Below are 72,089 nucleotides of genomic sequence, written 5' to 3'. Positions count from 1 at the left end.
TCACGTAACTAATGAGGAGGTATTGAATAGGATTGGGGAGAAGAGAAGTTTGTGGCACAACTTGACTAGAAGAAGGGTAGGGCATGTTTTGAGGCATCAAGGGATCACAAATTTAGCATTGGAGGGCAGCATGGAGGGTAAAAATCGTAGAGGGAGACCAAGGGATGAATACACTAGGCAGATTCAGAAGGATGTAGGTTGCAGTAGGTACTGGGAGATGAAGAAGCTTGCACAGGATAGAGTAGCATGGAGAGCTGCATCAAACCAGTCTCAGGACTGAAGACCACAACAACAGTTTGTAACTATTCCTAGAAGGAAAATAAATTCACCACTAAACGTAAGTACTTGGAATACAAGCCTGAGGTTAGGAAACAACACAATGAAAGCTTCTACAGTCACAGTTCGTTCATCACTAGCTTGACTACAAAATGTTTGTCCTCGCTCGCCTTGAGCGGAGCACATTGCAACAGACTAACTCGTAAGATACGATCTGTACGAGTTCACAGTTTCTACAGTCTTCTTATATGAGTCGGACAGAATGGCACCTTCCCGAAGTCCTTGGGCAACGAAGGCAGCGTGCGGTCGAGGCGGCGCTGGATCGGAGGCAGACTGCTTCTCTTTGCTGGCTGCGTCGTAAATGCCGTGATCGGCGCGGTCCTAAGTACCCGCATAGCGGAGGTACGTGTCCTCGTGATTGGCTGCACTTGACATTGGCGCCTGCAACGAAAGGTTCGTGGCAGGAGTGACCTCTATTGCTGGTTTACAGGCCCTCTGCGTAGACCGATGTACACTACTGGCCACTAAAATTGCTACACCAAGAAGAAATGCAGATGATAAACGGGTATTCATTGGACAAATACATTTTACTACAACTGACATGTGATTACATTTTCACGCAATTTGGGAGCATAGATCCTCAGAAATCAGTACCCAGAACAACCACCTCTGGCCGTAATAACGGCCTTGATACGCATGGGCATTGAGTCAAACAGAGCTTGGATGGAATGAACAGGTACAGCTGCCCATGCAGCTTCAACACTATACCACAGTTCATCAAGTGTAGTGACTGGCGTATTGTGACGAGCCAGTTGCTCGGCCACCATTGACCAGACGTTCAATTGGTGAGAGATCAGGAGAATGTGCTGGCCAGGGCAGCAGTCGAACATTTTCTGTATTCAGAAAGGCCCGTACAGGACCTGCAACATGCGGTCGTGCATTTTCCGTCTGAAATGTAGGGTTTCGCAGGGATCGAATGAAGGGTAGAGCCGTGGGTCGTAACACATCTGAAATGTAACGTCCACTGTTCAAAGTGCCGTCAATGCGAACAAGAGGTGACCGAGACGTGTAACCAATGGCACCCCATACAATCATGCCGGGTGATACGCCAGTATGGCGATGACGAATTCACGCTTCCAATTTGCATTCACCGCGATGTCGCCAAACACGGATGCGACCATCATGATGCTGTAAACAGAACCTGGATTCATCCGAAAAAATTCCATTCGTGCACCCATGTTCGTCGTTGAGTACACCATCGCAGGTGTTCCTGTCTGTGGCGCAGCGTCAACGGTAACCGCTGCCATGGTGTCCGAGCTGATAGTCTATGCTGCTGCAAACGTCGTCGAACTGTTCGTGCAGATGGTTTTTGTCTTGTAAACGTCCCCATCTGTTGACTCAGGGATCGAGATGTGGCTGCACGATCCGTTACAGCCATGCGGATACGATGCCTATCATCTCGACTGCTAGTGATACGAGGCTGTTGGGATCCAGCACGGCGTTCCGTATTACCCTCCTGAACCCACAGATTCCATATTCTGCTAACAGTCATTGGATCTCGACCAACGCGAGCAGCATTGTCGGGATTCGATACAATCCGACCTTTATCAAAGTCGAAAACGTGATGTTATGCATTTCTCCTCCTTATACGAGGCATCACGACAACGTTTCATCAGGCAACGCCGGTCAACTGCTGTTTGTGTATGAGAAATCGTTTGTAAACATTCCTCATGTCAGTACGTTGTAGGTGTCGCCACCCGGCGCCAACCTTGTTTGAATGCTCTGAAAAGATAATCATTTGCATATCACAGCATCTTTTTCCTGTCAGTTAAATTTCGCGTCTGTTGCACGTCATCTTCTTGGTATAGCAATTTTAATCGCCAATAGTGTACTAGAAGACCTTCTTCGTGTCGCGCTTCAAATAGCGGAGCCGGAACGTCTTGTAGTCGCAGGAGCTGAACTGGTAACCAACCCGACGGCGGTGTTGCCACGGCGTCTGCCCGCTTTTTGGCCGAGGTGAAGACAGGTGTCAGAGTCCGCGACGAGGTCACTGGTGTCCTCCTGGCTCGGTCGGGGGGTGAAGACGGAGTGGGACCTATTTCCATTGGGGTGTCGGGCTGTGACATTTTACGCCTCCTATCCCACTGGAGAGAAGCATCGAGGTTGTCATTCGTAGGACGTGTGTCATGCTGGGTGTCTAGAATAGAAAACTGAGATAAATGTTCTGTCGGTGGAGTAGAGCTACATCGTGGTCAGACTTGATTGACGTGTTTGTGACTTACAGCTTTGGATGGCCAAGTCTTGTAGCAGGGAGCCAGCAGTGTTACCAAGGGAAGATTTCATTGTCCTTAAGGAGACTATACTAAAGACAAGGTGAACAGCAGTAACCCCAAAACCATTGCTGAGCCGAAAACATCTATTCAGGAGGTCATCGACAGCATCGATGTTCCGACATTTTAGCGGATCGTGCAGAATTTCCCTATTCGTCTGCGCCACATCATCACCAGTGATGGCAGGCATATCGAACATGTCTTAACCTAAATCTGAATATATGAACTGAAATTTACATGTCGAATGAACTGTGTACATGCCGTAGTTTGTAACTAATTTACGTTTTCTTCATATGTTTCAATAATTGTCAACCTGTACTTGTGAAACTGTTGGTGTCATGGTCCTGTTAAATTGTATCTCTACAAACTGTTTTCAGGTCGACCTCCTCAAGCGCTACGTGGACTTGCTAGTCTTTTGTTCGTCTGAGTAACAAACTAACACAGCTGTCACATTTTGATTGTGCTTACGTTATATGTAGTGGATACATGAGTCGCAAATGCGTTCCAAGATACGCCAACTCGGGCATACGAATCTATGCAACAAAAAGTCTCATCAGTCACATACACTGAGAATGCAAAACATTATGACCACAGTCCACCGCGACATTGACTGAAGCCTGTTGGCACTGCGGGCACGTGAGGCGGTAGCAAAAGTATGTAAGCGGAGCGGGACATAGACTGGGGATCACCCTAGCGAAGATATGGGCGGCAAGTGGGGAAATCCATTGACATAAGCGCCCCTGACAAAGGGTAGATTATTATTTCGCAGAGCTTATGAACGAGTATCTACGAAAGACGTACAAGCACAGTGAAAGTACGACTAGGCGCTAAATAGTTGGAAGTCGGGGAGTCTTCACAGATCGTGGTGCTCGGAGGCTTGCCTGTTTTGCAAAGTAGGATAGATGGTGATCTGTGGCATCTCTGCCGAAAGAGCACAATGCTGTTGCACGCTCAAGTGTTTTCGAGCACACAGTTAATCGCACATTGTTGAACATGGAGCTCTGCGAAAACCACCCCTACGTGTTCACATGTTGATCCGACGACATCGCCAGTTACGGTTGCAGTGGGCACAGGATCGTCGGGAATCGACCGTCGATCAATGGAAAAGTGTATTACGAGGGTGAGTCAAATGAAAACCTTAAATATTTTTTAAAATATTATTTATTGTGCAGAAGTGGTACAAAGCTGTATCACTTTTCAACATAATCTCCCTCACGCTCAATGCAAGTTCTACAGCGCTTACAAAGTGCATAAATTCCTTTAGAAAAAAATTCTTTTGGTAGTCCGCGCAACCACTCGTGCACCGCGTGGCGTACCTCTTCATCAGATCGGAACTTCTTTCCTCCCATTGCGTCTTTGAGTGGTCCAAACATATGGAAATCACTTGGTGATGAGGAATGGCGCCATTCCTTGCTCGCTCTCTTCGTTTCCGGTTGGTGGAAGTGAATCCAGGTTTCGTACTCAGTAACGATTCTTGCAAGGAAGCCATCACCTTCTTTTTCAAAGCGCCGAAGTTATTCACAAGCATCAACGCGTCGTTCTCTTATTTTAGGAGTCAGCTGCCGTGGCACCCGTCTTGCAGACACTTTGTGAAACTGGAGCACATTATGCACAATGTAGTGTGTTGACCCATGATTAATCTGTAAACATGCCGCTATGTCATTCAGTGTCACTCGGCGGTTTTCCTTCACTATTGCTTCAACTGCTGCAATGTTCTGTGGAGTCACAACTCGTTGTGCCTGACCTGGACGAGGAGCATCTTCCACTGAAGTCACACCATTTGCGAACTTCCTACTCCATTCGTAGACTCAGTGCTGTGACAAACATACATCATCGTACTGAACCTTCATTCGTCGATGAATTTCAATGGGTTTCACACCTTCACTACGCAAAAACCGAATAACAGAACGCTGTTCTCCCCTGGTGCAAGTAGCAAGTGCGGCGGCCATCTTTATATTGTTAGTGCTACGGTATGTGTGCATCTGCACTATGTTGCCACCTACAGGCAGTTCTGCACGCTGTTTGTAGCACACTTACCAACTTACAGGACAAGGCACGAAATTTCGATTTGTTATTACAAATTTAAGGTTTTCATTTGACTCACCCTCGTATATATTGATCGTTTTGCAAGATGGTGATTTTACATGTTGTACTTCGTTGAGAGCCAATATTTATTTTTAATTTGTGGCCAATTTTAAGCTTGACGTCCTATAATATAAGTTCAGTCACTTGAAAATGGCATAAAAGGCCGAAACCTGGGTCATAAATAGATAAAAGCTGTACAATCAAATGGCGATGTGTTCATTTAAAAATTATTGAATCACTGTTGCCCAGCAACATCAAAAACATTTTTGCTACACTAGGTTGAAGCTCATCTCCAGAAACGCTGTCATTAAAGTGAATGTCGGTTCGAAACGTGCCGCGAGTGACTGACGCAGGTTGGTGGGAGCGGTACCTGCTATGGGAGACATTCTCTTGCGGTTGCATGGAACCTGTGGAAGTAATAGAAGACAGCTGCGAACCACTAGCATCCCTTCATGTTTGATCCCTTCCTCGACAGCGGTGTCATTTTCTACCAGTCTTGTTGCTGGAACCATGCTACAGTGGTTTGAGGAGTAGTGAAGTGAACCAATGTTCATGTCTCGGTGACCACATTCGCCTGATGTTAATACTATGGAACCCATCTGGATCGCTACCGGGCGTCATCACCGCGTACGCAAATCGGTTAGTTACGAGAATTACATGAACTGTTAAAGACATCTAATGCCATATATCTCCACAAACCTACCAAAAACGGACGAAGAAGGTATTAAGCAGGTGGCCATTATGTTCTGGCTGATCAGTGTAGACTCTACGTGTTGAGTACAGAGAAATAGCGGTGAAAGCTGACAAAAATGTGTCTGCTTCCTTTACGACACCGAAATCTCCGGCTCCAGAGAGTTTTTTTCTACTCGTATCTTGCAAATGCAAGACAGATTTCCAAGGGTGGTGTCGGTGTAGGCGAACCGGACTGTATTGCACGAAACCGGCCGGCCGGTGTGGCCGAACGGTTGTAGGCGCTACAGTCTGGAACCGCGCGACCGCTACGGTCGCAGTTTCGAATCCTGCCTCGGGTATGGATGTGTGTGATGTCCTCAGGTTAGTTACGTTTAAGTAGTTCTAAGTCAGTACTACTGTCTGAAGCAGCTGAGGCGACAGAGGTTTAATTCGTGTAATATGTTGCAACTTATAAATCAACTTTTCTCCAGCATAGCAATAATCTTCCGATTACAATTTTTTCTGTAGGAGAACAGCAACAACTTACTGTTCACCCCGCACCTCCCACAGCCCCTGACGCGTTGCCTGGACCTTGACTGGACTAGGATCCTTCAGCGCAAGAAACATTGCCTGGGCCACGAAAAGCCAAACGGAGACGAGTAAAACACTGCACATATGACATCAGTACAGGTGGTTCTTCGTACTTCGATAGTTCGCTGTACTTCTCATCTGCCTTTCGTGTCTATAATCTTTCACTAAACGCCTTCTTTATTTCCTGGTTAGAGAACCTACTCGAAGTAATGACCCACTCCTGTATTCGACGTTCACTCAGTTCGTGATACAGATTTCATGTTCATCTTTCTGTTCAGTCTCATGTAGCTAATATATTGCACATAAAATATGATAATGTTTTAATCAAACATACTTTCGCATCAGTTCATTCAAAACAACCTCTTTCAAGCGTAATACACCGACGGTTTAGCGCCTATGAGAGATAGACATGTGAGAGGTCATTTAGCTGTAAAGTGCGGAAGGACTTTTCGTAATTTTCGCTTTGCTCCCTCCGCCCTTATGAGAAAACTGTATGATACAGACGTCTATTGTAGGAAATTTAATATACCTCTACGTGATGTATGGGTTTAGTAGATAACAAGTACGCTTTTGGAATTGTGGTGGGCGAAGTGGGAGCTTATCACGAATTCGCAGAAGGGCCAAAAAATAGCTGCTTTTCAGGGTGCTCTAGCGCCGGTTCCGTTCGTCTGAAAATCAATTCTGACTGGTGTATTTAGTAGTAAATTTTGTCTACCTTAATTTTGTACCGAGAGATAACCTGCCAAAATCGCAAGTTTTCAAAATATAAGCGAAAAACAGAAATAAGTGCGAAAACTTGGTGGTTTTTTATATTTTTAGTAGTGAAGCCGACCTCCTACATGAAATTCGGATTCAGCACCTCAAACAACATAAAGAACCGCTGGTAAAAACTTACACAGTGTACTGTGTACCGTATAGAGTCTAGTTTTACACTTATTATAAGCCAGACGGGCGGGGGGGGGGGGGGGAGGAGGGGGGGGTGTAGTAGCTGCCGTCCCCTATCTCTCGCTGGGTTTAATGTCACCTATGGCTGAAATATAAACAATATCACAGTACACTTTGTACCTTCTACAGGGTTTTATTGCTTTTTACCTCTCTGTACGACTCAGCAGCTACCATTTAGGAGCATGACAACACAAATGCCACCGATGGTGGATTCACTGAGCCACGGAAGCACAAAGAGAACAGAAGAATGACAGCGGCGCTGGTTGCTTCAGAGAGGCGCCACTGCTACGTCCATGACCCCGGCAGCAGACCCCCATCAATCTCGCCTAATTAGAGGCGCGTTACTTTCTGCGCGGGTACAAACACGTCACGGCACATTAATTTTACTTATCACCAACGCAAAACGTCTCACTGACTGATTAACTACATCTAGCGTTAATTTCGCTGCCACTATGGCGCGATAGTATAGTTGTTTACACTTGTGAGATGCTGAACGCCTGAGGAGATAAAAACGAAAAGATCACGTTTGTAACTGCCATTCTTCATCGTTCGTACTCGTTTTTCACTTAATCTGCCTCGTAGCAGTTTTACGTAACAGTTCATATAATACTGCGGTCTTCCGTTTCAGAAAAAAACGCAAATGACGTAATATAAAGTGAAACAAATTTGATTTCTGACAAGATTGAAAATTAATTGCATAAGTAACTATCAGGATCAGTTTCAAAGAAGTGGTTTGTATTCCATTTCGTCATCATCGCTCCTCAAGTGAGATTACGTTGGTTATGAGATTATCAAGCTATGGCTGGTAAAATAGGAGTCTGCTTGGATTCACCATAAATGTTAAGATTGTTGTAACCTCTGCAAAGTAGGGGAAATAGTTTCGGAGTCACAACGTTAAATAAAGGCAACTAATAAAACAGACCACAGGTTTTCAAGCATTTTGGACCAATGGTCCAGACGGAAAGTCACAGTGCCCTCTCCTGCTTAATATAACATATTATTAAAACGTTTGTAGGTCAATATGTATCTTTGCTTCAGAATTTTTAAGCAATATCAGTTAAATCTCCACGAATCAGAACAAGCTAAAATTTTGTGTGTATAATTTAGATTGATGGGTGCATAATATGAGTATCATGCTTCTACAAACGTAAAGCTGTCACCAACAAGAAAGTTGGTTGATCATCGCAGTGCTTTACGGGGAATGGTCCCGTGGGAGGTGGTATGTCCATAATTTGTACAGCTATAGAGGTTCAGACAGTTTTATATGGATTAAACTTGGCATTTTTCAAATTAATGATTCATTGACAGAGGTGAAAAAAGTGAAAATGGGAGAAAAATCTGTGGACCAGCCGAGGATTGAATCCAATACCATTGGTTTTAAAGAACTCAGTTATTGTCAGACCGATTTTAATCAGAACCAGAAATATCGCAAAATTTCCAAATGAAAGACTATCTTCTTCATTAAAATAACAAACCGTTTTGTTTAATCTTATTCAAACTGTTCATTTATTCGTCTGAATCAGAATAACGCATGAACAGGAATAAGAGCAGCTGAAAACTACATTACAAAAGTTTTGCTAAAACTCTGTTTCTCATTGTCATATGCAACTAGAACAGATATTAGAATGAAATTATGCTGAACTATTTTATATACGCTTGTTACTCAGCCATATTTCAAGTTAAATGAGGTGATTGGTTTTGTTTTTCAAAACGAAGTTCAGTAAAAGGCCGCGTGATGCTATCAGTTCAGTGCATCCTTTCTTTATTCACATAGCAACACGGTTAGGAAGGGAAGCAAGAGGAAGGTGCTCAGTCATAATACCTTTGGCTGGAACAAACGTATATGTCGTGCTAAAGCTATGTGTGGGTTGAAACAGTATTTTAAAATTGTTTTATGAATCCATGAAGAGAAACTGTATTCCGAATTACGGATAAATTGCGAACTGTTGACGATGTTACCATCCTCTTCATCCATTCCCTTGTTGGGGTAGCCTCACACCTCTTGAGAATCTCTGCAATAAAGACTCGACAAAAAGAGTTTTTTTAGAAGATAATGTTCAGAAATAGAAAACAGTTACTGCACTGGTTGTAGTTTGAAAAAAGAGGGGGGGTACAACTGGATGAGAATATAATATGGTATACATCCAAGCACAAAGTTATGGTCTCCTCATGATGACTCCGATACGAGCAGCAAAGATATGGACAATTAGTTGTTGGCTGTGGAAGAAAATATAGGGGAAAATAGCGGGGACACACAGGAATCTGAATATACAAACCAGGTTATAGGTGATCTAGGTTGAAGTAGTTACGAACGGATGAAAAGATTTAGCATGAGCCTGGAAGAACTAGATGACAGCATGAACCCAATCGATAGACTGCTGATTGAAAAACATAAACGAAAGAGGATATTGGTAATTGTGTGACGTCGTTTATTCCAGTTGTTATTCGTCGGTTGTGTGATCAAAGGCCTTCATTTTCTCGTTTAGATTTCTTAGTGTTTTCTAAGTAGATTTTGGCAGGATATAAGGTGTCTTTTTCCACATACTTCGCAGTATTGCTGTGACCCTCCCTCTCGTTATTCAAAGAAGTCTTGGGCACTATTTCTCCATTTATTTCAGCTTGATCGATGACTCGTATTACTTCAACCTTATGCATCCCCTACATCTGATGAGCACACCTGTGTAGATCGGATACGAGTTTCTTAAGCTGTGACGTTAGTGTCACGATGTGACATTAGCAGCACATATCGATATGTGATATTGATTTCGCGGTTATTTTAGTACGTATACTGGAGGAGCGCGTCATGCAAGGGTCTTGTGAAGGCAGTACCATCTCTCTGGCCACCTTTGTTGGCATCTCATTAGGTCAGAATGGCCTCCTCGGGAGATATGCTCCGCTCCGCGGAAGTCGAGAAGTGCCCTGCTCTGTTGTTATTGAATGCTGGTAGGCGCCTACACTCCCCGTAGTCACTAAGTTCCGCAGCTGCCCCACAGCTCCCAGAGAATAAATGAGCATGATATTTTTGCCTTTCTGCACATATTTCAAAGAGCGAGACACTGAAGCACCATCTGGGCAGGACGGGAGAGTAATTGCGTTTTTTCTGGACAGTGTTGTGGGCACTTAAGGTAGACCAATCATGAAAACACTTTTGTGGCCCAGTACCAACTTTTTATTTAAAACTGTGCATCTTTTAGACAAAGGGAAGTTGCGTGCACTTTTTTCCTGTGTCTTCATGAATTTAGAAGCCCTCCACATTGGCAACAGCTAGAAGCCGTCCACTCCATGTAGTGCTTTTTGAAAGTGTAGAATCGAGAACTGCGAACTTTAATTCGGGGGATTCTTTTCCAGATGATGAGAGAGGTGGCATCTCCAGCCGCCATCTGCTGATGATCGGTGCATGCTAGTAGTTTAGGGGAATGTAGTGTCGCAATTGTTCAGATGGTTAAAATGGCTCTGAGCATTATGGGACTTAACTTCTGAGGTCATCAGTCATCTAGAACTTAGAACTACTTAAACCTAACTAACCTAAGAACATCATACACATCCATGTGCGAGGCAGGATTCGAACCTGCCATCGTAGCGGTCGCGTGGTTCCACACTGTAGTTCCTAGAACCGCTCGGTCAACCCGGCTGGCGTCGCAACTGTGGTAGCGTGTTCCGTATTACTTGCTTTCGTAGCCACGCAATTTGAGTTGCATAGTTTGGCTATACTCTGCAGTCTCTTGTTGTACCGGTAAGTTCCATTTCACCAACCGAGCATTCTGTAATTTGATATATTTTTTTAAATTTTGCTCTCTGTTAATTTTGTCCTGCCTTATGCCAACCACTGGAGCAAACAAATAGCTATTAATCTCAGTCTTGGCTAATTTTTGAAACTGATTTAACTTCTCCTACAACTTTTCCTGGTTACGCGACCCATAAATAATACCCAGTTTGTTCTCTTCACTGTTTCGGCCTTGTGCTTCTGCGCGCTGGCCCGCTACAAAGAAAGTTTATCATTATTTTGTGAAAGCAAAGAACATTGCTGTGGCTCATCTTATATCAATACCATTTAGTTTTACTTGTTATACTGTGATATCAACGAACATAGCAGTCGTTCATATTGCTTTAATACGGTTTAGTTTACTTTTTATATTATGACAACAACGAACATTGCACCCACTTCTTTTGTAATATTACAAGTTGGTTTCATTCTCTAGGGGCTAGAACATTCAAAGCAAATTATTTCATGTAAAAATGCAGTTTCTCTTGCGTAACACCAGTTAGTAGGAGCCCGCCGCATGATTATTTACTTTACTATCAAGCGATCTTACGACATTTTCGTCAGTCTAATTGGAATCAGAGCGCCGAGTATAGGCAAGTACTGCGCTCGAGGCACATGAAGAAAAATATTTTGTATAAAATGGAGTTGTCGAGTCAGATCGATACACGAAAACATAATGTCTGAAGACAACAGCGTCAACATTTGTGCCGCGAGTTATGTCTACCGACTTCCAGAGCTCTGCAACTTTTTGTCTTCTCAGCAGAAGAACTCCGCAACTTCCCAAAAACTTCCCTTACCGCCAGTACACGAACTCCTCGACTTGCAGCAGTCCTGTAATTTTCTCTTGGTCAATCCCCGAAACATGTCAGTAATCCATATTGTAGAAGTAAAGCAACGTTAAGCTATAGGCTTCTATTAAGTGCGTGTTGAGTAATTGTGCGCTGTTGTTTATCCAGCGAATTCAACATTTGACACTGGCGGTAAACGTGATGCCTTCCAACTACTGCTGCCGTCTTCTGCTTTCCGGAAACAACAAACAGGGGCAAGAAGAGGAGCAAGAAGACAGACGCCATTTGAGCCGAGGAATGTGCAAAAGTGAGGTAAATAAAAGAGACTAGTTTCATGTTATTTTTAGCAGATAGAAAGTTAGAAGGTATGTTTACGGTTATTACTAATTATCTTATTAAAAGTTGTAATTCATTGTTTCTAAACGCAACAGTTTAAGATACAGAATGAGATCGCGTTAGTGTGTAATGCTGCGTTGAAAGAGAACAGGTCCACACCCCTATGCAAAGGAACTGGAAAAAGCTGAACTGAAGGAGAAACTATCAAATGAAAAGAAATAACATACTGGGCAGAGGAGCGAGAGTAGGAAACCTCAAGGTGAGTGTTTACTAAACATCCAAATTGGCTCTGAGCACTATGCGACTTAACTTCTGAGGTCATCAGTCGCCCAGAACTTAGAACTAATTAAACCTAACTAACCTAAGGACATCACACACATCCATGCCCGAGGCAGGATTCGAACCTGCGACCGGAGCGGTCGCTCGGCTCCAGACTGTACCGCCTAGAACCGCACGGCCACTCCGGCCGGCACTAAACATCCAGAAAAGAAGAAAAACAAAACGAGAAGTCAGAAGGAAGCACCAGAGCCGTAGGAGCTACAGAAAGTTTTTAGCATTTGTAACGATGATAATGATCATGATTGCGTTAACAAGTTTACTGGCGCACTGAAATCACTACCTACACTTAGTGTGTTATGTTGCATCTGACAAGAAGCGGACAGAGAGAAAAAATTGTGGTACAAGTGTGTTTGATGCTCTGCTTGGAAACATGTACTGGAGAAGAGACACTCCTTGACTATGTTGGCGACGACTGCTTATTCAAGAAATGAACACCTTAAAAAGTGCTGAAATGTTACAGTAGATGTGATAGCACATGACACGCCACCGTTTAAATACACTTCAGCAGTATAATTTCCCAACAGAAATCGGCAAATAATTTAAGTGGTGATTATTTTCACTCACGTGTATTTAAAATAAGTTTCGCTTCTCAAGTGCACAATTCCTCAATCACTTGGGAATTATACGAAACGACACCTCTGTGATATTTGTGCTTAAACTTAACTATATAGTCTTTTACATTGATTTAGTATAGGAAAAATACAGAACTTATAGCGATCTTGCGTACGTTTGATTTTAAGTTACTAGTTACAAAAGTGTCAAAATACAGATTATTCCTTCTTAAGTGAGCATCATTTCGAAATTTTGCCCTATACTGTAATACAAAGTTATCTTCAATACCCTAACTAATGGATCGATGACAAATAACTCTCCATTACATCGTTTTGCTACTGCAAAATTTTGTTCTGGAAGAATAATTGTCTCGCTTTGGTTTTGTTCTCAGATTTTTGTACAGAACCAAAGCCGTCACTATTTAGCCGATTGAAATTGTCTTTCATACTCTTCTCTCACATACTAACGACCCGACCCCGGTTCGGACAGGTAGCACTAAGCTGGACGACCTGTCTGGCGTACGAGTGTACACGAAGCTTCGTCGTGAATGCGTCTACCCAATAGTGAAACCTATACTAAAATGCGTACACTAGTTTCTGAGATTAGCTCTCACACATAGACTGAAAAACGAGGCAGGGAACTATGAAATATGTATGTGTATAGATGTACAAATCGATGAAAGTCAGAGTGAATGGGTGCGAACAAGGAGTTAAAACGAGACTGCGAATTGTCGCACGTATTTGACATTGTCCAAAGTACAGAGGACTTACCTGCGCAGATACAGAGGGATTGGGCAAAGATACACAAACACCAAAAATACAACACACTACTATGCCTAATAGGGTGATGGAAACCTTTTGGCATTCGAATCAACTTCCAAGACTACTAACGGACAAATACAATGGTTTTCAAGGGAACGTTATACCATTACTCCTGAAAAATAATGGCAAGTCCAAGTAACGGCGATGGAGGCGGATAGCAATCACGAGTGGGCCTTCGGCTCCGAAAGCCCATATTGACGATGTTTTGTTGAATGGTTCGCACGCTGACACTTGTTGATGGCCCAGCATTGAAATCTCCTGCAATTTGCGGAAATGTTGCACTTCTGTCACGTTGAAAGATTACCTTCAGTTGCCGTTGGTCCTGTTCTTGCAAGATCTTTATCCGATTGCAGCGATGTAGGAGATTTGATGTTTCGCCGAATTCCTGATATTCACGGTACACTCGTGAAATGGTCGTACGGGAAAACCCCACTTCATCGCTATCTCGGAGATGCTGTCTCGCATCACTCGTGCGCCGGCTGTAACACGATGTTCAAACTCACCTAAATCTTGATAAGGTGACGTTGTAGCAGCATTCGCGGATCTAACAATTGCTCCAGACACTTGTTGTCTCATACAGGTTTTGCTGACCGCATCGGCGTATGCTGCCGGTTTACATATCTCTGTATTTGAAGACGTATGTATATACCAGTTTTCTTGGCTCTTTAGCGTACTTTGCTGCAACATAATGCCATCACACTTACGATTGACTCTTGCAACGTATCTTGGATGTTGCACAGGTGCTGTTTGTGGTCAAATACAGTGCTACCTACAGGCTTGGCAAGCATCTTCATTTGTGTTCAAACATGCATTTCTTGTGGTGTTTCCCTATTTTTGTCCAGCATCTGTATGTACGCGCTCTTCTACCTGAAGGGAAAGTTGCGCAGTTTATGCAGAGTGATTCGTGAACGCTTCCTCGACGTTATCAGACTTGTGGCGTTCATGTACACCCAAGTTAGCTTCCGTGCAGTTTTTCAAAAGAAATTGGCTCGCATAAGGCTACGGGCTTTCTTTTCCTCAAGGGAGGAACACCAGTCGGAAGAGCGGCAGAGAAGGCGCCTCGTCGGCGTGCTACAACGTCTAATTTCTGGGGTCCGGCGCCAGTCTCAAAAGCTAAGACTGTAAAGCATCCCTCCTTCCCCCAATAAAGCTAATGGCGAGGCCGGCTGATTTGCGAGCGCGCCGGTGATTTACAGGGAGCCCCTGACGACGCGGTCATTTCCGGCGTCTGGGCGCCAGACGAACCTTTGGGCGACGCACCGCACCGGACGGGCGGGCAATTCGTACCTGGCGCCAGCGTAATGGCAGCTGTCTGATCCCGCGGCGCCACTAAATGCTGGCGGCACCCTTCAGAAATTCTGCGCACCGTAATTACCGACACTACAATGGTAGGCGCACCCTGACGCCATTTCGGAACTGTGAAAAGTTACGACGGGAAACCGCAAGAATTACAGGTTCGGCGAAGGAGACACCGGTCGTTTCTCAAAAAGTGATATTTACTCACTCCCTCCTTTTACAAAAATTAAGAGGGAGTGTGTTCACTGTCTTACGAGACTGCCTGTTCGACTCTGATCTGCTTTTTGTGCAACGTTTTCTAATAATGTCGCCTTGTTATCTTAGGCTTGATATTCCTCTTCGACACTGTGCTCCTTTCCACGGCGGTCTCTAAGGGCACACAGTAAGGTTGTTGAATGAATAAATGAACCTTTTGTGCACATTTCTAACAGGAGGAACCAAAAAAAAAGCTGAAAATCATGCCTTGGCCGGAACTTGGGTAGTACGCATTTCTGTCGCTAGGCAGCTCAACTAGTTGCCAGTTCAGTGCCACAAGTGTTTTCGACCTGGCAGTGCTTGTTTATGCTAACACAGTTTTGTTCTTGTTTGTTTATGCTAACACAGTTTTGTTCTTGTTTCGTTTCTTATGATGGTAAGTTTTAAGTGAACGACGTGCAGCTGTGAAGTTTTGTTTTCTGCTCGGAAGAAACGCTTCTGAAACAGTTTGAACGTTGAAAACAGCTTACCAAGATGACGCTATGGGAAGAACTCAGTGTATTAGTGGTTTGCTCCATTTACATGTGGCGACATGTCGATTTGACAGACCTCATTCTGGACGTTCATCAAGTGACCGAATCTCAGAGTTTGTTCCCCGAGCACAGACCGTCGATGAAACCATTTACTTGGAAGTGTCAAAAAGATTGAGCAACAGTGTTCATAAAAAAAAGACCCGATTTGTGACAGACAGGAGATGGTTCTTCCACCACAACAACGCACCTACACGCACAGATATCTCTGTTAGACAGTTTTCGGCTTAAGTTGGCATGGTTCCGCTGCCCCACGCATCTTACTCGCCTGACCTGGCCCCGTGCGGCTTTTTCTTATTTCCACGCATGGAAAGGGACATGGAAGGACACATGTAAGCGTTGGAGAAGTCAAGGAGGTGCTGTCAGCCATTTCTAAAAATGACTCCAAAAAATGTTTCGAACATGAAAGCACGATCGGACGAATCTATTAGTGGTAATGAAGAGTATTTTGAAGGAGATAAGGTTGTTTTATAAACAATTTGAAAATATATAGCTTTTAAGATATAATTCAGTTCTTTTTCGGGTACCCCCTTTGTACATACGTGGACATCATGAGTCGCTGTAAGTATACTAAAACGTTCTTTAACAAGTGACAACGATCATTTTTTCATTGCTCCAGTCTCACAAGGACTTGTGAGTACGGCTTCTCTTAACTTTGGCAGCAACAACTCACTGAAATTCTCTACCCCGTGATCTCAAAAAAATGTTCAAATGTGTGTGAAATCTTATGGGACTTCACTGCTAAGGTCATCATTCCCTAAGCTTACACATTACTTAACCTAAATTATCCTAAGGACAAACACACACACCCATGCCCGAGGGAGGACTCGAACCTCCGCCGGGACCAGCCGCACAGTGCATGTACACTGTGACGTCTGTTGAGTCTACAATTCGAGGAAATCACGGCCGGCGTTTCTGAGCTCACGAAACGACCGAATCCGCAGATGGTCGCTCCCGAAGTTAGAGAAGACGAAGTCGCAAATAATTGCAAGGACGAATCAGTGAGTAAACGATGATTCCTCGTGAGATCGAGTCGACTGACTGAAGTCCGCGACATTGATCAAGGAGTGAGAATGAGACAAAAAGAACCGACTCACCAATTAAGTTAGGCGAGAATGGAAAACGAAATCGTCTGTGATGTTGATGATGATGAATTCTTCTCGGGTTATAAGCCGATGATGATGGATACAAACCTCATCGAAATGTTGCGACAAGACGACGCCACCCCTCGGCTGATAACCCGAGAAGAATTCATCTTTGGAATACGCCGAGAAAGACTGCAAACGTCTGTGACCTTGTAGAAGGAATCATTAAAGTATTCACTAGGGTTCAAAAAATATTGAAATCACGTGTTGAGAGATGGGGGACTGTATGGAGCATGTACAAAGGCTTTACAGCCAAAAGAACGCAGCCTAGTCGAAACAGTCTTGGCAACATATGGACCCTCCTAGCGAAACAACCTTGGCTGCGTATGGGCGATAACATGTTGACAAGGGTGTTTCGAGTACGCCGTAGAAATTTCGCTGGGAATCCCTTACACATCTTTCATACAGGCCCCATCTCTTCTCATACGACTTCCATATTTTTGGGGCCTTGAAGAAAGACATTCGTGGCCGTCCATTTGCTTCGGACGAAGAGTGCACACCTGGGTACAATCATGGTTCCGTAGGCAAGGAAAAACATTTTTCAATGGAGGCATTGACCGTCTCGTCTCAGAGTTTGATAAATGTATAAACAGTTACGGCGATTACAGTTTACTTTTTTATCTCTGTCTCGTTGTCATTTCACTGTCCTTTGTATCTTACAGTGCTTCTGCTTGTTTTCACAAGAACTGATGTTATTTTCCGTTTACGTAAGAATACAACCTCCGTTAGGTGCGACTGCTATACCTGCTCATACGAAAAGCCTCCAGAGAATCTCTGAAACCATAATAATGAAGCTTACGCTTAGAAATACACACGTAATACACATAGTCGATGGTTCAAATGGCTGTAAGCACTATGGGACTTAACATCTGAGGTCATCAGTTCCATAGACTTAGAACTACTTAAACCTAACTAACCTAAGGACATCACACACATCCATGTCCGAGGCAGGATTCGAACCTACGACCGTAGCAACCACGTGGTTCCGGACTGAAGCGCCTAGAACCACTCGATCACAGCGGCCGGCAAAGTTGAAGGACTTCCGTTCATACACTACACAGGGTGTTAAGGAAAATGTCAAATATTTTCAGAGGTGATAGTATCTACCGAGACAAGAAAGGCGAAGTTCCATAAACTTGGCCTCTAAACTACATACTTCAAGAGCTGCAAGCACTTATTCATCTTCGGTAGTGTGAAACACATCTCTTCCACTGCAAGCTCTCAGGCTTCCATATTTTTGGAAAAGGTAGTGTGGACCAAAAGAATAAAAAATGTCCAGCAGACATAGGCTATTAAGTGCTTTTCTTAAGAGCTATGAGTACTTGTTCAATAGAAAAGCTGTTTTCCACAGTAGCGAAAATGAACAAGTGCTCGTAGTTCTCAAGGTAGGCATTTAAGGACGTATGTTTACTGTACTTCTTTTCTTGTTTTGTTCTCAAAATACGGAAAACAAAGCGCTGGCTGTAGAAGACAATGGTTTCATAGCATCGAAAACGAGTAAGTGTTCATATCTCTTAAGGTATGCATTTTAGAGCACATGTGTATTGGGTTTTTTTCCTATTGGGTACTACCAACTCTCTAAGACACTTTATTTTAAAATCCTGTGTATTTTAAGACAGTTGCATATTTAATCAACCGCGCGACTGCTACGGTCGCAGATTCGAATTCTGCCTCGGGCATGGATATGTGTGATGTCCTTAGGTTAGTTAGGTTTAAGTAGTTCTAAGTTCTAGGGGACTTATGACCACAGTAGTTAAGTTCCATAGTGCTCAGAGCCATTTGAACCATTTTGATTTAATCATTTAGCCAACAATTTAGATAATAGTATTTCTTCTTTGTCTTTTCGTGAGCTACTTAGTCTAAATCTACACTCCTGGAAATTGAAATAAGAACACCGTGAATTCATTGTCCCAGGAAGGGGAAACTTTATTGACACATTCCTGGGGTCAGATACATCACATGATCACACTGACAGAACCACAGGCACATAGACACAGGCAACAGAGCATGCACAATGTCGGCACTAGTACAGTGTATATCCACCTTTCGCAGCAATGCAGGCTGCTATTCTCCCATGGAGACGATCGTAGAGATGCTGGATGTAGTCCTGTGGAACGGCTTGCCATGCCATTTCCACCTGGCGCCTCAGTTGGACCAGCGTTCGTGCTGGACGTGCAGACCGCGTGAGACGACGCTTCATCCAGTCCCAAACATGCTCAATGGGGGACAGATCCGGAGATCTTGCTGGCCAGGGTAGTTGACTTACACCTTCTAGAGCACGTTGGGTGGCACGTGATACATGCGGACGTGCATTGTCCTGTTGGAACAGCAAGTTCCCTTGCCGGTCTAGGAATGGTAGAACGATGGGTTCGATGACGGTTTGGATGTACCGTGCACTGTTCAGTGTCCCCTCGACGATCACCAGTGGTGTACGGCCAGTGTAGGAGATCGCTCCCCACACCATGATGCCGGGTGTTGGCCCTGTGTGCCTCGGTCGTATGCAGTCCTGATTGTGGCGCTCACCTGCACGGCGCCAAACACGCATACGACCATCATTGGCACCAAGGCAGAAGCGACTCTCATCGCTGAAGACGACACGTCTCCATTCGTCCCTCCATTCACGCCTGTCGCGACACCACTGGAGGCTGGCTGCACGATGTTGGGGCGTGAGCGGAAGACGGCCTAACGGTGTGCGGGACCGTAGCCCAGCTTCATGGAGACGGTTGCGAATGGTCCTCGCCAATACCCCAGGAGCAACAGTGCCCCTAATTTGCTGGGAAGTGGCGGTGCGGTCCCCTACGGCACTGCGTAGGATCCTACGGTCTTGGCGTGCATCCGTGCGTCGCTGCGGTCCGGTCCCAGGTCGACGGGCACGTGCACCTTTCGCCGACCACTGGCGACAACATCGATGTACTGTGGAGACCTCACGCCCCACGTGTTGAGCAATTCGGCGGTACGTCCACCCGGCCTCCCGCATGCCCACTATACGCCCTCGCTCAAAGTCCGTCAACTGCACATACGGTTCACGTCCACGCTGTCGCGGCATGCTACCAGTGTTAAAGACTGCGATGGAGCTCCGTATGCCACGGCAAACTGGCTGACACTGACGGCGGCGGTGCACAAATGCTGCACAGCTAGCGCCATTCGACGGCCAACACCGCGGTTCCTGGTGTGTCCGCTGTGCCGTGCGTGTGATCATTGCTTGTACAGCCCTCTCGCAGTGTCCGGAGCAAGTATGGTGGGTCTGACACACCGGTGTCAATGTGTTCTTTTTTCCATTTCCAGGAGTGTATTTCAAAAGTTTATAGCAGTAGCATACCCGAAACAGTAAGACAATATTAAACAAACATTCTGTTTCATACACTGAAAAATTGTTGAAATGTTAATGAACATTTAGCAGTATTTTTCCAGCCTCAATGTAGTATCTGCTTATTTATTTTTATGATATAAGTATGCGTTCATTTACTACGGCATATTTCATTCACTGCCATATGCCGTCGTGACGGAATGTGGTGAAATAAAGCCTTTTAGTGAGATCCAAATGAGCATGGATAGTCCTAAACTGAATCTTGAGAACGTCGTGGTTGCAATATGTGGAATAGATATGCGATTTGAAGCCCATTTACTGCACTTGATGACAGAAACATAAAGTATTGATCGTAGAAGATTTGAATAGTTTCTGTTTCACTGCTAGAATTATACCACTACAATCAAAAACTCTTAATCCTAACGCGTTACGTGTATTAGTGCTTGAAGTAGAATAGGTTCGATGATTTTTTCACCATGAGCTGAGTAGCACCTGATCACTGACTACGTTTCTGTTGTACGAGCAGGTAGAGCCTACCAGATCTGAAGTACTCACATACTTTTTAAATCTAAACACCTTAACGTCAAGCCATACGAATCCCTCAACGTGTCAAATTCAGAAAAAGTATTTTAGAATTTTGCTCCTAAACTCTACATGAGATATTTATGTCTGTTGTACACTGTCACAGTTTTCCCAGACCTGATATTTAGGACAAGTAATAACATCCCCGACTCCAAAACACCTTAGCACTGTGAAGGGGGTAATTTGTGCTACTTGGAAGTTGGGCGCGTCATTTTGTTTTTCGTAAGTTATCGATTTCCAAAAATGGTTCAAATGGCTCTGAGGACTATGGGACTTAACTTCTGAGGTCATCAGTCCCCTAGAACTTAGAACTACTTAAGCCTAACTAACCTAAGGACATCGCACACATCCATGCCCGAGGCGACCGTGGCAGTCGCGCGGTTCCAGACTGTAGCGCCTAGAACCGTTCGGCCACTCCGGCCGGCTATCGGTTTCCACGTCACAGAGAGAGCAAGCTATGTTACTGTTATACAACCTTTGATCTTGTTATGACACAGTCTTTGCCTCTGCGCAGGTTGATACTTTCTTAGCTGAAATGTGATAGGTGATGGACGTATTCAGTAGTCCTCCGTTGACTTGTGATGATATCTGTTAGATGAAGAAAAATTTATTTTAAGGGACACCAAAGATGAATATGATGTGTTTATTGAAAGGCGAAATGGATAGAAATTTTAATTTTTTTTATTTTTATTTTTTATTTTATTTTATTTTTTAATTTTTATTTTATTTTTTAATTTTTATTTTATTATATTATTTTATTTTATTTTTTTTTTTTTTGAGGGAAGAATTTTGAGGTAGGACTGCAGCACTTCACAATTACTTTGTCATAATTATTATTGGCAGCTAATTAACTTTGTCCACTTTTTCAGAACTGTGAGAGAGATCGGCCTACTTCGCTGAGTCGCACATTAGCATATCCACTGATTAAGAGGTTTGGTTTTTAAAGAAATTTACTATTAACATTATACCCTTTTCAAACCATTGTTCACTTGTTATGTGTGAAATTCACGCGAAGTATTGCTCTGTCTTTTCGAACGCTTATTTCATTTCAAAACTGTTGTCTAGGATTATCATTTCATAGTAGTAGTTACTCTCCCCTTCGGACTGTTTAAAGAGCATTTATCATGACGCGTTACCACACTGAGCTATGTGGTATGGAACAGTTTAAATGTAGTTTGGAAATTTTATTAAATAACTGAACTCTAGCTTAGCCGCTGCCTTTTTGCTGTTGTGATTTCGATAGAACCAGATAATTGTTTTACTTCAGTTGCACATTTAATGTAAAGACATGTTCTATTCAGAGCAGTTACAATTAAATTCAAATTAGGTTCTGTTTAGCCAAAGATTAGCATACGATTTTAAGTTGGATAAAAGTTTGTGGGTACATAGTCTTGATAATACGTAGACGTTTTCTAGAGTGGGAGGTAAATTTGGGCAAAATTTCGTACAAAAACACAAGGTGGGGAACTTACGCACTGAAATGTAACGACAAGAAAGATTACGATTTTATTTCATATTGCTCTATGTGAGTTAATGTACTTCCACTGCAGAGAAAACAGTCGGGGATCACACTAATTACTTCCATTCCAACTACAGACTCCGCGAATTGGAGAGGTACGAGGAGGCGATCGAATTAATAACGAGATGCAGGTTGAGTTAATCACAACGCCAGGTGGGGCCTAAGCAGATTACAGCTTGCTGCTGCTTGAGCACCTCCCCAAGCCCTCGTCTTGGTTATAAACAGCCATTTCATATTAAGCTGAAGCTTAGCACAGCACTCCATTCCGGTTCAGACCCTCGAAGACCCTCCTGCGACCATGATCTGCATTTATCGCCACCTCCGTAAACCATAGATTAAGTTTATCCTTCCGAACTTGTTTCAGCTTATAAGCACAGTTGCACAGAAACATAAAGCAGGCAGCCATGTTTTGTTCGTTTTCCCACTTGTGTAATGTCACCACAAATGCACTTTTCCGTAAAACATCTCCTACATTCCATTGTGCAGAAAGAAATTTCGCAGTTACAAAAAAATGGCTCTGAGCACTATGGGACTCAACTGCTGAGGTCATTAGTCCCCTAGAACTTAGAACTAGGTAAACCTAACTAACCTAAGGACATCACAAACATCCATGCCCGAGGCAGGATTCGAACCTGCGACCGTAGCGGTCTTGCGGTTCCAGTCTGCAGCGCCTTTAATCGCACGGCAACTTCGGCCGGCTCGCAGTTGCACTCGAAGCGAATGATCGATATCTTAAGCCTGAGAGTAAAACACGGGCTGACATGTTATATTCTCCAACCATGACGCAACTTTATATTCTCGGCGCAGAGGGTGCTGGCGAAAGCGACAAGCTGTGGCACAACGCTGATTTACGATGTGCTGACCATCCAGTGCCGACCTCTCGAAACGTAAATATCCGCTTGTTTGAGATTTCATTTCGTCCGATACGAATGCGATGTTTTGTCACGTCTGAAGGGTAAATGTACAGTTAACCAGCACGTGTTAGTTACCAAACACCTTATCGTGATTAACGAGACATTTATGTAGGGAGAAGAAAAACAGGCACAAATTGACGTCGCTCTATCATTTTCAAATATTTATGAAGTAATGAAGCACACCCGTAAATTAAGAAGTTACATGCTAAAGATCACTTGTCGTTAAATTATGAGAAAATTTGATCCTCCTGAATTGGGCAACGAACAGGGCGCTGTTATTGTAGTCTTTTGCCTTCATACTCGTTTGATGCAACTCTGCACGAGAGTATATGTATAAAAGTAATAGTATGACATCAGTTAAGACGTATTATCGTTAGTCTACTTCAAAATTTCATTTTTCAGAATAATGCCTTGGTTAACTGACTGTGATGCGTCAGCTCATTTAAAATACACCCCGCTATGTGGAAGGGGCCCACGACCGTCAGAACTTAGTTGAAGCAACCAACAGATACCGAAATGCATTGAGTAACAATTTGGGGTATATTCACCAACAGTATTGTCACAAAATCGAAGAAGTTGGCACTTTCATTTAGAAACGCGACTGGTGACGTAATAGAAGGTCGAAGTCTAGAAGCGTGAGTACAGCATCTAACGCACGTGGTATCCCGGCTGATCTGGTTTCGAACCGAGGACAGTTGACGCAATGCTTCAGTTCCAGCTCCCGTTCCAGTCTTTATTTATTTATTTCATTTATTTTTTTTAACACTTAAAACGAGTTGGAAAGTTCCAGCGTATTGCGATTTGAGCGCCTGGACTGCCAGACCATAACCTGTGTTACATCTAACAATGCAAATAGTTTAAATTTCTTGTGCATATATTTCCAGATATACACAAATTTCCAGAAATACACAAGGAAATTAGAAATCGTTGGCTCTTCACAACCCCGGATGTTGTACAAGCTGAGGCGCGAGTAGGTGAGTCCCTGCGTTCTCTACCCTGCTGTGTCACTGGAAGAAACTGCAGGCTGTTTCATTAAGTAATAATGACCGCCCCGTAGTGCATCTCCGACGTAAGTGGCGACGCAGTGCACAAACGCTCCCGAGGAGTGTTTTTTTCCATTAAACGCGTCAACACCGCACGGAGTACAGGAACGAGTAACTAATATAACTAACACAAACAAGCACACACGAACCGAACCTACTTAAATCACCGCACAATGCACTACGCTTTTCGATGGGAAACTGTTTCACAATTGAGTGTGCAACAGTTGTGATGTTCTTTCGCGAAAGGCCCCTTAGAAGTGGGTCTGACCATAAATGATTATGACTTATTTGGAAGCGCTATACAGCTAAAAAAAAGTTATATATATATAAATTCTGAGGGTTCTTTACGAACGGAATTATGTACACAGTTTGTCATTAGTTGTTGATGAGTGAGTTTGAAAATATCAAAATATGTGACATAAATGTTCGCACGTTTTGACTGCGTTGACTTAGAAGCATTAATTTTTTACATCGCCAAGAGCCGTAGACCTTAGATTGACATAAATTTTAACTTTATGTCTACCCTTCTTGAGGAAATGCCGTCATAACAGGTATACAGATAGAACGGCGGCAACTAAGTGATCCTATGACCCAGTTGGCCTTACACCCACCACCGCTAGATGGCAGTGGCATCGCTTACACAGAGGCAAAGGACTTCACTGTAGGTCAGCCAGTTAGCAGGAAATGCTAAAGGGACCGGAAAGAATCTCGTTTCTACGCATATCGATATTCGTTTGTCATTTACCAGCTCATTGTGTACTTAAAAATCGTGCAAAAGACATTGAAGGTTAGATTGACCTGTTTACACGTAAGTAATCAAATCTTAACTTCTTTTTTGTAGTTTATGGTGAAATGGAAAGCCAAAAGCCATGTCTGTCCATGTACTGATTTGAGTTTCACATGGGTAGTAAAGCAACAATTGCTGCCAACATCATCTGCGATATTTATGCAAATGTATTAAATATTTGTAAACTTCAAAAGTGTTATTATAAGTTCAAATCAAGCAATTTTGATCTTTGCGACTCGTGTCGATGAGGCAGATCAAACAACTCTGGGCAATGACATGCTAAAGGCGGAAGTGGGAACAAATCCGCGTCAGACAGTCAAAGAACTGTCAAACACTCTTAACCAAACTTGGTCAACCATCCAAGAACATTTGCAGCAGATTGATAAATTAAGCAGAGCAGATGCTTGGGTCCCACATCGTCCGTAAGAAGATTACAGAATGTTTTTTGATCGCTTGATCAATGGAGATCAAAAATGGTGATGGTAATACAAAAGGCAAAAGGCAGTGACTCTCTCCGAATGCATCGTCATGAAGTACAGCTAAGCGACGTTTAGTGGTGGTCTCAGTGGCTATGGGTTGGGTGTACCTTGTAGTTTGCATGACAGCAAACTAGACTTGTTCTCTTTGACACCACCTGATACCTACCACGTCGCCCAGCGTGGGATGCGGGCCGAGGTACGATACCTGCACAGATGGCACTCTCGCCGTTTTCCTTGACCTTGTAACAGGAGAAAGCGTCAATGAATTTTGTGCCCAAGCAACCTGATTAACATAACACAAGATAACCCTGTCCCGACGTTATAGATTGATTGTGCAACTGTGGTATCTTTTTTATGTCACTTTAATTTTGAACGATCTCATACAAATGCAGTTTGCACACGGTATTTAACAAGCTCTCATTGTGCCCAAGCAACCTGATTAACATAACGCAAGATAACCCTGTCCCGACGTTATAGATTGATTGTGCAACTGTGGTATCTTTTTTACGTCACTTTAATTTTGAACGATCTCATACAAATGCAGTTTGCACACTGTATTTAACAAGCTCTCATCGTACCAATATTAAACAGTCTGGCCACCCCCCGAAACGTCTTAACTCCGAAAATTACATAGGTACACCACTGCACGTCTTTCATGTATTGATTGAATGTGAACTTTTCGTTACACTTTTTTAAGTTTAAAGTTGATTTCTCACTACAAAAAATTAATATTATTAGGACGCATACGCAAGTGAACACACACACACACACACACAAAAATGGCACTGAGGAAGAGACAAAACCCAACGTACACACAGTCAGCATCGCTCATTCTCTCTTGGCAAAACTGGAATCCAACGAATCCTAAATACGTCGGCATTCCCGCAGAATAACCCAACCAGCTGTCGGTAGATTGAATAGCTTTAAATAACATCTGCAATACATACTGTCCACACAGAACCACAGAAAAAGTACGTTCCTTTCCCATGTCTCACTGAAAATTCTTCAACTTCACATAATACAATGAAGTGACAAAAGCCGCAGGATACCTCCTAATATCTCGTCGGATATCCTTTTCCTTGCTTAGTGCTGCCACTCGACGTGACACGGACTAAACGAGTCAATGGAAGTCCCTTTTTTCTGCTCTCGCTTTCTACTCATTACATACTTAAGCTTAGTTCTAACCCGGTCTCATACGATCTGTTGCAGGGCTCCTTATTTCAATAATTCCGATCTCCCCTCACAATGTTATTTCTTCACTCCTCTAGTGGTCTTCGCACGACTCTTCCCGGATGAGGCCTTTCCTCATAGTGCCCTGGCCTTTGATTGTTCCAAATACTACTCTCTTCTTGCTGACAGCTGCCGTTATAGCAGAGCTCTACCTAACATTACCATTTGCCCACTGATTCTTCCCTGAGTTTCCGTACTGATTCCTGTCGGAAGCAAATCTATTTTCCTTATCTTCTCGTATGTAGTCACCCAGACTGCTTCAGACAAACTTAAACGCCTCCAGATCATTCTTTTCAGAACAAAACAACGGTGTTTTGTGCTCTGTTGATGTTGTGTAGGTGAAGAGTGGGACAGTAATCTACGACTGATGGATGATTGAGATGCTGATACCTCTTCAAGATCGTAGGAATGGAAGAAAATGGTTCAAATGGCTCTGAGCACTATGGGACTCAACTGCTGTGGTCATCAGTCCCCTAGAACTTAGAACTACTTAAACCTAACTAACCTAAGGACATCACACACATCCATGCCCGAGGCAGGATTCGAACCTGCGACCGGAGCAGCAGCGCGGCTCCGGACTGGAGCGCCTAGAAGCGCACGTCCACCGCGGCCGGCGAATGGAAGAGTATTACTGTCAGTGGAGGAGGGGGGGGGGGGTCTTTGGTCTTTTACTACACTTAAACGCATCCTGTTTTATTCCGTGACCGACTAATATATTTTTATTACTTCCACTTTAAATTCTGCTGAAGTATACGTTTCTTGCGATGGATAACATTTCCGTTATAAACTCTCCACTCATGGGACTCGACATTAACTTAATTTTCTCTGAACTGGCCAAAAGTTCAGCAGACTGTCTCTAAATTGTGCTGCCCTGCGTTTGATATGCAGCTCTTTGCCTGTAGAATATACGAGGAATTTCCTTAGCGGAAAAAAATTTCTCATTAAAGTCCAGTCCGTTGATGAATGAAGACCTCGATGATTGACATGATTCTCTCGTGATTACTCTGCCCTGTGTCGCTCCGGGCATGCGCCTGATTCTGAACTCGCACCAACTTGCTGCTCATTATCAGTGCGTATGCTATGCTACTCTCTGATAGAGGCATTAATGGCAGCACAGCTTGCAGCCACTCTATTTAATTTCTTCATACTCTCCCTAATTTCTTTCCAAATTCCTCGGTTTTGAAGAATCGTTCTGATTCCGTTCCCTTGGTCTGGTTCAAATGGCTCTGAGCACTATGGGACATCTGTGGTCATCTGTCCCTTAGAACTTAGAACTACTTAAACCTAACTAACCTAAGGACATCACACACATCCATGCCCGAGGCGGGATTCGAACCTGCGACCGTAGTGGTCACGCGGTTCCAGACTGAAGCACCTAGAACCGCACGGCCACACCGGCCGGCCCCTTGGTCTCAATTGATTCCTCCACAGTCCGCGCTCTCTCGAAAAGCGAGGTGTTGGCCTCTCCTAGAATCTGTGCGAGTGATGCATTCGTCACCTCCACTTTCTTCTCAGCCTGGTCTCGACTGTGTTTGAAACCCCAGCCACCTTTTCACCAAATTATTTCTCTTTGATAGAAATTTTAATTGATGCCTTTGATTAACACAGAAGTTAATAACAAATAATCTGTTTTCGCTGGACCTTATTTACTCCTAAGTGACGCAAATAACAGACAAAAGTTAGCAGTGAAATAAAGTCAATTGAACCTCCAATTAGGTTAACAAAATGTATGAAGCAAACACTATGGAGGGATCACCATGGAAGGAACACTACATGGGGGCTATGGCACGAAATGTCCTTATCTGTGCAGCTCGCTGATGCTATTGAAGGAACACTGCATGGAGGCTATGGCACGACGTATCCTTATCTGTACAGCTCGTTGATGATAGGTTGAAGAACCCAAACTGAAAGGTGAGTTAAGTCAGTAACTTAACTTGCACATCCAAAACATATGAGAAGCGGGCTACTTAATTACACAACGCAATACTGCCGACTAAGTAAACTTACCTCTATTACAAGTCAGCAGTGCGCCGGTAGGGCCTCTGTCGATCTCCCACCACGCCGCTCGACACTCCATTCCTAAGTGACCAACATAAAAGTGGAAAAATATGCTGGCCGTGAAATGAAATGATACCACATAGCCATACGTGACAATAATGTCACATAATTAATTGGCTAATCTATACTAATATAAAAATTGTAAAACGGTTGTGCCTGTCTGTTTGAACTCGATAATCTACTGGACGAATTATCGTGGTGCTTTCATAGGTAACTTGAGATTAGCACGGACAGCGTATAGGCTTTATTTCATCAAAATCGAAACACGAAGAGAAACTATATCACAGTTTAAAGTTTTTTCTAAAATTGTCTGCATAGCTTGGTAGGTCGGATGTTTAATTATCCCGAAGTAGTACACCAAAGAATCAACAGATGGCGCTGTTTGTTTCATACTTCACCAAAAAATCAAATGATGGATTTATTAGTTTCATTAACTCAGAGGCAGGTGTATTTTATGTGTTACATCAGTGACCATATTAAGCGCAGCAATCTTTTCTGTGTGAATACAATCTAACACTGAATTTACTTGAGTAGAATAAATGGATTTATTGATTTCGCTTTGTGTATTAAAAATTAACGACATCGCTTTGCTTCTTTCGACAGATTTTATTTATATTTGTCTTTCCTCCTGGGAATTTCTTTTCAGTGAGTGACAGAAGTATTTTCCTTATTGACAAAACTAAGCGCGTCAATCTTACCTTTACGAATACAGACTAACATTGAATGTACTTGGCTAGGATATACGGATGTATTGATTTTTCACTGTGTATTAAAAACTAACGACACTGATTTGCTTCTTTCGATAGGTTTTCTTTATATCCTTTCCTAGGAAGGACGAATTTATTAAGTTTGCTTTCTGATTTGGGTGCCTACTCATTACATTTAGATTTCGCTTTGGTTACGAATAAAAATGCCTAGCAAACTGTCGAGTCTCTCTGAATACGCGAGAATAACTAAAAAAAAAAAAAAACTTGGACTACGTAGTTTCAAGAATCCAAGGAAGATCATGAAGCGAGACTTGATGTGGCTCAAGAACATCAGGCTTCAATTCGGTCTTTGGAAACTCATTCCGCAACCGAGGCGTCGTGCATTATCTCGCTTCTCAGGACCCTTCACTCACAGGGGCCGAAAGTCACTTCTCTCCAACGCAACAACATAGAAACAGAAATTTTGACTGAAAGTGGCGCAGGTGAGAGAGTTTTTATGCTGCGAATCCCACTTGTTCCTAAAAATTCACCATTTCGCTTTACGCACGCACAATTCCGATGAGCTTGTGCTACGCCATGAGCACAAAAAGAACACAAGGCCAGACACTGCGTGTTACAGGGATGGACCTAAGTGTCAGTTTATTTCCACATTGCCAGCTCCCTGTGACCCTCTCCCATGTTAGTGAAACAAACAAACTCTTCCTTCGTGTCCCCAATCATACTACTTCAAACAATGTATACAAAGAAGCTTTAGAGCTGAAAAATAAATTTTACGCTCATGGATTCTCGGGCACTGGTATAAATAAATACCCATGCAATGCTGAGTTTCGGAAGTAGTAATAAATAAGCAATCAATATGGTTCATTTCATAATTAGCAAAGGCAAACAAGTACTTGTAACAGCCTTCCTGACATATGTCAAAGAGAAAATCAAAATATAACGACAATGATGAAAATAAAAAATTAAATTAAAGAATTTGTAAGTAGGCTGTTTATGTTTTCTTATTGGCAACGTTACGTAGCGCTCTGTATGAAAATCACTGGCTGTGCTGTGTGCAGTCTGTGGCTAGTTTGCATTGTAGTCTGCCATTGTAGTGTTGGGCAGCTGGATGTGAACAGCGCATAGCATTGCGCAGTTGGAGGTGAGCCGCCATCAGTGGTGGATGTGGGGAGAGAAATGGCGGAGTTTTGAAATTTGTAAGAGTGAATGTCATGAACTGCAATGTATATTGTGATTTTTCAACACTATTAAGGTAAATATATTGTTTGTTGTCTATTAAAATCTTTCATTTGCTAACTATGCCTATCAGTAGTTAGTGCCTTCCGTAGTTTGAATCTTTTATTTAGCTGGCAGTAGTGGCGCTCGCTGTATTGCAGTAGTTCAAGTAACGAAGATTTTTGTGAGGTAAGTCAGATTGCGTTGCGCTAAAAATATTGTGTGCTAGTTTAAGCACAGTCCTGTACAATTTTTCAAAGGGGACGTTTCGTATGGCGACCCTGCCGGGATACCTCACTGGAATCTTCTGATTTTTTCTTGTAGTTTGTGTAATTAGTGTAGCTTTTGTTTATTGCTAGTGCATAATTATAGAGAGAATTTCCTTTGTAGTTGTAGTTTTTCATTGTTGTACACAGTTGTGGCATGCATGTAGATTTGCACCAAGTATTTCGCAGCTGCGCTTGCAATTAACTAGATATTAATTTCAATGCTATGTTAATGTGTTCTCTTATTTTTGCTCTTCAAATTGTGTTTTTCTGTGTCATCGTGTGAAATATTGTCACAATAATGGCGTGTGAAAATCGTAACACTAGGCTCCAAAGTAAACTGAGAAATGGCAGTGAAGACGAAAGCAGTGTGTTAGCGCCACCATGTAATGAATTAACTAATATTCAAAGTAGTAATTTGGTAATTGTGCATAGGGAAATGGAGCGGGCGTCAAATAATGGTGTAGACAGTGAAACAGGTAGTGAACAGGGAAGCATTATCGATCGATCGGTTGGCAACAGCTCGCCTCAGGAATCGGAAATGACAGAACACAATTTTGCAAATACTGTAGACTCAGGTTTTGGGTTCTCACCGTTTTCTCAAATGAGTCAAGATACATTTTCCGCTTGTCAAAATGTGAATGTTGCCGGTGCAAATTCACTGCCAAAAAGCACTGAGGAACATTTTTCAGACATTAGTGCATTGTTATTACAATTAATACAACAAATGGGACAAACACAACAGAAGCTTCAAAAGTTAGACACAATGGAACTAAAGCTTCAAAAGTTAGACACAATGGAACAAAATCTTCAAAAGTTAGACACAATGGAACAACACCAGAGACAAACACAGCAACAGTTAGACGCAATGGAACAAAATCTTCACACCACGCTTGAACAAACACTTAAAGATTTAACTACTGACTTACATAAAATCGAATCGAAATGTCAAAAAGTCTGTAACGACGTAAAAACACAAATTTATGAGCATTTTCAACCTATTTTTTCGCGGCATGAAAATGCATTACAGAATCACGAAGCAGCCATAAAAGAACTGCAAATTATTGTTCATGAAAATCATGAGACCTTGCAAGCTAAAATGGACTCAGTTGCATCTACCGATTCGGTTACGCAACCTGCAAAAACTCAGGAAAACTTAAAGGACACAGTAGAAAGACACATGGAGGAAATTATTTCATTATCAGAGAAAGTTGTTGAACTTTCGGATCAGCTAAATAATTTAGCTACGAAGGTAGATGATAATCTGAATGACACAAAACCGGTAGTCTTTAATGACACAGAAGAGTGCGAACAAATTAGAAAATTCAAACAAAATCAGAATCAAATTAATATGCAACAACAAGAGAAATCCGGGAAGTACAAGATCAGCTGACACAGGTAATACAAGAATTACATATTTCAGAGGACACTCGCCTTCCAGTATGGGAAGAGAGACATAGAAATACGGAACAGCAACAAAATAATAACACAGCGAATTTCGGAAATTATGAAAGAAATTGGCAAGGTACACCGAATTTTGGAATGGAACCGCCGAAACGACGTAACAATGACCGACATGCGACTCGCCGACATGATGATTTTGACTATAAGCTGTTCATTACTACACGTAAATTCAAAACATTTAAGAATTCTGGCAACGACATTCATCCACAAGCATGGCTCCATCAATTCTCTCATTGTTTTCCTCCCAACTGGTCATTAGAGCACAGATTAGAATTTATGTGTGGCTACTTAGAGAATGAACCTGCTGTAAGAATGCGATCGGTCATTCACGATTGTCACAGTGAAGGAGAATTTTATCATGCATTCCTCTCAGCATATTGGTCTCAAGCTACACAATACCGAGTAAAACATAGCATCATAATGATGAAACATTTCGAATAATCTGAATTTTCCAGTCTTGTGAAATATTTTGAAGACATGTTGCACAAGAATCAGTACCTGTCGAACCCATACAGTCCCTCAGAACTCATCCGCATTTGCTTAATCAAATTACCTGAACATTTACGACATATTATTTTCGCAGGACGTTGCAAAGACGACATTGAAGCTTTTCAGGGACTCTTACAATAATTAGAAAGTGACTCAGACAGTTGCGGGATGCGAAAACAGGAAAACAATCAGTACAGGTCACATCCGTCACAATTCTGTGACGACAGAAACAGTAACTGGACACGACAAGTCTATTCTTACAACGGAAATCGTGACCAAAGCAGACACCACCCATATGACAACCACTGGCAGAGTAATGATAGTTAAAGAGAAAGTTCGCATTTCCGTAGTAATGAATATGAAAGAGATTACCATAGAAACAGACAATATGGGAGCAAAAACAATTATTATCAAGGGAGACAGAATAACTTAAGACGCAACCGTTCAGCGCGCAGTTACGATTCCGGGAGAAATTCTCCACCACATGACCGACAAACCAGAAACTATGTAAACTACCGACAAAACGACAGACCTGAATTCCATCAGAACTGGCGGGATTCAAACAGAGCAGGGCAGTCTCGACAAGGTGAATTTGTAGAAGTTAGGTCTCCTAATCCCAATAACGACGCACGCCAACACAGAAACAAACAATGACTCGCACCGCAGGCAGCCACGTGCGCCTGCTGGCTCAGGGAAAAATTACATAGACGCTAACCTTGAGAAAAATTTTAGCATTCTTTACCGATGTACCATATACCACATGATAATTCCACTGAAGCCGAAACTCTGCGTACTAGGAAGAGCAAAGGTTTACACCACATTTCACATGTAAAACCGTATAATGAAAGATAATCTGCTTTTTAACTTTGTCTTTGCCATAAAACTTTTCACTTCACATTTCTAGTATGCTTTGTCAGACTTAAGAAACTGTTAACATGCAACAATGTTTGAAGTTAAATATCCAGTCTAGAACCTAGGCAACATTATTTAAACAGAAATTACGAATGCATTGTTATTGTGAACAGACGACACAGTGTTATTGTGTGTGCACATTCTTGCTTGTTAGTTGCATGATTACGTAACAACTATAAGGCTCACATACTTAGAACATTTACCAGCGCTGCTAATGAGATTTTAATGCAACATTTTGGTTTACTTGAAAATACATTCTGGATTTAAAGTACTTTCTGTGAGATACCAGATGACACAGTGGTTAGTTTATGTGACAGCTACACGATTTTATCACGACGCTACTAATGAGTGACAATTTACAATGTTGCTTTTTCAGTGTTTCTGTTTAATATCTGCACAGTTTTTCTGCATTATTCTGGAAAGTAAAATGTGTTTTAATAGTAACTTTTGTGGTATAGCTACAACGAGACTGCCTTTTCCGTAGCACAACAATACGTTACAGCACAGTACTTTCTTCATCACGGCAATAAGTGTAATAACTAAGATGTATATACGCAAAGCATTTCACTTTTGTTTATCATGATGTAAGTACATTGACTTCTGCAGAACTTAGCTTTTGGAGGACGATAACTACGACAATTCCACAGAGATTATGTTGCAACAAGACGCACAGTTTAGCGCTACAGTACACGTACTTGAGTGATTAATTTTATACTTGAAACATTTATTTTTAAAGATTTTTGAATTACAGAGAAAGTTTTCCGTGATACATTTCATTCCATTGCTGTAATCTGTAACACCTGAGTGTATAATTACATTTATACTCAGGGGGGGTACATGCTTAGTTTGTGTACCATGTGTTTGGCAAGCACAAGGAGCCCTAGCTAATATGGTATTTGCTTATACAACTTTACACATCGGTACCATATTTCTCCAACACAGAATTACACAGCTATCTGATTAATTAACAGAGGAACAAATATTTTTTTTATGTCAGTAACACGTTTACGCAATTACACGGTTAGGTAACTTCACACTTACGAAATTGTAATTTGTCTGTACTTCGTGAACTGTTCATATTTTTTGGGAACCATTGTGATACTATGAGAGCTTTGAATGATGTATTTGGTATGGGATCATGATTTTAAAGTACGTTTGAGGTAGATGACAATATTGAAATGAGCAGAGAATTTTTTTTAGGTTTTGAAATTATTGGAGGAAGCTACGACGATTTTGAGAGTTGACTGAGGTGTTATGATGTTATCATTACGATGACTATGTGTATTATGCTGTTGTGGTATGTGTATGATCAGTAAGCTGATGCTATATGAGTTATTTGAGTATGCTACGTATCTGTATCATGAAATATTGAAGAAGTGTCGACGAATAAGGTAAGGAATAATGAGTAGTTGTTAGGGGCTCTGGTTTGTGAAAAAGGTTGTTGGAAACCAAGAATCGCACTTTAAGAGTTATGAAATGTATGTAAATGCGTGAATGTATTACAATGCCAACGAAAATTTTTTGGACACTGTTATATCAATAGGATTTTGTTTCTACAGATTTGTAACGCAAATTGTAGACCTGTGAAATTTTTTATATGACACTGTCACTGTATTGCAAACTGGTGTCGTAAATATTTCGGTATGAAAGCCAAGTGACCTTGATGTAATGCGTCTTGAGCGGCCAGCTGTGTCAGACGCCTGGAGAAAAAGCCATTAGTGTGCGCCTTTTCAGAGGCACAGGTGGAGAAAAAAAATGGGGCCATTATTCTCGCTATTGATATTCCTTTGTAGAAAGCATCGTAAATACGACACGCTCAAACTTGAAAACATATGAAAACACTGTGGAGCTCTCAATTTATGATATTTACTAAAATGCCTAATGAAATGATGAGAAACACCTTACATATATTGTCTTTCTAGTTGAGAGATTACTCATTTTGTTTGATATCTGGTTTCTAGCTGCACTGCAGCATTGGTTAAAATAAAATGTAATAGATGTACTAATATAGATATTTTATGCCTACAGATCCAGTAAATAACCATTTTATAATCTACTTCAAAAAAACGAGGAGCACAAAAAGACGCTTCCCTTCACAGGAATTGCATACATAATTTTTGTCAATGACTGGGTAACTTATTTAGTAGTGTAAGTTAAGGTGATGCATCACCTTAGTGTGAAGATGTGACATAAGTATTGAACATGGCCATTTTTACTGTAATATTTTTTCTGCTTGAGCTTTGTCATGTTTAGGTATAAGTTATTGCATTTTCTGTTGCTGTTTGCCAGGCATAATGTTACTGAATTTGACTTTGTATTACGCTGTTAAGCCAGTTTTACTACGGATTTATTTTTCTTGTTTGCTGCACAGTGCCTTATGTTAGTTGTAATATTGCAATTGCTTTGCCAATTTGAATTTTTTGTCATTGATGTTTGTGTTAATTTGTTATGTGCTGCTGCATTGCCTGGTCCCTTGGTATATGTATCTGAGCTCAGTAGATTTAAGTTAGCTTAAGAGGGGGTAGACTATATAAGGGAACTAGTTATGATGAATTGGAAGAAATGCATTGAGATGTTATAAGAAAATGGTTTGGCCAAAAAGTATTTTGAAAGTGGATATGAACCAAAAAAGTATGGTTCAGGGACAACAGGTTTAGGTAGCATTTTCTTGGAAATAAATGATGAGGTAAGATAATGGAAAATAAATAATGAGGTAAGAAATATGTGAACATATAAATACAGAAAGCATCCTTGGATAGAATTTTTTTGGTGGAAACAAATGTTGAAATAAGATGAAAGATCTATGGAATGAAGTTTTGGGTTGGACTGCAGTACCAAATGTCAGACTGAAAACGAACCCTGTCCTTTCCGTTTGTATTATTCCGCTATGTGTTTATGTACCCTGGTGTATTTATCTTTTCCCTGTCTTTATGTGTTTAGATAATAAGATTTATGTTGTAGAATTTTTCAAATACTATGTTATTTTCTTTGTAAAGATGTTTAGACATTATTTATTCTGTTTTGTTTTAATGCTCATGTGTGAAGTTGATGTTTCAAAAGTTATTCTGATCTTTTATGTATGTACTTACGTCATAATTCCTGTAACACTGATGTATATGTTTATTTCTATTCTTTTGTAAGGCCCCTATTACTACAAATGTTATCTGTATTATTATGTTTTTTATGATATATTTTGTACCTTTGTAATTGTATTCTTATGTTATAAAATTGTAATTGACACCAGTTCATCATATTGTTAACTTGTAAGTTCCATTTCACTGCACACGTTTCTGTTGGTCATAGTATATGGACAATATGTGAGAAGTAGGGACTGTTAGTGTTTTCACGTGTGTTAATAATTCAGCAAGGGACTGGATAACAGCATTGGTGGTTCTAAGGACAATTCCAAAAACTTTGTGAGTGCACAAGTAGTGGTTTATGGACTTGCTATATTGTCCGCAAGACTCTTCGATGGTGATTGTGCAGCTGCACAGTTGCAACAGATGGCTGCTGGCCGTCTCTACAAGGACTACAGTGGGTCTACACCTCTGCTGACTGACCAGTACCATTATTTATACAAGGACTGCAGTGGGTCTGCGTGCGCCACTGGTGGCCCACCAATACCGTAATCTCTACCAGGACTACAGTGGGTCTGCTGTGTGATGACCTACCTACCAATACTCTTCAAAATTTCGACTGACTCTGCTGTGGGTTTGCTCTGTTGTGGACCAATACCTGTCTGCATGTCTAGAGTCAGCACTGTCTTTCCGTTGGAAGGACAACACTACTTCTTCAAGACTGCATGGAAATCCACTATTTCCATGTGCATTTTCTTTTACTGCTCAGACTTTGAGAAAAACACTGCAATGTTACTGTGACGAATGATCAGGACTGTCTTTATGGACTGTAAGAAAATTTTAGCTTTTGACCAACATTGTATCAATAAGAGGGTGCATTTGATATCTTTGTTATTGTAATTATGAAAAATTTTATCAACTCGTTATTGGCCACTGCCCAAAACAGTTTGTAAAATTTTTTGTGGGGAGCATGGGGGCTATGTAAGTAGGCTGTTTATGTTTTGTTATTGGCAACGTTACGTAGCGCTCTGTATGAAAATCACTGTCTGTGCTGTGTGCAGTCTGTGGCTAGTTTGCATTGTTGTCTGCCATTGTAGTGTTGGGCAGCTGGATGTGAACGGCGCGTAGCGTTGCGCAGTTGGAGGTGAGCCGCCAGCAGTGGTGGATGTGGGGAGAGAAATGGCGGAGTTTTGAAATTTGTAAGAGTGGATGTCATGAACTGCAATGTATATTGTGATTTTTCAACACTATTAAGGTAAATATATTGTTTGTTCTCTATTAAAATCTTTCATTTGCTAACTATGCCTATCAGTAGTTAGTGCCTTCCGTAGTTTGAATCTTTTATTTAGCTGGCAGTCGTGGCGCTCACTGTATTGCAGTAGTTCGAGTAACGAAGATTTTTGTGAGGTAAGTGATTTGTGAAAGGTATAGGTTAATGTTAGTGAGGGCCATTCTTTTGTAGGGATTTTTGAAAGTCAGATTGCGTTGCGCTAGAAATATTGTGTGTCAGTTTAGGCACAGTCATGTACAATTTTTCAAAGGGGACGTTTCAAATTATCTAAACATCATTTGCTCTAAAGTACAAAAGGAGCTAAGGGGAAAAGGACATAGTCAGCTTTGCATACTGATACTCCTGGGTTTATAGCCCAGCTTTTACAGTTTATTTTTGTAAATTGTCGTCATCTAAATTTTAAAAATTTTCTGTTATTTATAACATGATTCCAATTTTATACGTACAGGCGATTAATGAGTTGCGTATCTGATGTAATCTATGTAATATTACAAAGAAATATTTTGAGAAACATATATATCTAGTGACTGGAACACAAAGCGGCGCAGGAGAAACACCATTGTGATCTCCTACGTTCTATTGGAATTCTCAATTCAATAATGGATTAGATACTACTACTCTCAGCATTGTTTGGTGCCATAGCGTACAGTGGAACTATTGAACATTAATGCACCCAGCGTACCCTACGGTCAGCATGTGCTATGCATTGGAGCCATCGTTTATGATTCTTGATCACCTCTTTTATTTCTTGCGAGCATCTGAACAGTAAAACGAGTTCTGATGCCGAGTGTCTTTCGCGGAAGAGTGTTCGTGACATACCAAGTAATTCACATACAACCTTCGATATGTATAACTTAAGCAATGAAAAAAAAATTAAGAAGCGGCGAAACTATAATCCATTAATTCAACGTAAATAGTAATGTCATCGTGTCGTCTACGTCAATACTCTCTTCCAGATTATTTTTGACGTTTACTTTCCTTCCCAATTTCTTCTTTCGTTGATGATTGGTGTAAATGCCACCAAACTCAAAGCATGTTTCTCGTGACACGGCGTGTCGGGTTGTACGAATCGACCTCTACGGCTGCCTCCAGGCTGTTGCTGGGGCTCATTACGTAAGCTATGCTATCCAAAACCTGGTGGACAACTGAAGACTTTGTGCTGTACGTTCAAAGGATTAGTCAAAGAGCCGGGAAGAAAATCCAACACAGAGTTCTCGTGAGAAGCTGTGCAGAGGAGGCATCCAATGGGGAGAGACGTACCTAAGTTTATCATGTGGGTTGACAGTGAACAGTGAAATGGGCATTAGCTGAGCAAGTAGATACCGCATTCTGGGTAGTAAATTCCGCTGTGCTCTATACAATGGTACATTCTTCGACTCTTGCTCCCTACGTCTAATGCACACATTTCGCCAAAACTTGGAAAAAATTACTTTTGTGAAACTGTCAGTTACTGTCATTCCCATTACACTTCGTAATAATATCATTTGACTAAAAGAGTCTTGACCTGTCTGATTCCTTTCAGGACAATAAAAAAAAGAACGACTGACAGTCGTTGCAGTAAACGACTAAGATCGGCAGTAAGATAACGCCTGTCTACCAGAACGGGTAAAGATACCCCCAGTAAGTTGCGCAGTTTCACTTGTTGCCAATTTATCAGTGTTTCACTAGCTCTTATGCAAGCTGATGCTGTCGGTATCTGAACAACTCCCTGCATACAAGACGCTACACTAGTCAGGCTGTGGATGATCATTGTGATTCTAAGCACTCAACAGACGAAATATCTATACAAAAAATAATCTATAAAATCCTACCACGCCTTCCCAATTACTGTAACATACATGCACACATGCACTCCGTGATTAAATGTCCCTCTCAAAATGCATCGTTAAAACGCAAAAGTACCGCACAGGTGAGTCAAAACATTAATTCAAGATGTTGGAGCATTAAGATCAAACACACACACTCTAACAAAGGACGTATTAGCCACCCTGGAAGAGTTGGTCATACACCTAAAGGAACCTTGAAGGAAGAAACACATTGGTTTTTATCGACACAGAATGGTCCCGTTTACGTCTGGAAGGTTTATGGTCCGGCTGCAAGTAAATACGTTTGGGATGTAGTGCCACGTTTGACCTGAGGGCAGCCACCGGTCCATAACCCAGACAATTTACACACGTGACTGCAAAAATATTTCTGGAACATGTCTCAGAATACTATAATGACCATTAGGTATAGCATTCTTCAATTTATAGCACCCATAGCTTTCCGTATGTTGCTATTTACGTTGGTCTTACCCAAATATACAGCACACAAAAAGTCACGTTACAACTGAAACTTCACCTACTCATTTCACAACAGAAGGATCGGAGTTTATTCCATTTGTTGGTCTAGGGTTCTATTCTTTTTTCGGTGATGTTGATATCTGGAAATGTTTTGAGTATGTGAATAACGCCAAACTGCCCCGTGGTTCGTTAGACTGTGGGTTCCCATTAACATGGCTATACAGGGTGTTCCCCTAAGAGCGTGCAAAAATGTAACAGGATATAGAGAATGCTCTACTGAACAATTTGAGGTTTGTGAACCTGGGGACGGAGAAACCAGCTTAAGGTGATACGGACGTAAACTTGTCTACCGCTTTGTCTAGCATTACTGTTTCCCAGCTTATTTATGACTGAAATGCGTACAAGTATACAAGTACTGTGCTCTTTATTTACATGTACATTCTTTATGGAGGACGAGATTGACTACTAAGAAGTTTACATGGCCGTCTGAAAGGACATATGTACTTGAGGCCGCGCGAGTGCTACAGTCGCAGGTTCGAATCCAGCCTCGGGCATGGATGTGTGTGATGTCCTTAGGTTAGTTAGGTTTAAGTAGTTCTAAGTTCGAAGGGACTGATGACCTCAGATGTTAAGTCCCATAGTGCTCAGAGCGGTTTTTTTTTTTTTTTTTTTTTTACTTGAGGTTCGTGCAAAGATTTCTAACTGAGTTGCTGGAGAACGTACCTTTGGCTGCTCGTGAGAGGATGTGGTCATAACATGACGGTGCACCGCCTCGCTTCAGTGCGGATGTCCGCAGCCATCTGCATGCTGTGTTTCCTGGTCCCTGAATTTGAAGGGGAGGACCTTTTCCATGGCCTGCGAGGTCATCTGACCGGAATCTCCTTGATTATTTCCTATGGGGATATCTAAAGTCACTTGTGTATGAGACCGCAGAGGATACGGAGATTGAATTAGTCGCCAGAATTGTAGCTTCCTATGATGTGATTTGAAACATATCAGGGATATTTCTCAGGGTGGTTCAGAATCTTATTCGCCGATATCATGCTTGCATTGTTGTTGATGGCCTTCAGTTTCAGCGCATTTTGTAAGATACGGTACAAATGGTACGGTCATTGAGTCAGTGATGGTATTTACAGTTAAGTGTAACTAATGGCCGCACGGAGTGGCCGCGTGGTTTGAGACGCCATGTCACGGATTGCGAGGCCCCTCCCGCCGGAGGTTCCTTCCTCGGGCATGGGTGTGTGTGTGTTGTTCGTAGCATAAGTTAGTTTAAGGAGTGTGTAAGTCTAGGGATCGATGACCTCAGGAGTTTGGTCCCCTAGAAAATCACACATTTTGTAACTAATGTAAATAAAAAAGTATGCGGTAATGTGATCTTATTCCTATTATCTCCTGAAGCTAGGTTCTCCGACCCCTGGTCCCCCACCTCAAATTGTTCAGTGGAGCATCCTCTCTGCCCTGTTAAATTTTTGCACGCTCTTGCGGAAACACCCTGTATATGTCGGGACTCAGTTACCATTAAGTGACCATTCCAATGACCACGTATGTCAAAATAAACTATGGGGCACAGTAAACTGTACTGAAATTCGCATATCGACAACTTGACCGCTTCGTTTAAGCAGACATCGACCGTCATAAGATTCCTCCCAAACGTGGACTTGGATTCTCTTTCGAACTTTGATTAAAGTTTGCACTAACGTTTTTCATTATGTTGTCATACCAACGGTGGTCAGCTTGAAAAAATAGTAAGTTATAGCGTCACAGAATCAACAAAAGTCTTGGTGCAATGAAATGAGTATCTACCAATGGTTTCCGATTGATGCTCTAAAGATGCTCCCGCATTATAATAAATATATAAATAAACTAGAAAACTCTGAAGCGCATTATATCACAGAAAGATTAACATACACATACCACCCACCATCCAACTCATAAAATGTTCCACTAACTTTGTACATTAATAACAATGCTACCCATGAGCCTACCCACTGTCATTCGAACTATAAAGAAAATCCCAAACTATTTTGGAATTTGCAGAACTTATTATTTGTGTCAACACTCGAATATGACTATTTCGTTTTGATGAACAATATTCCAGAGCATTTTATTGACTTGTAATATAAGGACGTGGTAACAAACTGTAATCACAGAAACTATTTGTACTAAGGATAGCTGTATTCATTGTATATATATTCATGTGAATCGCAGCCAGAAGATATGGGCAATTTTGGTTACGCTTACGTCCTCCCACAATGTCCGTATAGTAGACAATACTGTCTGTCAGCATAATGCGAAACTACTGGTACACGGGGAGCTGTTGAATACTTCCATCTTCTGTACCATGCTCCCCGACTATAGAAGTGCTCTAGGATCTTTATCCTACCACAAACTTGCATATGTATCACAAATAAATACATTCTCTCCGAGTATAGAAGTGTTCTAGGATCTTTATGCTACCACAAACTTGGGTATCTAGCACAGATAAATACATCTTGCAAATACCTCTTGATGTATTAAGAAGAACATAACGTTGCATTCATTCGGATGAAAGCACTAAGCCAAATTTCTACCGTTCATCAAAAAATTTATTTACCAGATGCTGAATCGTCATCTGTGTTGACGGCGGTTAATCGACAAAGATGACATATTTTCTCGAGAGTGTCGAAACTGGAGCTCTGAAGAGTAACGACGGGTAACCTTTGCCGGAAGACACGTTTTATGTATGGTATGATGGGTGGTCGCTTCCGTCGTGTTTGGATGGAAGCGTTGGGACATAAAGAGCAGCACTCACTTTGAAAAAACCGAAGGGAAAACGCGCAAAATTTTCTAGGGGAGTTAGTTTATGTAGATATCACTGCTAACAGCTGTGATTCCAAATTCATACTGTGACTCCACGTTCACCAGTATGCGGTACATGTATTAATCCAGGTATCTGTGAATGTCCACCACCTTTACTAAATTACATGCGTCCCGTCTTGCTAAGGTGCGCACTGCAAATGAGTTACTGTATTTTCTAATCGTTATTCAGAATCATTTGATTTATTAATTTTCGCATGTGTACTATCAGGTAAGGACGCGAAGCACCCAGAAGGGGAGGTGGAAACGAAATGAAATTTCTGGGATTGTGTGGGTAAGTCATGTTACTTTAGCGCTTAAACGGGGTGTAAGGCTAGTTCGCGTCCGTAGTAGAATACTACACGTGCACCCTGGGTAACGCTAAATGAACTAGCACTAAAGGCAACCAGATAATCCAGATAATCCTGTGCTGGATCTCCTGGTAAACACATCATGAGTGATACCGACCAAATGAACGATGAAGAATTGACTAGAGCACTCGGACCGTGCCTCCGAGTCTGCCACCTAAACATTGAAGGCATAAGTAGGAGCAAATGTGAATTTCTCCAGAGAGTTCTCACTCAGAAAAAAATCGACGTAGTCGCGATACAAGAGACTCATGCGGAAAACATAGATCAGCTGGCCTCTAGAGGAAAAATCCCTGGATTCGAGATACTGGGAGCCACCTATCACCGCAATTACGGCGTAGCAACCTACATACGAAATAAGATAGAAAATGCTTCCCTGTGTAAGATATCTACAGACAATAACATACATGAAGTTGCTGTCAAAATTGGCGAGACCACTATAGTTAACATCTATAATCCTCCCGGCTGTCCATGGCCTCCAGAAGTACTCCAAGAATATCCCCACCCTGCTATCTACGTAGGAGACTTTAATAGTCACCATGAGAACTGGAAGTACGCACGAAACGACCAGAACGGTGAATCCCTGATGAGCTGGAGTGAGAAGACTAACACCCACCTGATTTTCGACGCCAAGGACCGCGGAACATTTCGATCAGCAGCATGGAGACGAGATTATAACCCTGATTTATGTTTTGTCACTAAAAACAAAAACAACCAACCGCTAGCCGCAACTCGTGAAGTCCTGTCTGATTTCCCACATAGCCAGCATCGCCCTGTTATCTTAAAAGTCGGAATTAACATCCCAATCATAAAATCCTTTCCTCGGCCACGATGGAATTTCCAGAAGGCAGACTGGGCCACCTTTGCAGAAAACCTTGACAAGTGTCTAGGTTGGATACCCCCGACTAGGGACAACTATGACAGATTTGTGGGAGCAGTCATCGTCACGGCTAAGAGGAATGTACCCAGAGGCTACCGGAAAGAGTACATCCCTGGCTGGAATGAGAGATGCGAAGACCTGTACCAGGAATTTACCGAAACCAACAACCAAGAAATCGCGGACGAACTGTTGCACAACTTAGACGCAGCTCGACGGGAAAAATGGATGGACACCGTGGAGAATCTAGATTTCACTAAATCCAGTAGGCGAGCATGGACCCTACTCCGTAACCTGGGAGGCAGTAAACGTAAAATAAAAGACACCTACCCGATAACCCCTAACAATGTGGCCACACACATAGTTAGAACCTCAAGAGCACCAAGGGACAGAACACACACCACGACCGTCAAACGTGAATTAAGATCCTTAAAACAAAGGGCATCGCCTACCTCCGAATTTTCCCAGCCTATCACAGCGGAAGAAGTTGCAGCAGCCTTGTCAAAAATCAAAAGTGGCAAGGCTCCCGGCTTCGATGGCATCCACCCGGAATTCCTACTTCACTGTGGAAAATATACTAGAACATGGCTCGCAAACTTCTTAACAGATACTTTAGAATTGGGTAATAACCCACACCAGCTTAAACGAGCAAAGATTATAGCGATACTAAAGCCAGGCAAACCTAATGACATGCCCCTAAAACTACCGCCCTATCGCTCTGCTGAACTGTGTCTATAAGCTGTTGGAACGTATCATCTACAACAGAATAAGCGGAAAAATTCTTGAAGTGGTACCGATTGAACAGGCAGGTTTTCGACCCAACCGCAGTTGCACCGACCAGATCCTCTGCCTAGCAACTCATATAGAGGCGAGCTTTCAGAAAAAACTCGAAACATCAGTAGCCTTTATTGACCTATCAGCCGCTTATGATACCGTTTGGCGACAAGGCCTGATATTTAAGTTGCTGCGGGTCATACCATGTAATAAGCTGGCCAACCTCATTGACAACATGCTCACAGATAGAAGTTTCAGAGTCATAATGGGCGACTTAAAAAGTGACCAAATGAAGCTCAACAATGGTTTACCACAAGGCTCCGTCCTGGCGCCATTGATGTTTAACCTCTACATATCTGACTTACCTGAAACCACTTCTCAAAAATTCGGATATGCCGACGACTGGGCAATAGCTGCAAGAGGCAGATCAATGGAGGCAACGGAAAACACATTAACTGCGGATCTAACAAAGCTGGGAGATTACTTCCGAAGGTGGAGATTACGGCCAAACGCGACAAAAACGGAGGTGACATGCTTTCACCTCGACAATGCCCAAGCAAAAAGAAAGCTCAACGTTCATTTCGAAAACAGGCAGCTAAACCATAATAATTACCCCAGATATCTAGGCGTCACCTTTGACAAAACCCTAACATTCAAGGAACACCTACGTAATACAGCCGCAAAACTTAAAACTCGAAATACGAGTAACATCATACAGAAGCTATGTGGGACCACGTGGGGCTCTTCCGCGGCTGTACTGAGATCTTCGGCTCTGGGACTTGTCTACACAACAGCAGAATATGCCGCACCGGTATGGCTAAACAGTAAACACACAGGCTTGATCGATGCTCAACCAAACTACACAATGAGGATGATATCAGGATCAATAAAGCCAACGCCTTTACACTGGCTACCTATACTGAGCAACATTCCCCCACCGGACCTGCGCAAAGAGAACGCTCTCATACGCGAGTATGGAAAAGTGCTGAACAACGAGAAACTGCCAATCCATAAGGATGTTCCTGCCCTGGAGATGAAAATATTGCGCTCAAGACACCCCTCTTTAAAAAAGGCAAAAAATACACATCCTCTGAACCCGGATTATGGCAACCTCTGGAAAATGCGGTGGAGAGAATCTGTGCCCCAAAACCTGCGCCATGCATCAATGTCCAACCACCAGGATTCAATTTGCCAAGGAAAACTTGGACGACCCTGAATCGAATTCGGACAAATAACGGCAGATGTGCAGACAGCCTCCATAGGTGGGGTAAAATCACCACCCCGAGATGTGACTGCGGTGCGGACCGGCAGACGATTCGTCACATCGTGGAAGATTGCCCTCTGAGACGTTTTGCAGGAGACCCCAATGAGTTTCTGACCGCGACTGAAAGTGCAATAGATTATGTCACAAATCTGGATGTTTCTTTGTGAATTTTAGTTTGTTATATACACTATTTTAAACACTTTTATATCTACAACTATATGTTACACACTGTGACTACTCTTTATTTCTGTGTCTTATGATTTTTATGTCTTTTCTATATGATGTGTTATATGGCATAAGCTAAATAAATAAATAAATAAAGCGCTTAAACTATCGAGTCAAGTTTATAAAAAAGCCGAATGGAGACCCAAAATGAGCCCTCTTTCAAGCTCTTTAACGTACTGATAACTCTGTATCACACGAGTACGAGGCGAATCCGTGTACGTCACAATGATCTCTCAACATCTGATGCTTTTCACGCCCTTTATATGCCCTCGCAGACGTGGCAACAACACTACACACGGACATCACCAATGAGCTCTGGCGGTGGTTCTATCTCTTGCAGCGAATTGCAACTTCAGTCATTTGCATTTAAATACACACCGACGGTGAGTATGTGTACAGAGCTACAATGACATCCGACCGTGTCTTCTCGGTGCTTCACCTGCTTTGTCAGGCCGTGTATTTCATCTATAGTCATTACATTTGTCATGCTTAACACTCCTCATGTTACATCATGCATCTTGACAACCTACTTTAAAAATACCACATGGCAGTGTCACAAATTGGTTAATGCCTGATGTCTCTCTTCAACCTGAAACAACAGTCTGTTGTGTTCGGCTACTATACACAACGGCAACGCTATCACTTAATTATACAACAGGTTACATTTGTTATTTTTGAGTAGCTTGATAATGGAAAAGTTGTTGTTGTTGTGGTCTTCAGTCCTGAGACTGGTTTGCTGCAGCTTTCCATGCTACTCTATCCTGTGCAAGCTTCTTCATCTCCCAGTACGTACTGCAGCATACATCCTTCTGAATCTGCTTAGTGTATTCATCTCTTGGCCTCCCTCTACAATTTTTACCCTCCACGCTGCCCTCCAATGCTAAATTTGTGATCCCTTGATGCCTCAGAACATGTCCTACCAACCGATCCCTTCTTCTAGTCAAGTTGTGCCACAAACTTCTCTTCTCCCCAATCCTATTCAGTACCTCCTCATTAGTTACGTGATCTACCCACCTTATCTTCAGCATTCCTCTGTAACACCACATTTCGAAAGCTTATATTCTATTCTTCTCCAAACTAGTTATCGTCCATGTTTCACTTCCATACATGGCTACACTCCATACATATACTTTCAGAAACGACTTCCTGACACTTAAATCTATACTCGATGTTAACAAATTTCTCTTCTTCAGAAACGCTTTCCTTGCCATTGTCAATCTACATTTTATATCCTCTCTACTTGGACCATCATCAGTTATTTTGCTCCCCAAATAGCAAAACTCCTTTACTACTTTACGTGTCTCATTTCCTAATCTAATTCCCTCAGCATCACCCGACTTATTTCGACAACATTCCATTATCCTCGTTTTGCTTTTGTTGATGTTCATCTTATATCCACCTTTTAAGACACTGTCCATTCCGTTCAACTGCTCTTCCAAGTCCTTTGCTGTCTCTGACAGAATTACAATGTCATCGGCGAACCTTAAAGTTTTTATTTCTTCTCCATGGATTTTAATACCTACTCCGAATTTTTCTTTTGTTTCCTTCACTGCTTGTTCAATATACAGATTGAACAACATCGGGGATAGGCTACAACCCTATCTCACTCCCTTCCCAACCACTGCCTACCTTTCATGTCCCTCGGCTCTTATAACTGCCATCTGCTTTCTGTACGAACTGTAAATAGCCTTTCGCTTCCTGAATGTTACTCCTGCCACCTTCAGAATTTGAAAGAGAGTATTCCAGTCAACATTGTCAAAAGCTTTCTCTAAGTCTACAAATGCTAGAAACGTAGGTTTGCCTTTTCTTAATCTAGCTTCTAAAGTAAGTCGTAGGGTCCGTATTGCCTCACGTGTTCCCATATTTCTACGGAATCCAAACTGATCTTCCCCAACGTCGGGTTCTACCAGTTTTTCCATTCGTCTGTAAAGAATTCGCGTTAGAATTTTGCAGCCGTGACTAATTAAACTGATAGTTCGGTAATTTTCACATCTGTCAATGCCTGTTTTTTTGGGATTGGAATTATTATATTCTTCTTGAAGTCTGAGGGCAATTCGCCTGTCTCATATATTTTGCTCACCAGATGGTAGAATTTTGTCAGGACTGGCTCTCCCAAGGCTGTCAGTAGTTCTAATGGTATGTTGTCTACTCCCGGGGCCTTGTTTCGACTCTGGTCTTTCAGTGCTCTGTCAAACTCTTCATGCAGTATCATATCTCCCATTTCATCTTCATCTACATCCTCTTCCATTTCCATAATATTGTCCTCAAGTACATCGCCCATGTATAGACCCGTCTATAAACTCCTTCCACCTTTCTGCTTCCCTTTCTTTGCTTAGAACTGGGTTTCCATCTGAGCACTTGATATTCATGCAAGTAGTTCTCTTCTCTCCAAAGGTCTCTTTAATTTTCCTGTAGGCAGTATCTATCTTACCTTTAGTGAGATAAGCCTCTACATCCTTGCATTTGTCCTCTAGCCATGCCTGCTTAGCCATTTTGCACTTCCTGTTGATCTCATTTTTGAGACGTTTGTATTCCTTTTTGCCTGCTTAATTTACTGCATTTTTATATTTTCGCCTTTCATCAATTAAATTCAGTATATCTTCTGTTACCCAAGGATTTCTACTAGCCCTCGATTTTTTACCTTCTTGAGTCTCTGCTGCCTTCACTACTTCATCCCTTAAAGCTACCCATGCTTCTTCTACTGTATTTCTTTCCCCCATTTGTGACAACTGTTCCCTTATGCTCCCCCTGAAACTCTGTACAGCCTCTGGTTTAGTCAGCTTATCGAGGTCCCATCTCCTTAAATTCCCACCCTTTTGCAGTTTCTTCAGTTTTAATCTACAGTTCATAACCCATAGATTGTGGTCAGAGTCAACATCTGACTCTGGAAATGTCTTACAATTTAAAACCTGGTTTCTAAATCTCTGTCTTACCATTATATAATATATCTGAAACCTGTCAGTATCTCCAGGCTTCTTCCATGTATACAACCTTCTTTCATGATTCTTGAACCAAATGTTAGCTATGATTAAGTTGTGCTCTGTGCAAAATTCCACCAGGCGGCTTCCTCTTTCATTTCTTACCCCCCAATCCATATTCATCTACTACGTTTCCTTCTCTCCCTTTTCCTACTACGGAATTCCAGTCCCCCATTACTACTAAATTTTCGTCTCCCTTCACTGTCTGAATAATTTCTTTTATTCCATCATACATTTCTTCAATTTCTGCGTCATCTGCAGAGCTAGTTGGCGTATAGACTTGTACTAGTGTCGTAGGCGTGGGCTTCGTGTCTATCTTGGCCGCAACAATGTGTTCGCTGTGCTGTTTGTAGTGGATTACCCGCATTCCTATTGTTTTATTCATTATTAAACCTACTCCTGCATTACCCCTACTTGATTTTGTATTTATAACCCTGTATTCACCTGACCAAAATTCTTGTTCCTCCTGCCACCGATCTTCACTAATTCCCACTATATCTAACTTTAACCTATCCATTTCCCTTTTTAAATTTTCTAACCTACCTGCCCGATTAAGGGATCTGACATTCCACGCTCCGATCCGTAGAACGCCAGTTTTCTTTCTCCTTATAACGACGTCCTCCTGAGTAGTCCCCGCGCGGAGATCCGAATGGGGCACTATTTTCCTCCGGAATATTTTACCCAAGAGGACGCCATCATCATTTATCCATACAGTAAAGCTGCATGCCCTCGGGAAATATTACGGCTGTAGTTTTCCCTTGCTTTCAGCCGTTCGCAGTGCCAGCAGAGCAAGGCCGTTTTGGTTAGTGTTACAAGGCCAGATCAGTCAATCATCTAGACTGTTGCCCCTGCAACTACTGAAAATGCTGCTGCCCCTCTTCAGGAACCATACGTTTGTCTGGCCTCTCAACACATACCCCTTCGTTGTGGTTGCACCTACGTTACGGCTATCTGTATCGCTGAGGCATGCAAGCCTCCCCACCAACGGCAAGGTCTATGGTTCGTGGGGGGGGGGGGGGGGGGGCACTGTATCTTAACGAATAAAATAGTCAACTCACACTGATAACAGCCTTATACTAAGTCCTCACTGGCTTGTCCTAAAATCGTGGTACAATTGATCTGGTTGCAGCTTGCAATGTTAAAGACCAAATCCAAAAACAATGATCGTTAACATCTTGCCTGTCACCTGGCGGAAGTATGGAATACCAAATATAGCGAAACGTCCAGACAGGGTCGCTGCAGGACAGAGGTACACATAGTACTTTGAATCTGTCGAGTGCGATAGTCGACCATGCGATCACTATCATTCCAATAGAAATTGCACAAAATAACAGTAACACTGCGAAGGGGCCGGGGGGGGGGGGGGGACGGAGGATTGGTTACCAAATTGTAAGGAAGTTTCTATGGAGGAAACGCTGCAAGATCTTCTCATCTAGGGAGTTCAAGAATTCAAAGTTACCAAGACAAAAGACACCGTAAATCATAATCAAATAGGTAATTCAAGTTACGTGGCAGAACAAGTACATCTACATCCATACTCCGCAAGCCACCTGACAGTGTGTGGCGGAGGGTACCATGAGTGCCTCTATGGGTTCTCCCTTCTATTCCAGTCTCGTATTGTTCGTGGAAAGAAGAATTGTCGGTATGCCTCTGTGTGGGCTCTAATCTCTCTGATTTTATCCTCATGGTCTCTTCGCGAGATATACATAGGAGGGAGCAATATACTGCTTGACTCTTCGGTGAAGGTATGTTCTCGAAACTTTAACAAAAGCCCATACCGAGCTACTGAGCGTCTCTCCTGCAGAGTCTTCCACTGGAGTTTATCTATCATCTCCGTAACGCTTTCACGATTACTAAATGATCCTGCAACGAAGCGCGCTGCTCTCCGTTGGATCTTCTCTATCTCTTCTATCAACCCTATTTGGTACGGATCCCACACTGCTGAGCAGTATTCAAGCAGTGGGCGAACAAGCGTACTGTAACCTACTTCCTTTGTTTTCGGATTACGTTTCCTTAGGTTTCTTCCAATGAACCTCAGTCTGGCATCTGCTTTACCGACGATCAACTTTATATGATCATTCCATTTTAAATCACTCCTAATGCGTACTCCCAGATAATTTATGGAATTAACTGCTTCTAGTTGCTGACCTGCTATTTTGTAGCTAAATGATAAGGGATCTATCTTTCTATGTAATCGCAGCACATTACACTTGTCTACATTGAGATTGAATTGTCATTCCCTGCACCATGCGTCAATTCGCTGCAGATCCTCCTGCATTTCAGTACAATTTTCCATTGTTACTACCTCTCGATACACCACAGCATCATCTGCAAAAAGCCTCAGTGAACTTCCGATGTCATCCACAAGGTAATTTATGTATATTGTGAATAGCAACGGTCCTATGACACTCCCCTGCGGCACACCTGAAATCACTCTTACTTCGGAAGACTTCTCTCCATTGAGAATGACATGCTGTGTTCTGTCACCTAGAAACTCTTCAATCCAATCACACAATTGGTCTGATAGTCCATATGCTCTTACTTTGTTCATTAAACGACTGTGGGGAACTGTATCGAACTCCTTGCGGAAGTCAAGAAACACGGCATCTACCTGTGAACCCGTGTCTATGGCCCTCTGAGTCTCGTGGACGAATAGCGCGAGCTGGGTTTCACACGACCGTCTTTTTCGAAACTCATGCTGATTCCTACAGAATAGATTTCTAGTCTTCAGAAAAGTCATTATCCTCGAACATAATACGTGTTCCAAAATTCTACAACTGATCGACGTTAGAGATATAGGTCTATAGTTATGCACATCTTTTCGACGTCCGTTCTTGAAAACGGGGATGACCTGTGCCCTTTTCCAATCCTTTGGAACGCTACGCTCTTCTAGAGACCTACGGTACACCGCTGCAAGAAGGTGGGCAAGTTCCTTCGCGTACTCAGTGTAAAATCGATCTGGTATCCCATCAGGTCCAGCGGCCTTTCCTCTTTTGAGCGATTTTAATTGTTTCTCTATCCCTCTGTCGTCTACTTCGATATCTACCATTTTGTCATAAGTGCGGCAATCTAGAGAAGGAACTACAGTGCAGTCTTCCTCTGTAAAACAGCTTTGGAAAAACACATTTAGTGTTTCAGCCTTTAATCTGTCATCCTCTGTTTCAGTACCATTTTGGTCACAGAGTGTCTGGACATTTTGTTTTGATCCACCTACCGCTTTGACATCAGACCAAAATTTCTTAGGATTTTCTGCCAAGTCAGTAAATAGAACTTTACTTTCGAATTCATTGAACGCCTCTCGCATAGCCCTCCTCACACTACATTTCGCTTCGCGTAATTTTTGTTTGTCTGCACGGCTTTGGCTATGTTTATGTTTGCTGTGAAGTTCCCTTTGCTTCCGCAGCAGTTTTCTAACTCGGTTGTTGTACCACAGTGGCTCTTTTCCATCTCTTACGAACTTGCTTGGCACATACTCATCTAACGCATATTGTACGATGGTTTTGAAGTTTGTCCAATGATCCTCAACACTAACTGTACTTGAGACAAAACTTTTTTGTTGAGCCGTCAGGTACTCTGTAATTTGCTTTTTGTCACTTTTACTAAACAGAAAAATCTTCCTACCTTTTTAATATTTCTATTTACGGCTGTAATCATCGATGCAGTAACCGCTTTATGATCGCTGATTCCCTGTTCTGCGTTAACTGTTTCAAGTAGTTCGGGTCTGTTTGTCACCAGAAGGTCTAATATGTTATCGCCAAGAGTCGGTTCTCTGTTTAACTGCTCAAGGTAGTTATCAGATAAAGCACTTAAAAAAATTTCACTGGATTCTTTGTCCCTGCCACCCGTTATGAACGTTTGAGTCTCCCAGTCTATATCCGGCAAATTAAAATCTCCACCCAAAACTATAACATGGTGGGGAAATCTACTCGAAATATTTTCTAAATTATCCTTCAGGTGTTCAGCCACAACAGCTGCTGAGCCAGGGGGCTGAGCCTGCTTTAACAGTGACCTTCACCCAAAGTATTTCACATTTCGGATTTCCGTCAATTTCCTTCGATACTATTGCACTTCTTATCGCTATAAACACGCCTCCCCCTTCACTGTCCAGTCTGTCTCTGCGGTATACATTCCAATCTGAGTTTAGGATTTCATTACTGTTTACGTCTGGTTTCAGCCAACGTTCTGTCCCTAGTACTACATGGGCGTTGTGATCGTTTATTAATGAGAGCAGTTCTGGGACCTTTCTATAGACGCTCCTGCAGTTTACTATTAGCACATTAATATTCAGTAGGCTGAGAGCTGCTCAGAATATGGACAGTACTATCGCAACTGCGAAAATTGCATTCCCTAAAAAACAGCTAGGATCCACCAATCAGCATCAGACGGCGGCCGAGAGACGAATAGTCCAGAAAAATCCCATCTCCACCCTTAACTCCAAGCCTTCCAAAAATAACAAAAAACTTGAAAGCGAAAGGATGACTCAATGTTACTGCCAATTTGGCGAAACAGAATATCACTTGTTTCACGAAAAAAGTGAAAAAAATGGGAATGAAGCAGAGACTACCCACTCATGGTGTTCAAAATGGATGTTCACAAACAAGAGGTTGGTGCCGGTCTGGAGCTGTGTCCCAACGACTGCAAAGCATGGTACTGGGGGCGACTCATTCGATTGCGTACACCAAAAATTTGGAATGAAAGCAACCGAATTTCTCATTCTGCTCTGGGGCCCAACGGTGTACCGCCCATTGCTGTCCAAACAGAAAAGGCAAATATCCTCTAGTGACGGCTTGACCCTCAGCGAGGACAGGTCCCGTAGCTAACCATCAAAAGCATGTAGTGGACCATGGTCCCACTTCTGCGAAACTGCTTAACTCGCTGGGAATTCTCGCTCCTCCTAATGAAAATCTCTGATTACCATGTGCTTACAAATAAGAACTAGAGGCCATATCACAATTACATCTGCCCAGTGAGAAAAATGCAAATGTTTCCTCCCAAGCAAACATGCCCAGCACTCCTAATAAAATAACCATGAAACAGTGGCAAAGAAATGAAACAATATCGCACAGCAATATGTAACAGTCATCTCACATCCCCCCTTCATCTTTCTATCAACGAAGAATGAAAGCTCCCAGAATTGCAGTATTCATTCTTCACCTGGTCTACACATCCCAGAAATTGTCTGACCCAAACAACCACCGGAACCAGAAAAAGACTCGTAACAGTCTTCCATTAGGGTATATAAAACGGCATGGTATCATGTTCTCTGCTCGATTTTTCATGATATAGTCATGTGACGGTAAATGTGGTACCTCATCCTCGTACATAGATAAAATATGTTAGCAGTATCACAATGTAGTATCAGAAATATCTGCTCCTCGTAATATAAAGCAAATAATGATAAATTATAGGCTTGTTACTAGACGTTTAGTCTTGATCAGCTTCACTGTTCAACTATTTGTGTTACACTATACAAACGTGTGTGTAATACGCATCTCAAACTTTTGCTACATAACTATCACAATATCCTCCTTTTAAGAATATATAACGCTTAAATATTTTCCTCAAAACGCATTAGATATTCAGCACAGAATTACTTTTCCTCAAAAAACAATGATCAGATGTGACATTGTTCTCCCATATTGGGATGTCATAATCACAGTAATAATTTTTCTTGTTGGCATAAATGTGACCCAAGGACGACTTATCTCTAGCAACCCTGCAGCAGAAGGACACGTTGATGGTTCATGACAGCCTATCAACTAACGGGCTTTGCCATAGTATCTAATGTCATTTACACTAAAAGAGTTCTGTTAATTAGTTTTTACTATTTACAAGTTAAATAACATATTAATCTGAGTACAGAATGACACAAAAGTTAAGTAACCTTAAAACTGAAATTTTTTATTTAGTAATTATGACATACTGAATAGCAGATGTGAGCATATGTTGATGACCAAATGGTGAAATCTGCCATGTGTTTACATTTGAAAATAAATGAATGTCAAAAAAACTTTAAATTCTTGTACACACATCAAAAAAGTATTTCATCACCTCGGTTCCGAGAGTTGTGGGACCTGTATAGAAGTTTATGTTGATCTCTATTCCAATTTTCTATACAGGTCCCACAACTCTCGGAACCGAGGTGATGAAATACTTTTTTGATGTGTGTACAAGAATTTAAAGTTTTTTTGACATTCATTTATTTTCAAATGTAAACACATGGCAGATTTCACCATTTGGTCATCAACATATGCTCACATCAACATAAACATCATTTCCGCACTTTTTATTGCTCATGAAACCACAAATGGCATGCTGTACCACCATACAGCGACACCTTCAGAGGTGGTGGTCCAGATTGCTGTATACACCGGTACCTCTAATACCCAGTAGCAAGTCCTCTTGCATTGATGCATGCCTATTCGTCGTGGCATACAATCCACAAGCTCATCAAGGCACTGTTGGTCCAGATTGTCCCAATCCTCAACAGCGATTCGGCGTAGATCCCTCAGAGTGGTTGGTGGGTCACGTCGTCCATAAACAGCCCTTTTCAATCTATCCCAGGCATGCTTGATAGGGTTCATGTCTGCAGAACATGCTGGCCACTCTAGTCGAGCAATGAAGGAAGTCATTCATAAGATGTGTACGATTGGGGCGCGAATTGTCGTCCATGGAGACGAATGCCTCGCCTATATGTTGGCGGTACGGTTCCACTATCAATCGGAGGATGGCATTCATGTATCGTACAGCCGTTACGGCGCATTCCATGACAACCAGCGGCGTACGTCGGCCCCACATAATGCCACCCCAAAACAGCAGCGAACCTCCAACCTGCTGCTCTCCGTGGATAGTGTGTCTAAGGTGCTCAGCCTGACCGGGTTGCCTCAGAACACGTTTCCGACGATTGTCTGGTTAAAGACATATGCGACACTCATCGGTGAAGCGAACGTGATGCCAGTCCTCCGTTCGGCATGTTGCTGGACCCATCTGTAACGTGCTGCATGGTGTCGTGGTGGCAAAGAAGGACCTCGGCATGGACATCGGGAGTGAAGTTGTGCATCACGCAGCCTATTGCGCACAGTCTGAGTCGTAATGCGACGTCCTGTGCTTGCACGAAAAGCATTATTCAACATGATGGCGTTGCTGTCAGGTTTCCTCCGAGCCATAATCCGTAGGCCAGCGGTTGTAGGCGCTACAGTCCAGAACCGCGCGACCGCTACGGTCGCAGGTTCGAATCCTGCCTCGTGCATGGATGTGTGTGATGTCCTTAGGTTAGTTAGGTTTAAGTAGTTCTAAGTTCTAGGGGACTGATGACCTCAGACGTTAAGTCCCATAGTGCTCAGAGCCATTTGAACCATAATCCATAGGTAGCGGTCATCCACTGCAGTAGTAGCCCTTGGGCGGCCTGAGCGAGGCATGTCATCTAAAGTTCCTATCTCTCTGTATCTCCTCCATGTCCGAACAACATCGCTTTGGTTCACTCCGAGACACCTGGACACTTCCCTTTCTGAGAGCCCTTCCTGGCACAGAGTAACAATGCGGACGCGATCGAACCGTGTTATGGACCGTCTAGGCATAGCTGAACTACAGAAAACACAAGCTGTGTACCTCACTCCTGGTGGAGTGACTGGAACTGATCGGCCGTCGTAACCCCTCCGTCTAATAGGTGCTCCTCATGCATGGTTGTTGACATCTTTGGGCGGGCTTAGTGACATCTCTGAAGAGTCGAAGGGACTGTGACTGTGGTACAATATCCACAGTCGACGTCTATCTTCAGGAGTTCTGGGAACCGGGATGAGGCAATTTTTTTTTTTTTTTGCGTATGTAGTTCTCAGTTTTTCAAAAATAAACTAATTATGTTTTTACATAAAATTGTTCTCGACAAAAATGGATTGTTTTTACGTGGGTCTACACCTATACCTACATCTATACTCCGTAGCCCACCTTGCGGTGTATGCCGGACGGTTCTCTGCGTACCATTGTCACTTCTCCCTTTTCTGTTCGTGTAGCGAATGGTTCGCGGGATGAATCATTTCCGGTAAGCCTCCGTTTAAATCTCTCTAATTTCATCTCTATTGTACCTTAGTGAGATATATACGTTGGAGAAAGAATTATAATTCTCGACTCCTTAGGAACGTTCTATCTCAGAACATAAACAGTAAACCAATCGTGATATAGACGGGCTTTCTTTAAGCGTCTGCCACTGGAGTTGATTAACCATTTCCGTAACGCTTTTATGATTGCTAAATGAAGCCATAATGTACTGTGCTGTTTATCTTTGGCTCTGCCATACTTCCTATATCAATCCTCTGTAGTACTGATCCCATACTGACGAACAGTATGCCGCTATTGGTCGAACGAGGGTTCTATAAGCTACCTCTTTTGTTCATGGACTAATTTCTTGAAGATGCTTCCGGTGAGCCTCAGTCTGACATCTGCCTGTTCTGTGATTACTTCTATGCGATTTTCACTTTAAATCGCTTAGTACACATAGTCCCAGATGTTTTACGGTTGTCTGCTTCCAGTGATTGTTTTGCAATCGTGTAATCATACAATAATAGGTCTTCCTGACTTTCTAGACGCAATACGTTAAATTTGTTTATGTTGGCCATTCGCCACTCCTTGCACGAAGAGTCGATGATCTGCAGTCTTCCTGCATTTCGTTAGAGTTCTTTAATGTTGCGACTTGTCTGAACACAACAGCTCATCCGCGAGGAGCCTCATGGAACTTTCGATGTCGTGTTCTATGTCATTTACGTATATTGCGAAAGATAATCGACCTTTAACTCTCTCTTGGTATATGCCCTAAATCACTTTTACGTCTAAAGACTTCTCCTTATTGAGAATGACATGCTGCGCTCTGTTTGCTAGAAACATTTCAGTCCAGCCATAAGTCTGTCTGACATTACAACTTGCTCGTATTTTGTTCTTTAGTCGGCATTGCGGGAACTGTATTCAGTGCTTTACGGAAGTCAAGGAACGCTGCATTTACGTGGGTGACGGTATCTATCTGCTTCTGGGTCTCGTGTACAAAGAGAGCTAGCTGCGTCTCACACGATCGTGGGTTTCGAGTCAGATTATGATACCTACAGAGGAGGTTTTTGGCCTCCACAAATGTCATAATACGTGAACACAAAACGTATTCCAAAATTCTACAACATACCGACTACAGAGATACACTGATCAGCCATAACATCATTAACCCGTCTAGGCGATAGCAGCGTCATCTGGAAAGCGGTGACTACTAGTCAGACACACGCACGATTCGTGTAATGATAGTGAGCGTGCTGCCCGCTGTAGAAGGGGGAAGGCCCACGATCTGTCTGGGTTTGACAGAGGGCAGATTGTGATGGCCAAGTGGCTCGGTACGAGCATTTCGTAAACTGCATGACTTGTCGTGTGTTCGTGGAGCACTGTGGTGAGTGTCTTCAACACATGATAAAACGAAGGTGAGACCACGTCCAGACGTCGTGGGGTTGGGCGGCCACTCCACATTACAGAAATCGGACGTCATAGGCTGGGCAGTCTGGTAAAACAGGACAGAGTCGCACTGTGGCGGAACAGACATCAGTCTTTAATGCTGGACAGAGAACAGGTGTGTCTGAACATATAGTGCACCGAACACTCATAATCATGGACCTCTGCAGCCGACGATCCATGCATGTGCCAATGTGAACACCACGACATCGGCAACTATGACTCGAATGGGCCCGTGGCACTGGCACTAGATGCTCGTACAGCGGCAGTGCTTTGCATGTTCTGATGAATCCCGATACTTTCTCCATCAAGCCGATGGGAGGGCGCGAATCTGCCGTCTTCCTGGGGAGCAGCTGTACTGCGGGAGGAGACAAGTCTGCGGCGGCTCCATTATGCTTTGCGGAACATTCGCTTGGGCGTCTGTGGGTCCAGTGGAGCTCGTGCAAGGCACAATGACAGCCAAGGAGCATCGTAGACTGGTTGCAGATCACGTACATCCATTCATGACGATCTTGTTTGCCAACTGCAGTGGCATTTTTCAACAAGATAATGCGTCCCGTAACAAGGCAAGTAGTGTGATGGAGTGATTCGTGAAACATAGTGAGTTCCAACTGATGTACTGTCCCACCCTCCCAGCTCACCAGATCTGAACGAGATGGAACACATCTGGATTGTGATTGAACGTGGTGTCAGAGCTGAACGCCCTCCTCCCCGGAATTTACAGGAGTTATACGACTGTTTTGCGCAGATGTGGAGCCAGTTCCTTCCAGCAACCTACCAAGTCCTCATTGCTTCCATGCCACCGTTATTCGTGCCGAAGTTGACATACCGCCTATTAGTTATGTGGTATGGCTGCAGATAAATTATCCATTTGTAGATATATCGATATCTATCCCAAAAATATCTATATATTTCGGAAATATTCTTTTCACCGATGTATCGATGTCAAAATGGCAATATCGCGAGCCCATATTTTTTATTTTGTTTTCTTTTTCTTTTTTTTGAATTTTCAGTAAATATTTGAAATTATAGTGGAACATGATTTTACTTCCACTGGGTGAAGGAATCTTACTACTTTTTGAGCTTTCATCACGTTCAGTCTTTCAATCTGAATGTGAGAAGCAAGTATAAATGGAACAAAGAAGTCCGTTTGCACTGGGAGGTGGCGGTGTGAATAGAACAAAACGATATCCGATGTGAAGAAATAGCATCCCAGTTGCGTTAAAAAAATAATTTTAACTCAACTAGTGTGCTATTTCTTTACATTGGCATTCTTCAAAAACAGTTGCTGAAACTGATGAACAGAAATCTAAATGACAAGACTGGTCTGTGCGGTGGGTGGAGACGTGTGAGAGAAATGCTGACGTAATCGGTACTCGGAGCTACCAACAGAAACTGCATCGTTTTGCCGCAACGACTGCTACTTTGCTGACGTTTGCGGAAATGAAAAAAACAGGGAACTTGACATGAAGTGTTCCGGACAAATTCGATATGTGACGAAACCGAACGACGGACCCATCGGACACTTTTCACTGTGCCACTTACGTGCAGTTACCATTCTTAGCAAAGTGGTCATCGCCAAGCATGAATCTGCATCGTTTTCCTTTGAGTTCTTGCTCTCCAAAGTGTGTGTGTGGGGGGGGGGGGGGGGGGTGCTAGCTTGTTGATGTACAGAATATCTAGTAATAAATCAATGCTTAAACATGCAGCTCTAAAACTTTCAGTATACTTACAATGTACAACCGATAGTTTTTTGACCAGTACGTCGATGTATCTGTCGGCAATATATTGATAATTTTTTCGATATATCGACAGCTGGTAATTTTCTTTCTCTGAATGTCAGTATATCGGATTTCCGATGTTTTTAAAACTATCAACAGTTCTAGTAGGTGGTTATGGTGTCCTGGCTGATCATTGTACAGGTCTATAGTTTTGTGACACTGCTCGACGACCCGTCTTGAAAATGGAAATTACCTGTGCCTTCTTCCAATAATCAGGAAAGCTTCGTTCATTGAGAAATCTACGGTGCACTTTAGCTAGAAGAGGATCAAATTATTTTGGATGCTACATAGAATCCCGCCAGGTCCAGTGGCCTTCCCTTTGTTGAGTGATTTTAGTTGATTTTCTATCCCATAGTCACTTATTTCAATATCAGCCATTTATTCGTTGTGTGCCGGCTGATGTGGCCGAGAGGTTCTAGGCGCTTCAGTCTGGAACCGCGCGATCGCTACGGTCGCATGTTCGAATCCTGCCTCGGGCGTGGATGTATGTGATGTCCTTACGTTAGTTGGGTTTAAGTAGTTCTAAGTTGTAGGGAACTGATGACCTCAGATGTTAAGTCCCATAGTGCTCAGAGCCATATGAACCATTTTTGTCGTTGTGTGACCATTTAAAGGAAGTACTACAGTGCGATCTTACTGCGTTTTATATGCAGGATAAGAGTAAAAACTTTTCTCCCTTTGATACACAGCTCAGTTACATCGTTTTGTTGCAAAAGACTGCGCTTCTTTGGAAGGATGGCTGCCACTACTGGGTAAGTTCGCTGATGGACAGTTTTTATTGACGCCTGTATTAGGCTGGCCGACAAGGCGAGGACAACAAGTGCATGCGTGTGGTTATTGTCTGACCTAGCACATAGGGCAGTCGGTGACCTGTGCCGTCCTGAGAGGACAAACCCTTCACCTCACAAGCTGGGAGAGATTCTTCTGGGTCTGCTTCACGGCCCTTCTGCTTATTTAACAGCCGTAACATTTCATGAAGATATTCTGTAACCGTACAGAAGATCACAACAGCACACAATAACACTGACATGAAGTCTTACCCATGAGTCAATATTAGAATGAATGTGGATGTGTTACCACCAAATATCTTATAAAAATTTGATGTCAGACATTAATTTACTTCTTCATAAATCAGGTCAAAGGACCCACGGTTAAGTGCAGACCCTGATGCCGATAGTCTCGCTAATCGTATCTTAAACAAACCTCCTATATCATACAATGTAGGCTTTCATGGCCGACGTCTTCTTCAGTTAAACTTCTGGGCTCAGTGGCTGTGGTATATGTGTGAAATTGCTTCCCAACGTTTCGTCTCGAACTGCGGGAGGCATCTTCCCTGGTCACTGACACTCAGACTTGAAGGGCTCTTGGATTTATAGGGCGCATACAGGACACCTCAATACATCACGTGATGACGATTGTATGACTATCTCTGAATGGCGTCATTATTCTCGATTAAAAATAATGGATGGTCATTCTCTCGGTGCAAAGTCGATATTTCATATTTTATCTAGAATCAAACCTTCTTTTCTATTAAAATTATTATGTTGTTTATGGATCTCTATTGCTTCTGTATATTTCATATTTTATCTAGCATCAAACCTTCTTCTTTTCTATTAAAATTATTATCTTGTTTGTAGATCTCTATTGCTCCTCTGTACAAGCATGGATGATAATGCGATGTCCTTGATAAATCGCTTGTCTCACTGGATTTTATTCCGTGGTTCCCATCTCGAGAAACGTGTTCTGCTACGGCCGACTTTTCCTATGTCCCAGACGACTGTTGCTTTTGTGTTTCCCTATGCGAGTGTTGACACTTCTTGAATATCTATTAATCTTCTTGGTGAGTCTGAAGAAAATTTCGAACCCATACTTGGCCAAAGCTTTTTCGATGTAATCCGTAAGTTTAATAATGAAAAGGATAAAAGCTTTTCCAGATACCGGCCTTTGTTGCTCAGTGTTTCCGGCTTCTTGTCTTCACTGATGGACTGCTCGATCACTCTCCTTACTAGCATATCCAATTTTCATGAAGGTCACCTGCAAATAATTTATTTCAGCCCGCAAATAAACAGGTTCGCAGATTTTGTTGACCGTGTTCTCCCCAAAAAACGTATGTTTATCAATAGGCCTCTCTGTGTGATGATCTAAGTGAGATGTGAGCTATACGTAACAAAATCGCAAAAGGTGGTGTAATCTAAATAAGACAACATGTTCTAGCTGTAAAGGATGGTGAACGTAAGAAAGAGACGCAGACGAAAATGAAATTCCCGACGTAGATATGGTCAAGGTCGCTCGGTGCTCTATTGGCCAAAGTTGGTGTATGAAAAATCCTCTAAACATCTCGGTACGTACCGGAGGGCCCAATTTACAACTGTCGGTTATCCATAAGCCTCATAATATCGGCTACAGTGCGTTCTGTGCCCATGCAAAACATAAAATCCACAAATCCTCCTCATGCTACACACATAAAGTCACTTCTCACGGCCCAAAACGATTGCCTACACCCTTTAAAATTCTAACACAAGTGCCAAAAACAAACGGTTTCCTCGAAGAAAAATTTGCCACTTGACAACGATAAAACCTTCTTCTCGCAACGTATGGACATGGCATCGAAAGTAAACGAGGTGAGGCAACCACGGATAAAACACATCTTTAGAGGAATGATAAAACACATTTTGTTACCTTATGTATTAAAGTTACGAAGGTCATGGGGCAACTGTATGCACGTGTAGAGATGGCAGTGGTATCGCGTACACAAGGTTCAAAAGGGATGTGCAGCGGCAGTTCTGTCATCTGTTCTCAGAGGATTGGTGTGGAAAGGTTTCCGACCTGATTATGGCCACACGACGGGAATAGACTTTGAACGCGGAATGGTGGTTGAAGCTAGACACATGGGACATTCCATTTAGAACATCGTTAGGGAACTCAATTTTCCGAGATACACAATGTAACGAGTGTCCCAAAAATACCAGACTTCAGGCATTACCTCTCGCCATGGACAATGTAGTGGCCGATTGACTTCACTAAACGACCGAGAGCAGTTGCCCTTGCGTAGAGTAGTAAGTGCTAACAGACAAGCAACACTGGCTGAAATAACCACAGACATCAATGTGGGACGTACGGCGAACGTATCCGTTAGGACAGTGCGGAGAAATTACGGGCTACGTCAGCAGACGACCGACCGCTAACAGCACTACATCGCTTGCAGCGCCTCTCCTGGGGTCATGACAATATCGGTTGGACCCCAGATTGCTGGCCAGGTCAGATGAGCCCCGATTTCAGTTGGTAAGAACTCATTGTGGGGTTCGAGTGTGGTGCAGATATCACGATGCCATGGACCAAAGTTGTCAACAAGGCGGTGTGCAAGGTGATGATGGGTCCATAACGTTGCGGGTTCTGTTACATGGAATGGACTGTGTGCTCTGGTCGAACTGAACCGATCGTTGACTGAAATGGCTGCTTGGAGACCATTTGCAATCATTCATGTACTTCATGTTTACAAACAACGATGGCATTTTTATGAATGACAATGCGCCATGTCACTGGGTCGCCGGTCAAAAAAATCGCTCTGAGCACTATGGGACTTAACATCTGAGGTCATCAGTCCCCTAGACTTAGAACTACTTTAACCTAACTAACCTAAGGACATCACACACATCCATGCCCGAGGCAGTATTCTAACCTGCGACCGTAGCAGCTGGGTAGTTCCGGTCTCAAGCGCCTAGAACCACTCGCTGACATCGGCCGGCTCGGGTCGCCGTTGTTCGTGGTTAATTTGAAGAACATTCTGGATAATTCGAGGGAATGATTTGGCCATTCCGATCGCGCGACCTGAATAGAACATTTTTGGGACTAATTGAAGGGTCAGTTCGCACACAAATTACTGCACCGACAACATCTTCGCAATTATGTACGGCTCTAGAGATAGCATGACTCAATATTTCTGCAGGGGCTGCTGCACTACGCCTGGAAGACGGAATTCCGAGGCGATATTAGGAATTATCCCATGACTTTTGGCACCTCTTTGTACATTACTTCCTTAACGCTCCTGAAAGAAAATAAAAACATATTTCGTCAGGATCCAACGACAGTTGTCAGTGATTGTAGGTGCACTTCATTATCTAAAACATTTGTACAACAGCCATTACAACCAAGCAATATGGAATTACAATACCATGTGATTGAGAGATAGGGAAACGTGTGCATACAGACAGTCACACTCGCAAAATGGTCGGTGTCGGCACGTCGAGTTCCAGTCTCCTAGAACAATTCTCTTGACTGTTTTACACAATACTATGCCTCTCTGTTCACTGCAGGAGTGCTCAGGTAACAGCATAATAGACCCCCAAAAAGGATGTATAAGAACAAATTATTGGTAACCACAAATATCAAAAGGATAACCACACAAATTCTTACTGCTACATACAAACAGAGTTGATGGCCAATTTTAATAGGAACAGAGTGATTCTTCAGGTTGCCCATCTCTTACTTCATCATATTTTAGCACAGAATGTAGGCTTGCGCTGTCTGTACTCGTTTTCTGCTTAATGTTTGGTCGAAGTTGTTGATTATTGTCTGGAGCTCGATTTCGTATTCCAACTACTTCCACTGCATTTTCCTGCTCTCTTGGCTGATCTTGCATACTATTTCCAGGGGGCGAGATCTCCCAGCGTAACGTCTGAGTCTCTGATTTCTCCAATAAGTCTTCTGGGTTTAAGACTGGCTGTCACTGCAACTTTCAGATGCATCACCACACATGCACTCATTCTCCTATGAGTTGCTGCACTGATGCCTTTCCGTTGCAGCAGTTAGTTTCCTGTTTTCCTGTATGTACTCTTCGAGATGTGTCAGAATTAATTCTAATGCCTCTAGATCGTAGATCGCTCTTTTCAACACAGAGCAGTGGTCCCTTATATTCTGTTGACATTGTGTTTGCAAACAGTTGTATCAGCCCGCCACTATTGAATGAGTGGTCAAGACAGTGAATCCATTTTAGGATCTCATCGAAACACACAGAATAAAATTGGAAGCATTTTGCTGCAAGTGGTGGAGCTGGTATGCTGCTTAGACTCATCCTGTCTTGTTCTGCAGCACACCAGAACCTCTTCATTATGCGAAGATTACATCCTTGCTCATATGGCTACTCGTGAACTCCAACTTTCATCGAAATGGCCAGGCTGTTCTTAAACTGCGAATTTCACGTTTTAATATGCAGATCACCACCGGCCGAATAAGTGAAGAATTTTCTCAGCACGAAGAATTGCTTGTCGACAAAGTCCTCTCCACTGACGGACAGAAACCCCGATGCTGCACACAGTTCTCTTGGAATGACCCTACCTTGTATCTTCGTAGGAGTGTCCCTTGTCTCTGAACTCTCACAAATTCTCCACTCACTATTACCTCTCTGAAAACGTTCTGACATAGATGTTAATAGCGCCAAGACTCGCGAGCATTCATTCTCTTTCCTCGATTTCACTAGATTTCAGCTGACCGAGCTAAACTCTTCGGTTTATGCTATCTGAACTAGTTCTGTAACCTCAGATACAGTCCACTGCTCCAGAGCCTGCATTCTTTGAGATACTGAGTCTTTGCTTTCCTCAACAGTCCACATTCTTTGAGAAAGTGAGCGGTTGGTTTCCTCTACTTCCTTCAAATTCGCCTAACCCTGGAACACCCTGGTCACATTGCTTCCTACCAATTTCGTGACCTCATCCAGCTTTTCGTCAACTGATTTCAATACGGAATCGGGTTTTCTGGGTACCTCTGCCATCTCTTTCCTAAACTGTCCCCTCTCTGCTTTGGCCTTCCAGTCTCACTCCTGCAATTCTTTGCTGTCTGCATCAGCTTTCCTATCTCTTACCTTCACTGTCTTCCTGTCTGCTCTTGCTCTTTCTAGCAAATTTTTGACCCGAAATGGAATGTCCCCTATGATTCCAAAATCAGAGGCGCTTTGCGCCATTGTCGACTCTGATTCACAAGGCACACTAATTTCACTCTGTTGGGTTGTCGGCGAAATTTCCTGGGTTTCAGGTTGTAAGTAGGCTGTTATGTTTTCTTATTGGTAACGCCACGTAGCGCTCTGTATGAAAATCACTGGCTGTGCTGTGTGCAGTCTGCGTCTAGTTTGCATTGTTGTCTGCCATTGCAGTGTTGGGCAGCTGGATGTTAACAGCGCGTAGCGTTGCGCAGTTGGAGGTGAGCCGCCAGCAGTGATGGATGTGGGGAGAGAGATGGCGGAGTTTTGAAATTTGTAAGACTGGATGTCATGAACTGCTATATACATTATGACTTTTGAACGCTATTGAGGTAAATACAATGTCTGTTCTCTATCAAAATCTTTCATTTGCTAACTATGTCTATCAGTAGTTAGTGCCTTCAGTAGTTCGAATCTTTTATTTAGCTGGCAGTAGTGGCGCTCGCCGTATTGCAGTAGTTCGAGTAACGAAGATTTTTGTGAGGTAAGTGATTTGTGAAAGGTATAGGTTAATGTTAGTCAGGGCCATTCTTTTGTAGGGATTATTGAAAGACAGATTGCGTTGCGCTAAAAAATATTGTGTGTCAGTTTAAGGACAGTCATCTATAATTTTTCAAAGGGGACGTTTCATAAGGCAACAAAATTGCTATTGACGCACCCCCCTTCAGATAATTTCAACACAACTTCCTCCAATTACATTCTGTCCTGGCTAAAATCTTCCTTGCCTCTCTAGATCGTGCTCAAAAGGCCGCCCCATGTTTTAAAAATGGAATCTATAGACTTACCACATAGTATGTCAAATGAAGCATACATAAAACGCCTTAAGCACCAAAAAGTTTTCAACTCTAGGAAAAATCTCCTCAGGGAATGTAAATTTACTCCAGTTAAATCCTACAAAATTCAGACGGAACAAAACGGAAAGATGTGCAGAAAACCCACACTTCACATCCGCCCATGCTGGCAAATGCTGCACCTGAAGAAAAATGCACAAGCAAATACAAACTGGGACAAAAAATGTCGCTACAACTTTTTTTTTCACCCAAATTTGTATCTCACTATGCCGTCCTAACTGCAAGATATCAGAAGGACATGAAACTAGGTGGCGTCTCTCTGTAACTTCAAACTGCAATTGGTTGTTTGTGGCCACTGTACACAATGAAAACGCCATCACAGTTAGAATAGCAACTCAGGTATACAAGAGGTTAAATTTGTTATTTGTGGGTCGTCTAACAATGAAAAAGTTGTAAGACAAATAGTGATCTTAAAATGTAAGTCAAGTCTAACATATTTTTATTTGTTCTTTATGAAATGCACAGTTCAGAGGAAATTAACAGACAGCAACGTTCTCTAATATCTGAATAGAAATTATACTAAATGACGTTATTATTGAGTGTGTGCGTGTGTGTGTGTGTGTGTGCGTGTGTGTGTGTGTGTGTGTGTGTGTGTGTGTGTGGGAGGGGAGGAGTACCAAATTATATGAAAGACTGTATCGAGTAAACCCTGCAATAATTCCTCGTCTGGGAAACTCGTTAAAGTAATGCCACTGAGGCAAAGGAGACCGAAAATTATAATGAAACAGGCAACACAAGTTGCTCGGCAGAGCAAGTAAGCTGGATGCTGCTCAGAATGTGGAATACACTACCAGAATTGCGAACTTAAATCCTCTCAAAACTCAGCTTCCAGTACTCGATGCTCTAAGAATGGCGTCTCACTCTCAGCTGATTGTTTCGATTATCAGACTGCATTGTCGCCAACCAAACTGGCAGAAATGTGTACTAGTAGTAATAGCGTGTCCCCTCTTATCTGCCGGACAATTAGTACATTACTACTACTCCCAGGAGCCAACAAAAAAAAAAAAAATGGTTCAAATGGCTCTGAGCACTATGGGACTCAACTGCTGAGGTCATTAGTCCCCTAGAACTTAGAACTAGTTAAACCTAACTAACCTAAGGACATCACAAACATCCATGCCCGAGGCAGGATTCGAACCTGCGACCGTAGCGGTCTCCACGAAGTAAGGACTTATCCAGATGGGACGGAAATCGATGCATGTGAGTACATGAATAGATAAACAAACGGCTACTGATCGCCCAAATGGCGCATTAAGACCTCAAAGCCCCGAGGCGATTGGAGAGCCCTGCCCATAATGCTCCAAACTTTCTCAAACGGATCTGAAATATCATTGAACGGAAGAGAATTGTCTTCAGTGATGAATCTCGCTCCGAACTGAGCCCCGATGACCAACGAAAACGTGTCTGGAGGCGCACGGAGCAGCGTTAGTATACTAACCTGATTGTCACCCGCTATACGGCCCGACAACCAGAATGACAGTCTGGGATGCCATTTCGTTTCATTAACAGGAGCCCTTGTCGTCATCCGCGGGATCGTTTCAGCACAGCGGTACGTCGACAATGTTCTACGCCCAAGTTTATTGCCGTTGGTGACAAATGATCACGGTCTTACATTTCAGCAAGATAATGTACGCCCACACACGGCGAGAGTTTCTGTTCCTTGTCTTCGTGCTTGTAAATTCTCCCTTGGCCAACAAGGTCAACGGATCTCTCCCCAACTGAGAACGTTTGGGGCATTATGGGCAGGGCCCTCCAGCCATCTCGTGTTTTGATGATCTAACGCGACAGTTGGACAGAATCTGGAACGATATTTCTCAGGAGGACATCTGACAACCCTGTCAGTCAATGACCAAGCCATATTTTGCTTAGAAAAGGACAAGAAGAAGACCGAAGCGTTACTCACTTGCTCAGTTTGTGAAGCTCTTTCTCTTGAATAAATCGTCCGATTTTTTCTGAAATTCTAATTATTTGTTTGTCTCTACATGTACATCACATCTATCGATTTCAGTCACATTCGGATAATTCTTTTGTGGTGCATCTTTTTTGTGTGTGTGTGTTAGAGTGTCTCAGGGTGGTGGCAACCCTCACTAACAAGGCATCATACTCTTCATCACCGATTTCCTACAAATTTATGGCATATGCAGGGATTGGTCAGAAATAAAAGTGATAGAAGACGAAGCTGCAGCTGGTTGGCATGACTTCTTGTGAGCTCCATCGTTCTTTGTTTTCCAGCTTACTGCAGAGGGACGCAGCATGATCTGCATTAGCATGCCTCCACAAGTTGTGAACACGGGTTGTCTTCTTGTAGTCTCCACTCTAGGTTCAGAGGAAGTCTGACCATCTTACGCGCGTCCCCAGTGGAGCCTGTTGCCCGTGGAGCGGATGTTGCCGTTGTTGGAGTTCACGCAGTGTGACGCAGGCCGTAGCACGCTCGTTAGTGTTCTGCACTTCCCTGGACGTCAAGTAGCGCTGTTGTACAGAAAGAGATTTGTGAACCACAAGAACATGAATGGCGCTGCACTGTTTGCGACCCACTGTACGCATGGCGTCAGTGTAGCAACTGCTCCGTCCCTTCTGCCTAATTTCCATTTTACATATAAATCGTTACTCTCCAAATAGCAGTCGTAATTTGCATAATGCGTACTTTTCAAAATTGGGATGAGACGGTGTTACACCACAATACTATATCATTCGCTTCTGAGGGATATTGGAAAAGTGAACGGCGTCCAATTAGCTGGTGCCATATGGACGGCCGTTACAACCGGCTAGATCCCACATCGCCAAGTTGAGGCTACTCCGTGGCCTGTGCAGGAGGGCCCTTCAGGCAGCTAGGCGGCTACCTGCCGCTCGCGATTACCCGCCACAGCGTAGACGGCACGAGCAGCCAGACATAAAAGGGCCTCGCCGCCTCTTTTGTACAGCAGGAGCGTGCTGCTGCCACTGCTGCAGAGGAACAAAGGCGCCGCTGTGCAGAGGCGCGGCGCCACCATGTCCACAGCAGGGCTGTCCATGGCACGTTGCTGTTGGATCCACGCACCTTGCCGGCAGCGGTGGCTGAGCGGTTCTAGGAGCTTCAGTCCGGAACCGCGCGACTGCTACGGTCGCACGTTGGAATCCTGTCCCGGGCATGGATGTGTGTGATGTCCTTAGGTTAGTTAAGTTTAAGTAGTTCTAAGTTCTAGGGGACTGATGACCTTAGCTGTTAAGTCCCATAGTGCTAAGAGCCATTTCCACGCACCTTAAATACCTTCTGCTTCCATCAATTATTTTGTCCAGCTGTTGCCCTACAGCTCGTGTATGATTCCAAAATATTTTGTTTCACTTGGCAAGAGCTACTGATAAAATATTCCTTATTTACGAGGGGCGTCGAATAAGTAATGCAATGCTTTTTTCGCTGCCAGTTTCGGTGAAAAAATTACTGAATTTGTAGGGGATATCGTGGAATATTCCCACTTGACCACCTATAGTTTCATGAAATTCTGTTAAATGGCGGCGCTACAAGTAAACTTAAAAATGGCGTCTGTAACGGAGGGGCGTTACAAGCAGAGAGCTGTCATCGAGTTTCTTCTGGCGGAACACCAGCGCATCGCAGATATCTTGCAGAATATTTACGCAGGCCGGGCATTGAACAAAAGCACGGTGATTCGTTAGGCGAGGCGTCTGTCCCCATCGCAACAAAGTCGCGTAAATCTGTTCTGTCTCCCGCGTACCGGCCGGCCGCACACTGCTGTGATTCCTGCAATGCTGGAACGTGAGGACAGTCACATTCGAGGTGATCAACGGCACACAGTCAAACACCTCGCTGCTCACAATGAAATTCAACACATCTTTTAACATATTGCAATGAACGTAGAGAAGCTAAGAAAGAAACGTCGTATTTCTTACAACTGTTGCCGCCTTATTATGATTTCAAAGTTTTGAACCACATTAACAAAACAGTAAGTGTAACAAGACACCATTGCATGCAATAAATTTATAGACTATGCATCCTGTACCAATATGTTGACGTTGATGTGTCCGATCATTTTTGAAATTCCTAACGCGACCATTATGCTACTTTTCATCCCTTTAAAAACAGTTACTCTTCATTGTACTGATGTCTTGTTGAGTACAGTCAACAAGCTGCAAGGAAACAGGAATCGTCTTACTATCAGATATCCCTACCACTGCACCTCCTCAAGAAGTCTGTGAGCAGGTTTTTACTCAGAAAATTTAAGAAAAGGGCTGCCCTGATCTTCAGATTTGAAGAAGAAACATAATACGAGCAAAAAGGGCAAACGTTATGGTGGGTGAATTCTAATGGGTACTTGTCTCGTAGTAACATTCATTTTTTTAATACAAT

The sequence above is a fragment of the Schistocerca piceifrons genome, chromosome 4 (assembly GCF_021461385.2).
Source record: "Schistocerca piceifrons isolate TAMUIC-IGC-003096 chromosome 4, iqSchPice1.1, whole genome shotgun sequence".
Lineage (NCBI taxonomy): Eukaryota > Metazoa > Arthropoda > Insecta > Orthoptera > Acrididae > Schistocerca > Schistocerca piceifrons.
This window is presented reverse-complemented; position numbering follows the sequence as displayed.